At 35.1% G+C, this 72,089-nt stretch overlaps 5 protein-coding genes and 1 non-coding gene across 8 annotated transcripts; 4 read left to right on the forward strand and 2 right to left on the reverse strand.

Annotated features, from left to right (window-relative positions):
* Nucleotides 1-22,321: 22,321 nt before the first annotated feature.
* Nucleotides 22,322-26,013, forward strand: LOC131640127 (uncharacterized). Of its 3 annotated transcripts, none has more exons than XM_058910534.1 (6): nucleotides 22,322-22,599; nucleotides 23,279-23,370; nucleotides 23,808-23,984; nucleotides 24,558-24,656; nucleotides 24,770-25,015; nucleotides 25,569-26,013. In XM_058910534.1, exons 2-6 carry the CDS (start codon nucleotides 23,305-23,307, stop codon nucleotides 25,863-25,865), a joined length of 885 nt encoding a protein of 294 aa, XP_058766517.1. In that variant the 5' UTR covers nucleotides 22,322-22,599; nucleotides 23,279-23,304; the 3' UTR covers nucleotides 25,866-26,013. The 3 variants fall into 3 exon arrangements, with proteins under 3 accessions (XP_058766517.1, XP_058766526.1, XP_058766530.1); XM_058910543.1 differs by lacking the exon at nucleotides 22,322-22,599 and adding an exon at nucleotides 22,719-22,869; XM_058910547.1 differs by lacking the exon at nucleotides 22,322-22,599 and adding an exon at nucleotides 22,938-23,189.
* Nucleotides 26,014-26,952: 939 nt separating this feature from the next.
* TRNAI-UAU (transfer RNA isoleucine (anticodon UAU)) lies at nucleotides 26,953-27,026 on the forward strand. The gene has a single exon. It is a non-coding gene; the product is annotated as a tRNA-Ile (tRNA).
* Nucleotides 27,027-34,079: 7,053 nt separating this feature from the next.
* Nucleotides 34,080-41,857, forward strand: LOC131640144 (vacuolar sorting protein 39-like). The gene is made up of 12 exons (XM_058910554.1): nucleotides 34,080-34,767; nucleotides 35,652-35,863; nucleotides 36,423-36,554; nucleotides 36,668-36,811; nucleotides 36,947-37,059; nucleotides 37,948-38,377; nucleotides 38,755-39,078; nucleotides 39,607-39,828; nucleotides 39,987-40,229; nucleotides 40,387-40,830; nucleotides 41,079-41,177; nucleotides 41,398-41,857. Exons 1-12 carry the CDS (start codon nucleotides 34,353-34,355, stop codon nucleotides 41,599-41,601), a joined length of 2,982 nt encoding a protein of 993 aa, XP_058766537.1. The 5' UTR covers nucleotides 34,080-34,352; the 3' UTR covers nucleotides 41,602-41,857.
* A 10,350-nt stretch (nucleotides 41,858-52,207) lies between these two features.
* Nucleotides 52,208-53,740, forward strand: LOC131640153 (tubby-like F-box protein 2). Its single transcript, XM_058910565.1, has 4 exons — nucleotides 52,208-52,559; nucleotides 52,647-52,734; nucleotides 52,819-52,939; nucleotides 53,024-53,740. Exons 1-4 carry the CDS (start codon nucleotides 52,245-52,247, stop codon nucleotides 53,421-53,423), a joined length of 924 nt encoding a protein of 307 aa, XP_058766548.1. The 5' UTR covers nucleotides 52,208-52,244; the 3' UTR covers nucleotides 53,424-53,740.
* An 11,355-nt stretch (nucleotides 53,741-65,095) lies between these two features.
* LOC131608257 (uncharacterized) lies at nucleotides 65,096-66,047 on the reverse strand. Its single transcript, XM_058880174.1, has one exon. The coding sequence runs from the start codon at nucleotides 65,923-65,925 to the stop codon at nucleotides 65,167-65,169; it is 759 nt and encodes a 252-aa protein (XP_058736157.1). The 5' UTR covers nucleotides 65,926-66,047; the 3' UTR covers nucleotides 65,096-65,166.
* Nucleotides 66,048-68,267: 2,220 nt separating this feature from the next.
* LOC131608267 (uncharacterized) lies at nucleotides 68,268-69,232 on the reverse strand. Its single transcript, XM_058880178.1, has one exon. It carries the CDS (start codon nucleotides 69,121-69,123, stop codon nucleotides 68,338-68,340), a length of 786 nt encoding a protein of 261 aa, XP_058736161.1. The 5' UTR covers nucleotides 69,124-69,232; the 3' UTR covers nucleotides 68,268-68,337.
* Nucleotides 69,233-72,089: the final 2,857 nt, after the last annotated feature.

Here is a 72,089-nt window from a genome sequence, read left to right on the forward strand (position 1 = left end):
CATAACGAAGTGATTGCTAATTTTGTTTGTTTCATTCGAAGTAATTCTTATTGACAAGATGAATCATAGATATGGTTCGAATGACCATCAATAACAATCTTTTTGACTATGTCCTAGGATCAATCTAGTCGATCCTGCGAGTAACCAAATCATATTTATTATAGTTTGGAAGACTAGCGGTTGTTTATCGGAAATCACCGTAAACAAATTAGCACGCCCAGTGGGACTGTGTCAAGCAGATTGTTCTTAATCAATTGTTTTATTTTTGTCTAGACAATATCAAGACCTTGTATGAACCTTAGGAACGGTAAATTAACAAACAGTGCACAACTGATTCCCAAACGAAGGTACAACAGGAAAATGGTCGTCACGACCAATGCAGGGGGAAATCAAGATCCCCCACAAGGCTCAGGATCAGGAGCGGCAAATTCTACGCACGTTTCGTCTTCAATTCAAGGAGCGCGGGATACACCTGGTCCAAATGGATCGAGACCCACGGATAGTTCTCAGGCTATACCTGAGAATAATACAGAACCATCAGGGACTATTCCAGTTTCAGTGTCGACTACCGCACCTGCATCTACAAGCGCAAACGAGATACCACTTTTCTCGATAAATGCTGCAAATAACTTATTCAACCCAGGGTCAAACTCTGCGTTCGAATGGAGGCCAAACTACCCATACGGAATGCCATATCCATATGGAATAGGCGTACGAGGAGCAGGACCTACATATACTACAACTAACAATGCGACGTTTTCGCCAAATGTCGGTTCAGTGGGTCGAAGTGCGCAAAATACTGGCTTCTCTGCCCAAATACCCAATTTCACCACAAGTAAACAAGCAGCATTCCGACAAGAAATGGATGCAAGCAACCATGATATGTTAGGGGTCTTGGCCAAGGAACTGGCTTCAATTTTGAATCCGCTAGCAACAAATATTACTAGTACGAATCGAGAGAATGTGGAGATTTTCCAAAAGATATCATCTCAAATGAATCGAATGGCAGATTTCATGGGAGTTCCACCACCTAGACGAAGAGACAAGCAGCCCTTGTATCGAGAAGAAGGACCCATTATGGAACGTATTCAAGATGTGGTCCCTCCGTCTAGAACAACTACTAATAATGTAGTTGCCCTACAAAGAACAGCGGCAATCGAAGGGAACCAAGTAATAGATTTGGAGGCTTCGAATCAAAGAGATGTTCCTGTTCAACAGGAGATGGAGGAAGATCGACCCAGATTAAGGATAGTGGGTAGGAACGAACACCCAGATGAAATCGTCCAGAGAGTCAGAAAAGAAAATCTGGCTACAGAAAATAACCTAACTGCCATGATAGAAAGGGTTATGGCCAATAATGGCCTTAATACTGGACTTCGACGTCCAAATTATACATCCCCTATATCAGATTATATCATGCAAACAGAGTTGCCTAGAGGCACTAAAGTACCCAAGTTTACAAAGTTTTCAGGCAAAACTAGCGAGTCGACTGTGGAACATATTGCCAGATACCTGACAGAGGCAGGAGACTTAGCGGGGAACGAGGATTTAAGGATCAAATATTTCCCTAGTTCGCTGACAAAGAATGCTTTCATTTGGTTCACAACTTTGCCACCAAATCCGATAAATGCTTGGGCACACTTAGAAAGGTTGTTCCATGAACAATTCTACATGGGTCAAACCAAGATAAGTCTGAAAGAATTGGCCAGTATTAAGAGGAAGTTTACAGAACCAATTGATGACTACTTAAATAGGTTCCGACTGTTGAAACCAAGGTGTTTCACAACAGTCCCAGAGCATGAACTAGTCGAAATGGCTGCGTGTGGTCTAGATTATTCAATTAGGAAGAAATTGGATACTCAATACCTTAGGGATATGGCCTAGTTGGCAGATAGGGTTCGACAAGTCAAACGCTTGAAGGCAGAAAAGGCTAAGGCAAATAAAAACTATAAAAAGGAAAGGGTAGCGTACGTCGAAGCGGAGGACGCTGATGACGAGTCTTTTAACGACTCATACAACCCTGAAGAAGTCGAAATAGATTTGGCTGAACTGAAGGAAGCGCCACCTTATGCCTGCAAACTACTCAACCCTGCAAATGGAAAAAACCCAGTAGAAAGCGATAAGAACGATAGATTCCTTAAGAAAACTTACACATTCGACGTCACTAAGTGTGATGAAATATTTGATTTATTAGTAAAAGATGGCCAAATGATACTGCCTCCAAATTCCAAAATTCCTCCGTTAGAACAACGGAAGAAGAGAGGTTTTTGTAAATATCATGGTTTTTTGGGCCATAAAACCTCACAATGTTTTCTTTTCAGGGATCTAATTCAAAATGCTATCAAAGATGGGAGGTTGAAATTTGCTGACAAGACCAAGAGCCACATGAGGGTCGACACAAATCCTCTGAACATTGCTGACGCTAGCCTCTGTGAGCCATTGGATATCAACATGGTAGAGGCATCTGAAGTCGAAGTTACGGAAACTAAAACGGTGTTCAATGGAGAGCAGGCTACTGAAAGCCTAAATGATGAGGCAATCTTCAATACTGATGTTGAAGAATCTTCCAAGACAGAGATAACTGAAGGTTCGAGGGGAGAGAACAGCGAGGCCACTGAAGACCTCAGGATGAAGCTCCAGAAAATCCAGATCTCTGAAGTTCCTCCAGCAGTTGTTAACATGGTCAGCGCCAGACGTCCAGTGTCTGAATTTGGCGAATTGGAGACATGGTTGTCAAGGCAAAAGAGGGGCATTGAAATTCCTCCAAAAGGAGAAAGCCTCAAGGACTACCTCTGGAATTGCCATGAAAGGAATGGCGGAAAACAATGGATGTGTCCAAGATGTTCGATCATGCTGAATCGAAGGGTCGAAGCTAACTTCGAAAGGGCTCGACGCGAAAGATGGGAACACCCTGGGAGAGAACCAAACCCTCTGCTACAAGTGTACCCAAAGATGGAGGAAAGCTTAGTGGGATTTTTGGTCAGATGTCACAAGGAAAACACTGAAGTTGCACTATGTCCCAGATGTGGAGCAGTCTATGATGAAATGCTGGCACAATCATTCGAACGTGTGTACTGCTACATGGGTCGAGAAACTCAGGGATTGCGCCCTAACCTATACGGTTTCAACATATGGACCCCAACGAAAAGACCTGATAGCCCACATCCTAGAGCTCGAAGGGTAACATTCAAAGTTCCTGCGGATGTACCCAGAGACAGATGGGTGCAAGCTGGTGCAAGAACCAACAAATGGCGAAGTTGGGACCAAGGAGGAAGGACTGCAATGGCATATAGGAAGCAATTCCAAAAACCAAATCGAGAGATGTATCGATTGGAGAATTACAAAGGAAAAAATCCTATGTCCCGATCCCAGTGGAGAAGGCACCAGAGAATGAAAAAAGCTCAAAGGGAATATAGGCCAAGAGAAGCTGGAGAGTCTAGTAGCAACCAAGTCCCGCATCAGGGGGCAAAGTCAAGCAAACCTCCGGTGGAATGCAGGCTATTCGAAGCTGAAAAGATCTTGGATGAAGAAGAAAAGATGCATTCTGTAGATGTTTTTGATTGGCTGTATTTTTTGGTAAAACAAATAGTGTCTTTATCATGTCAAGACCGGTGTCATGACATGCATTGTTTTGAAGTTTTTCTTGTGCAGGTTTTTACTGATGTCAAGACCGATGTCATGACATCCGAAGCTGCTGTGTTTTACTATGTTCGCGTTATGGTTATTTGATCTGTTAAGTCTTTGCGCGCCACTTTTGGAAACTTTGGATATTGTTTTGTTTCAGAACAACGGTATGCGATGGATCTTTGCCTTATGGAAATGGTTTTAATTAGGTTTAAAATTATTATTGGATCCAAGGCCCAGCTGCTGCAAGGTTTTATATATCAAATGAAGAAGCTGCTGGATATATGTTTTTTTTAGGGTTTGCCGTCCAGAAGTGTGTTGTGTTGTTCGTCTGTGTACTAGATTTCTTGTAAGCCAAACAATCATCATGATGATTGTCTTGGTCTAGGCGTTTTTGTTTTGAGTTGTAAAAAGTACTCAAAGCTTTTAAGCAAGAGTACTATTGTTCTTGATCAAAGCTTTTAAGCAAGATCAAGGTGTGTTTTGAAGAGTGTCTTCTTTTGCTTTTCGTCTGTTAGTTTTTCATCACTGCTGTGATTGAGGGGGAGTGAGTAGGAGCTCTGGTCTAGCTGTTTAGATTGAAGTTGCATTGGGTAGATATTAAGTGAAAGGCGTAATATTGAGTTGTATTACCTTGAATTAATATTACTTATAGTGGACTTCCTCCCTGGCTTGGTAGCCCCCAGATGTAGGTGTGTTTGCACCGAACTGGGTTAACAATTTTCCTGTGTTGTTTACTGTTTACTCTTTGTTCATTTGTTTGAAAACATTCAGATAATGATGTCGTGACATCCTGTAAGACATCGCGTGTCTGAGTCCAGAATTTCAATTGGCATCAGAGCAGGCACCCTGCCTGTTTTTACTGGGTGAGATCTAGGGAAAGTATTTTCTGGTTCGATGGACAAAGAAGGTGGTGGATTTATAATGAGACCACCCATTCTGGATGGCTCTAATTATGATTATTGGAAACCTCTCATGGTGGCTTTTCTGAAATCTGTGAATAGCAAAGCATGGAGAGCTGTGAACAAAGGATGGGAACATCCTGTTATTACTGATAAAGATGGCAACAAAACTCTTAAACCAGAGGAAGAGTGGGACAAAGATGAAGAGGCATTGGCGCTTGGCAACTCTAAAGCTCTAAATGCTTTATTCAATGGAATTGACAAAAATATATTCAGACTGGTGCACCAGTGTGAACTAGCCAAAGATGTCTGGGATATCCTAAAGACTACTCATGAGGGCACCTCCAAAGTGAAGATGTCAAGACTTCAACTGCTAACTACAAAATTTGAAAATCTAAGGATGAGGGATGATGAAAGTATTAAGGATTTTCATATGAATTTACTCGATATTGCTAATACCTCAAGAGCTTTGGGAGAAAAAATGTCTGATGAAAAGTTGGTAAGGAAAATCCTTAGATCCCTACCTAAGAGATTTGATATGAAAGTTACAGCTATAGAAGAGGCACAGGACATCAGCAAAATGAAGGTAGAAGAGTTAATTGGATCTCTTCAAACCTTTGAGATGGGAATCAGTGAAAATTCTGAAAAGAAGAACAAGAGCATAGCCTTTGTGACAAACTCTCAAGAGGAGGTTGAGGAAAGTAGAGAAGAGAATCTATCTGAATCTATAGCTATGCTTGGCAAACAATTCAACAAAATTATAAGAAGAATGGATCAGAAGCCAAGACCTAATGTCAAGAACATCTCATCTGACATCAGTAGATCTTATGACTCTGGCAGAGGAGTTAAACCAGAAGAAAAGTACAACCACAACAAAGGGATTCAATGTCATGGATGTGAAGGGTATGGACATATTAGAGCTGAATGCCCTACCTATCTCAAGAAACAAAAGAAAGGATTGTCAGTCTCCTGGTCGGATGAAGATTCAGAGAGTGATTTTGAAGAAGAATCAGCCAAACATGTCACAGCCCTTACTGGAATTTGCAATTCTAATGAAGATTCTAGGAAAGACGAGCTAACCTTTGAAGAACTGGCAGGTTCCTACAGAAAGCTGTGTATCAAATGTGCAGAAGTGTGTCAACAAGGTGAAAAGCAGAAGAAATACATAGCGCAGTTGGAGGCTGATAACAAAGAGCTTAATGAAACTATATCTGAACTGAATGGTGAAACTATCCTGTTACAATCCAAACTTGATCAGATGTCAAAATCAGTAAAAATGTTGAACAGTGGCACGGATATGTTGGAGGAGATCTTGCAGGTTGGAAAAAGTTCAAGAGATATGTCTGGTATAGGTTTTGTTGGTGCAAAGAAATATGTCCAAGATAGTAGCAGAACTAAACCTGAAGCTGAGATGTTGAAGCCGATGTCAAAACATGTGACTCAACATCACGAGAAAGGTGAAATGAAGAGAAAGTTTCAAAGATGGAGATGTCATTACTGTGGAAGATTTGGGCACATTAAGCCTTTTTGCTTCAGACTACATGGATATCCAGATCAAGCTCCTTCTTACAAACCTAAGCAGATCATGCCCATCCAGAAGCAACAATGGAAACCTAAAAATATGGCCTTAATAGCCCATACATCTCTTAGAGTTTCAGCCAAAGAAGACTGGTATTTTGATAGTGGATGTTCCAGACACATGACTGGACTCAAGAATCTGCTTGTTGATATCAAGAGTCATTCCACTAGCTATGTAACCTTTGGTGATGGAGCTAAAGGAGAAATCAAAGGAGTTGGGAAATTAGACTGTTCAGGAGTGCCAAATTTAGAAGGTGTTTTGTTGGTCAAGGGCCTGACAGCTAACCTCATAAGCATCAGTCAACTATGTGACCAAGGATACCAAGTCAACTTCACCAAAGCTGAGTGTGTGGTTACAAATAAAGAAAAGGAAGTAGTAATGAGGGGTGTCAGATCCAAAGATAACTGCTACTTGTGGGTGTCTCATGAATCCAGCTACTCTACTGTTTGTTCTAAAGAAGAAGAAGCTAAGCTGTGGCACCAAAAACTTGGTCACCTTCATCTAAGAGGTATGAAAAGAATTATTTCTCTGGAAGCTGTAAGAGGAATTCCTAAGCTACAAATTGATGAAGGAAAAATATGTGGTGAATGTCAGGTAGGTAAACAAACCAGGATGTCACATCCAAAGGTAACACATCTGACTACATCCAGAGTTCTTGAACTTCTACATATGGACTTGATGGGACCAATGCAAATAGAAAGTCTTGGAGGAAAGAAATATGCTTATGTGGTTGTGGATGACTACTCCAGGTACACCTGGGTAAACTTCATCAGAGAGAAGTCAGATGTGTTTGATGTTTTCAAGGACCTATGTCAAAGAATTCAAAGAGAAAAAGAAAATGGTGTTGTGAGAATCAGAAGTGATCATGGAAAGGAATTTGAGAATCAAAAGTTTGCTGAATTCTGCTCCTCTGAAGGAATACATCATGAATTCTCTTCCCCCATTACTCCACAGCAAAATGGGGTTGTTGAACGAAAGAATAGAACTATTCAAGAATCAGCAAGAGCTATGATTCATGCTAAGAATCTTCCTATCTACTTCTGGGCTGAAGCCATGAATACTGCTTGTTATGTCCATAATAGAGTCACCTTAAGAAAAGGAACCTCTACCACCCTATATGAGATCTGGAAGGGAAGAAAACCCACTGTCAAATACTTCCATGTGTTTGGTAGTAAGTGTTACATTCTTGTTGATAGAGATCACAGGAGAAAGATGGATCCCAAGAGTGATGAAGGAATCTTTCTGGGCTACTCTACAAACAGCAGAGCCTATAGAGTATTCAACTCAAGAACCAAAACAATAATGGAATCCATAAATGTTGTGGTTGATGATGTTCACAATCAAGCAGATGTCATAGAAGATGTCGGAACATTCTGGGATCTTACAGCAGAAGGGTCTACAAGAGAAGATGATTGCAGTCCCACTATCACAGAAGCTGAGACTGAACCCCCTAACAAGAGTCCTTCTATAAGACTTCAGAAAGATCATCCTAAAGAACTTATTATAGGAGATCTCAACAGTGGAGTTACTACAAGGTCAAGAGAAGTTGTCTCAAACTCTTGTTTTGTATCAAAGATTGAACCTAAAAATGTCAAGGAGGCATTAACAGATGAGTTCTGGATTAATGCCATGCAGGAGGAACTAGGCCAGTTTGAAAGAAATGAAGTATGGGAGCTGGTACCAAGACCTAAAGGTACTAATGTCATTGGAACTAAATGGGTTTACAAGAACAAGTCAGATGAACAGGGAACTGTTATCAGAAACAAAGCAAGGCTAGTTGCTCAAGGATACACCCAAGTTGAAGGAATTGACTTTGATGAAACCTTTGCCCCTGTTGCCAGACTTGAGTCAATTAGGCTATTGTTAGGAATTGCTTGTATTCTGAAATTCAAACTATACCAGATGGATGTGAAGAGTGCCTTCTTGAATGGATATTTGAATGAGGAAGTCTATGTAGAACAACCTAAAGGTTTTGCAGATCCAAACCACCCGGATCATGTATACAAATTAAGAAAAGCTCTTTACGGTCTGAAACAAGCCCCTAGAGCTTGGTATGAGAGACTAACTGAGTTTCTTACTAGCAATGGATACAGGAAAGGAGGGATAGATAAAACTCTTTTTGTTAAAGATGAAGGAGGGAAGATTCTGATAGCTCAAATCTATGTGGATGATATTGTATTTGGTGGGATGTCAGACAAGATGACTAGACATTTTGTTGATCAGATGCAATCTGAATTTGAAATGAGTCTAGTTGGAGAATTAACCTATTTTCTTGGGCTGCAAGTCAAACAGATGGAAGACTCAATCTTTCTCTCTCAGAGCAAGTATGCTAGAAACATTGTTAAAAAGTTTGGAATGGAAAATGCTTCTCACAAAAGGACACCAGCACCTACCCATTTGAAGCTGACCAAAGATGAAAAGGGAACCAGTGTTGATCAAAGTTTATACAGAAGCATGATAGGAAGTCTGCTGTATCTTACAGCCAGTAGACCTGATATTGCCTTTGCTGTTGGGGTATGTGCCAGGTATCAAGCAGAACCCAAAACCAGCCATATCAATCAAGTCAAGAGGATCCTGAAATATGTGAATGGTACTTGTGAATATGGAATGCTCTACTCTCATGGGTGTGAACCCATTCTCACGGGATATTGTGATGCAGACTGGGCAGGAAGTGCTGATGACAGAAAAAGTACTTCAGGAGGTTGTTTCTTCTTGGGTAATAATCTTATTTCATGGTTCAGCAAGAAACAAAATTGTGTGTCTCTGTCCACTGCAGAGGCAGAATACATTGCAGCAGGAAGTAGTTGCTCTCAGCTGGTTTGGATGAAACAGATGTTATCAGAATACAATGTCACACAAGATGTCATGACATTATATTGTGACAATTTAAGTGCCATTAACATTTCAAAGAATCCTATTCAGCATAGCAGGACCAAGCACATTGATATTAGACATCATTACATTAGAGATCTTGTTGAAAATAAAACAATTGTCTTGGAACATGTTGCTACAAACCTTCAACTAGCTGATATTTTCACGAAAGCCTTGGATGCAAATCAATTTGAAAATCTAAGAAGAAAACTAGGAATTTGTCTTTGTGAAGGATTATAGCAATTAATTGGGTGTGGGATCAGCACTATTTCTTTCTTGACTGTCAAGGATACTCTGCTGATGGTGGTAATGATCATTCTGTTGGTAGTGATGGCTGAGGAGGGTGAGGATGCTGATGCTCGGACTAGTAGCTTCAATGATGTGGAGATGAGTAAGGATAATGATTCTAAAGTGTAAATCTTCACCTGTTGTTTGGCTTCTTTTGTGGCTAGAAAGGGGGAGAAGTGATAGATGATGATTTGGTTGATGATTTGGGTTGATGATTTGGTTGTTGATTTGGTTGCTGTTATTCTGTTTGGTTCCTTGGTTGTACTATGAGCAAGATGTTGTTGGCTAACAGAATTTATTCTGTTTTTGGATCCTTGTTTCTATTGGCTGCTGCGTGTACTCTGATCTCTGATGGTATCATCTATTATTGTTTTAGCCAAAAATTCGCCAAAGGGGGAGTTTGTAGATGTTTTTGATTGGCTGTATTTTTTGGTAAAACAAATAGTGTCTTTATCATGTCAAGACCGGTGTCATGACATGCATTGTTTTGAAGTTTTTCTTGTGCAGGTTTTTACTGATGTCAAGACCGATGTCATGACATCCGAAGCTGCTGTGTTTTACTATGTTCGCGTTATGGTTATTTGATCTGTTAAGTCTTTGCGCGCCACTTTTGGAAACTTTGGATATTGTTTTGTTTCAGAACAACGGTATGCGATGGATCTTTGCCTTATGGAAATGGTTTTAATTAGGTTTAAAATTATTATTGGATCCAAGGCCCAGCTGCTGCAAGGTTTTATATATCAAATGAAGAAGCTGCTGGATATATGTTTTTTTTAGGGTTTGCCGTCCAGAAGTGTGTTGTGTTGTTCGTCTGTGTACTAGATTTCTTGTAAGCCAAACAATCATCATGATGATTGTCTTGGTCTAGGCGTTTTTGTTTTGAGTTGTAAAAAGTACTCAAAGCTTTTAAGCAAGAGTACTATTGTTCTTGATCAAAGCTTTTAAGCAAGATCAAGGTGTGTTTTGAAGAGTGTCTTCTTTTGCTTTTCGTCTGTTAGTTTTTCATCACTGCTGTGATTGAGGGGGAGTGAGTAGGAGCTCTGGTCTAGCTGTTTAGATTGAAGTTGCATTGGGTAGATATTAAGTGAAAGGCGTAATATTGAGTTGTATTACCTTGAATTAATATTACTTATAGTGGACTTCCTCCCTGGCTTGGTAGCCCCCAGATGTAGGTGTGTTTGCACCGAAATGGGTTAACAATTTTCCTGTGTTGTTTACTGTTTACTCTTTGTTCATTTGTTTGAAAACATTCAGATAATGATGTCGTGACATCCTGTAAGACATCGCGTGTCTGAGTCCAGAATTTCACATTCCAGTTCTTGGAAAGAAGAAGATAGAATGACAAATGATTTCGATTCTGATGGGGTGTCATCTATAAACCTCAACTGCAACGTTGTATCTGTGCTCCCTCATGAGTTTAATCAGGAAACTGAAGTTGAAGACTGCGAAGAGGCTGATATCGAAGAAATGGCGAAACACAGACCTGTGTGTTACTATGTGTTGAATAATGGTGCAGTTGAAGAATAGAACGCTTTCTTCGAGAGGCCCGATGAAGGTATGCGAAATCACTTGAAACCACTCTATATAAGGGCTAAAATTGAAAATGTTGGCATTAATAAAGTCCTAGTCGATGGGGGGGCAGCAGTGAACATAATGCCCCAATACATGCTGAAAAGAATTGGTATGTTCGATACTGATATAAGGCCACACAACATGGTTTTATCTAACTACGAAGGCAAGATAGGACAAACACTAGGAGTTATTCAGGTGAATTTAACCGTGGGATCAGTCACGAGGCCAACTATGTTTATGGTTATACCAGCAAGAGCAAACTATAACCTTTTGCTTGGGAGAGAGTGGATCCATGGAGTTGCAGTTGTGCCTTCAACAATGCATCAGAGGGTAACCATTTGGAGAGATGATGGTATAGTAGAGAATATCGAAGGGGATCAGAGTTACTATATGGCTGAAGTTAACCAAGTTAATAAAACTAACTTCGATAGAAACTTGGCAAACATAGGTCCTTGTCATGCTGCGGAGGAGATGTATACCCCAAATAAGAATGCGTTGTACTATTTAACTTTACACCCAAATGGATTCCAGTGGGACAGAGAGATCATGGATGGCCCAACAGATACAGCACCATTGGAGAATTATCCACCAATACGGCCAACAGGCTGGGACGATGACATTAATAATGTCTGAGTCCTCCTTCTTCGAAAAGATTTCGGCTTACGTAGCCGAGAACAAAAGAAAGGCGGCTCTCGAAGCCGAATTATCAAATGTAATGATTAACACAATTCTAACCAAAAAAGAAGTGACAGATCCAGAGATACATACGAGTTCTAAATCCTTTGGAGATCCGGTTCAAGTCGAAGAGATCATAGGAGAGGAATCGAGTCAGAGGTTAGACGCAATTTACGATGAAGAGCCTCTGGGATTCGAAAAGGACCCAATGGCATCAAATATAAAGATGTTAGCCCAAGATCCACTCGAAGAAGTAAATCTTGGAGACGAAGGTCAAAAGAGGATAACGTACGTCAACGCGAAACTAAAGCCAGCATTAAAAGCGACGGTCATCAAAATGTTAAAAGAAAACAAAGATTGTTTTGCTTGGGATTACGATGAGATGCATGGGCTAGGAAGAGACTTGGTCGAACTAAAATTACCAATAAAAGAAGGGAAGAAACCTATAAAGCAGACTCCCAGGAGGTTCGCGCCGGATATTCATTCAAAGATTAAAGCAGAGGTCGAAAGGCTTCTACGTTGCAAGTTCATCCAAACTACAAGGTATGTTGAATGGATTGCTAATATAGTAACTGTGATTAAAAAGAATGGTTCATTAAGAGTATGCATAGATTTTCGTGATCTCAATGCAGCCACTCCTAAATATGAGTATCCCATGCCTGTGGCAGAAATGCTAGTAGACTCAGCCGCAGGCTTCGAGTATTTGAGCATGTTGGATGGATATTCTGGATACAATCAGATCTTTATTGCAGAAGATGATGTATCCAAAACGGCATTTCGTTGCCCAGGGGCAATAGGTACTTACGAATGGGTCGTAATGCCTTTTGGTTTAAAAAATGTCGGGGCAACCTATCAAAGAGCAATGAATTCTATATTCCACGACTTTATAGAAAAATTCATGCAAGTATATATAGATGACATTGTAGTAAAGTCTACCTCAGATATCAGTCATCTCGATCATCTGGGCCAATCATTCGAAAGAATGAGGAAACATGGCCTAAAGATGAATCCCCTCAAATGTGCTTTCTTTGTGCAGGCAGGTGATTTCTTGGGTTTCGTAGTCCACAAGAAAGGGATAGAAATCAACCAAAATAAGACGAAAGCTATAATGGAAACCAAGTCTCCATCCACGAAGAAAGAACTGCAATCCTTATTGGGGAAGATAAACTTCTTAAGGAGATTTATCTCTAATTTGAGTGGACGCACGCAAGCTTTCTCACCTCTACTACGACTTAAGCAGGGAAAATTTGAATGGCGTGCTGAACATCAAGAAGCTTTTGATAAAATCAAGCAATACTTGATTCATCCACCAATTCTATCTCCCCCAAATGGGAAGAAACACATGCGCCTATACATTTCAGCTTCAGATAAAATAACAGGCAGCATGTTGGCACAAGAAGATGAAAATGGCATCGAAAGAGCCATTTATTACTTAAGTAGAGTACTCAATGATGCAGAGACTAGATATACCGCGATAGAAAAACTCTGCCTTTGCTTGTATTTCTCTTGTATCAAACTTAAGTATTATATAAAGCCAGTTGATGTTTATGTTTCGTCTCATTGTGATGTTATTAAACATATGTTATCTAAGCCAATATTGCATAGTCGAATTGGTAAATGGGCTTTAGCCCTTACTGAATATTCATTGATATTTCAGCCTCTCAAGGCGATGAAAGGTCAAATTGTGTCAGATTTCATTGTCGACCATGCAGTAGTTGAGAGTCATCAACAGTATGTGGATCTAAAGCCTTGGAAGTTATATTTCGATGGTTCGACTCATAGAGAGGGAACCGGAGTTGGAATACTAATAATTTCTCCTGATGGAATTCCAACAAAGCTTAAGTATAAAATCGAAGGCCCTTTATGCTCCAACAACGAAGCTGAATACGAAGCATTAATCGCTGGACTTGAAGCTTTGTTAGAATTGGGGGCAACCAGAGTCGAAATTAAAGGAGACTCTGAATTGGTTATTAAACAACTGACAAAGGAATACAAATGCATCAAAGAAAATTTGATCATGTACTTTGTCATAGCAAATAGGTTGCTCAAGAAATTCGAATATGTGGAATTAAAACACGTCTCAAGGACCAACAACCAAGAAGCAAATGACTTGGCACAGCTAGCTTCAGGATACAAGGTATCAAAAGAGAAGTTAGAAGAATTGATTGAAGTAAGAGGGAGAGCAATGTCTACTAAACTTTCCCCAAGTGATCTGGAGAATTCACAATTAGGTTACGCCAACAAAGAAGAGTTCGAAATACTAAACATAGACTCATTGGGAGATACAGATTGGAGGAGTCCAATAATAAACTATCTAAAACATCCTTCGATAGATACAGACAGGAAGGTAAAGTATAGAGCCCTGTCATATTTCCTGATGGGAAACGAATTGTTTAAGAAAACTCCTGAAGGTGTATTGTTGAAATGCTTGGGTGAAGCAGAAGCATATTTAGCTCTTTCGAATGTACACAGTGGAGCATGTGGTGCACATCAAGCAGGACACAAAATGAAATGGCTTCTGTTTCGTTATGGAATGTATTGGCCTTCCATGTTAAAAGACTGCATAGAGTTTGCGAAAGGGTGTCAATAATGTCAAGAACATGCAGGTATCCAACACGCCCCAGCAAACGAATTAAGTACAATAGTGAAACCTTGGCCTTTTAGGGGATGGGCACTAGATTTGATTGGAGAAATTCACCCCAAGTCGTCTAAAGGTCAAAGATACATATTAGTAGGAATAGACTACTTCACAAAATGGGTCGAAGCAATACCACTGGCGAATGTGGATCAAGAGGCCGTGATTGAGTTTATTCAGAAACATATTATATACAGATTTGGAATCCCAGAAAGTATAACTACTGATCAAGGATCGGTCTTTACTGGGCGGAAAATGCAAGACTTCGCCAAAGAAATAGGTTTCAAATTATTTACTTCTACACCTTACTATGCTCAAGCAAATGGACAAGTTGAAGCAGCGAACAAGATAATAATTGGCCTTATCAAAAAACATGTGGGGAAGAAACCCAAGAATTGGCATAAAACTTTGGACCAAGCACTTTGGGCTTGTCGAGCGTCTCCAAAAGAAGCTACAAATACAACGCCTTTCCAACTAACGTTTGGTCATGACGCAGTACTCCCAATCGAGATATATCTGCAGTCAGTAAGGATACAAAGACAGGCAGATATTCCTCCCAACGTATACTGGGAGTTAATGATGAATGAGTTAGTAGATCTGGACGAAGACAGACTTCGAGCGTTGGAGATGATAAAAAGACAAAAGGAAAGAGTATCCAGAGCATACAACAAAAAGGTGAAAGGTAAAACGTTTATTAATAATGACCTAGTTTGGAAAGTTATTTTACCTATAGATCGAAAGAATCAGGCACTTGGTAAATGGTCCTCACACTGGGAAGGACCCTTTCGAATCTTAAAGGTATTTTCGAATAATGCTTACGAAATTGAAGAATTAGCAGAAGATCGTAGGATCTTAAAAGTAAACGGGAAATATCTGAAGAGATATAAACCAAGCATGTACGAAGTAAAGATTGCAAAAACGTAGATATTCAAGGTACTACGAAAGCCAAAATGGTCAAACCATTACCAAAATGGCTTTATAATCAAAATATATGATAGGTAAAGTAAAGAGACAGAGAAACACCAAAATATTTGTCATTTAAAAGGCAAAAGTGCATGCATTACAAAAGAGATCTAAGAACGTGACCCAAGAACATTTGAGATTACAAAAAAAAAAAGAAAACATGAAAACCTAGGGCAAACATTTGCTAATTGATCCTCTGATCTAAACCTTCCAAAGCCAGCAGGGGCAAGCTCTCCGCTTCGAACATATCCATGGACCCAGAGCTGCGCATCCTTCTCACTATACCCTTTTTGAGGAATATGTAAGATAGGAGTCTCCCATATGGAAGACACGTCACAACCCCTTGACGAGCAGCAGCCATAGAGACTGCCTCAACAAGCCCTTTGAAGATCATCAAAGGAAAGTTGATTTTCTTCCCACGAAAGCCACAGAGTATAAACTCTAAATCTTCCACCATGATGCTATTTTGATCATGGTTTCGTGGACGAAAATTACCTACAAGGAGTTGGTGCCAAATCCTGATGACCTTGGCGCTGAAACGGTCATTGTCCATGAGAGTCCTCAACAGAAGATGAGTGGTCATGTTGAAGCTGTTATCATCAAAGGTCTCCCCATAGTTGTTGCATCTCATAGGGTTAGAGATAGTGGTGGGAGTGATCCTAATGTGGGCACCTCGAACCTCAGAGATTATGGTGGTTCTACCTTCTAGATCTATGCGTAAAGACGCAAACATCCAGAAATCAGCCAGCATGTTGGGATAAACTGGTCCCTCCAAGATTTCATAATAGAAATCAAGCTCTTGGTTGAAAAAGAAAGCACTAATGCTTATGGAGTTGTTTTCAAAGTCTTCTTCAGAAACCTTGAACTCTTTTTTGATGCAAGCTCTGATATTGTTATAAGTGAGGGGCACTGCCATTTTGTAGAAAAATTTGGAAATGTTTTTCTGGTTTTGTGTTGAAGAAAATGCAAAAGGATGCAACGAAGGTTCAAGATAAGGTTCTGTGGAATGAGGGTGAAGAAAAGAAGTGTGATGTTAACCTCTTATATAGACCTGGGGACAGAAGTGGAACAGTTTAATTTTTAATGTGTGATTAGACTGCGTTTGGTATTCCAAAGAGGAGTTATGGCTTCCGCCGTTTCCCGCCCTTGGAAGTTGAGATGCAATCATGAAAAACTGATGCACGCACGTCTTAAAGAGATGTTTTGGAGAAAGTGATGTCATCACTTAATAATGATTACGGCTAAGGGAGTGGAAACGTCAAGTCTAAGTTAAAAGGTGCGAAGGATGGTCAGATCACGTGTTTTACATTAATTAAAATTACTGTGGCAAATCAGGAAATAGATTTTGGCGAAATCTGGAAGATTTGCTAAAATTACTGTTTGCGAGGATTGCAAAAATATGAACAAAGTGGGAGATAAAAGCTAAGATAAAAGTTGAGCATACATATATATTCTACGAAGAGTTTGATTACAAAGCAAAAGTACGGCATGATAATGAAGTACAAGGTTTGAGATAACTAATTAAAATCTTTAGGGAGACTATCTTTTATCTTCGAATATTGAATCTCCCAGGAAGACATGCGAAGTTCAATCAGGGCCCTTTGTTTCTTCAGTTCGTCAATTTCAGGAACTAGTTTTCGTGCAGCCTCGAAATGTTGGATTCCTAAACGTGCAACTTCAGTCAATTCCTGCTCACTGGATTGTTGAAGAGTTGCCTTACGAGATTCAGCCTCCTTTATCTTCTCTTCGAGCAGTTTTATCTCTTGCTTCCAGGAGTTGATGCTCTTCTCACATTCGTCATATGCTTCCTGGTTCTTCGAATATTTAAGCTTAAGGGCTTCACCCTGTTTGGTTGCATCAATAGCAGATTTCCATGAAGAATTATGAGAGGCCATTTTCGCAGTCAGCTGTTCGTCGACATTGTGTTTTCGAAGAATATTGGCCTGGAGTTGTTCGATCAGGGAACCCAGCAAAACAATCACCTCTGAGACTTCTTTCGAAACTAGGAGTAGATCCACCTTTTTCAGAAGTTGATTCAAGCTGTGACTTTTGATAGGATCCTTGCTAAGAATTTCGACGAGGTTGGTTTCGAAGAACTTTTCCTTTATCTGATGAAAAAGGACAGAAGTATCCTCTTTATTATCAGATTCTGGCTGTACAGCTGGAGAAGTTTTGAGCTCAGAAGGTGAAGTATTATCAATATCCATCATAGCCTTGAGGAAGCTGAGAGGATCGGTTTGTTTAAGCTGCTCCAATTCTGAAGGAGTAGGCTTTGTTGGGGCAGGAGTCGAAGTAGTTTCAGGAGAAACTATGGTCCCAAAAGTTGTGGTTTCGTGAGAAACTACTGTGGTTAATTTGGAGGTTTCTTCCATGACATCTTGTTCAGATAAAGTGTCCTCACTACCAGTTGGATGACCAGCTGCATTGTTGCTACCTGAACTATGTTGGTCTGCTTTTTCGCTCTTGTGGGTAGGTGGAGAATCATCAGTTGAGTGGCTCCCTTCGACTGCTGTACTAGGAATGATAGTCGTAAGAGGTTGAGCGTCCTCGATCACTGGTGAAAGCACATGAGATTTATCTGCATGGAATAATTAGAACATGTCATGGTAAGGAAAGTTGCAAGAAATTTCTTCGCTGTAAAAAGAATATGCATTTACCTTGGAGTTTATCAAGATCAATATTAAGAGTGAAGGATTTGAGGTCGGAAGTGGCTGTGCCAACATCATCCTACAATCATAAGGTAAAACGTTAACTTAATTATTTTAAGTTAAAAAATTTATAAAGATGAGCAGGTTGGGAAATCCAAATACCTTAGTTAGGATGTTATCTGGGCTCGAATTGTGGCTCTCGACAACAAAAGCGTTACTACCACCTTTCAAAGGTGATTCCTCAGAAGATACCTTGTCACCCGGTGAAGTAAGTTTCGAAGACCCAGATCCCTTTTCTTTTCTTGAAGGAGTAGCGGCCTTCTGCTTTTTCTTTTGGGCTTGTCTGGTTCGAGGTGGAGATTTGTCATCCTCATCTGAGACAACTACTGGAGAGGTTTTTCGCTTCGAATGTGGTGGAGGCTTCGAACTCTGAAAATATAAATTGGGTAAGGTAAGGATGATTCATATAACATACAAATGAAAGATAAAGTATGTACATACCGTGGTTTTCTTGTCAGCAGTGAAAGAGTCACTCTCACTGGGCTTGTTGCTCTGCGAAACTTCAGAAGCTTTCTGCGCAGGGAGCTATTTAATCTTTCTCCTTCGAGCGACAGCTGTAGTTGGAACTGGAATTAGTATTTCAGCAGAAAAGGAACGTTAGTCAAAGAATTTTGTCTGAATCCAAACCTTCAGGTATTGGAGTCAAGACACGAACATGTTCAAGATCTATATGGAGATGTCCTTTGAAAGTATCCAGGGTATGCTTAGTCGGGACCACTCGTTCAGCGCGTTTTTTAGTACTTTCCTGAAGAATTTTAAAAGCATTCCCACACACGAACCGGTCTGGGAAAGGAGGGCTTAAAGCCACACCAAAATCAGTGCTTGGCAGTGGAGGGAATTTTGGAGGATTAAGTTTGAAAGCCACTTCATAACGCAGTTCTGGTCGAACAGACGAGGGCAGTTTCAACTTATCCAGTTTAGCAGAAAACTTTTCGCGCAAAGTGACTGCAGCTTCATGAACGGTCTGACTAAGGTCATTAGGCCTGTAAATGGTTTCAAAGAACTTTTGAAAGGCTTGTATTTCTTTAATATGAGTCGAAGTACCTTTTTGAAATTTTTCCTGCACATCAGCAAAAGCTTCAGTTAGTTCGCGAGTAAGGCTCTCGGCGTCAAAGATTTGCGTGGTGTAATAGTCCGTCCACCATTGTTGAAAATCTGGAGTAGAGTAAAATACGGGATTGAAAGGGATAGGCGAAAGATTGGTCACATCAGCATATCTAGCAATTTTTGACTCACATTCTTCTTCAGTCAGATATAAAGTGCGCAAACACATGTGGTTCCTTTTCTCGTATAGACACTTGGGTTTTATTTGAACCAGTCCAAATTGTCTCGAAACCAGATTTGGTTGGTAGCAGAGGAGAACATATTGGCTTTTGGAGGGGCGAAGACGGTGATAGAATAATCTTGGGGTAAGGAAAGCTCCCCAAATAGTCATGGATTCAGTCTCTTGATCTTGAGATGTTGGTGGAAACTTTCGAGTGAACCATTCGGGACCCACTGTCCTGTTTACGAACGGAGCCATCGAAGGGCTGAATTGATGACACCGAGCAAACATCATGATATATGCTAGAAAATGCTCGCGAAGTTTACCAGTCTCTTCTTTTGGAGTTAGCGAAGCCAACCTGGTTCCTTCTACAGTTCGATTTTTAATATCCGGATCTTCTTCGTCCACAACACCTCGAAATGGGAGCTGAGTCTCGAAAGTAGCATTGAGCCATAGTTGTAGCAGCCAGAAGGGGCCAACGAAAAGCAAAGAACCTGTTTTATAATTCTTTACAAGGTCTGTTGCTTCACCTAGGTTCTCGTAGAGAAACCCTAGAATTAACTGGCTCAGGTTTAGTTTTGTTCCGGCATGGAGTTGATTAGCCATACAGAGATATCTTTTTGCTACTTATATGGACCTAGAACAGAAGACGCACCTCGAAAGCCATAAGGCTAAGAAAGCAATGTGCTCTTCGTCTGAGACTACCTCATTATTTTCGTCATGATACTGTTGAATGAATGCAGTATAGGTAACAGTTGCTTCATTGAAGTTAATAGTATCAGTGTCCATGACGTTGGGGTCGAAGGGCTCTCCAGTTGGTCGAAGCCCTGTAATGGCAGCTATGTCGAAAAGCGTGGGGGTGACCATTCCACATGGAAGATGGAAAGTGTTGTGAGAAGCATCCCAAAAATAAACTGACGCAACTAACATGGTTTGGTTGTATTCTAAACCAGTCTTGGACAGTTGGATTAAATCATAAATGCCCAGTTCTTTCCAGAAAGCAGCCTTGTGTTTCTCTACTCTTGCCAACCAGGCATAGTATAGTTCAGGGTCTTTTGCTAAGGGAATTGACCTAAAAACTTTCACAAAATTGGTTACATAGTCTAACCTAATTTTCTCTAGGGCTGAAGGGTTTTCGGTCGAAGATTTTTCCGTATCATCAGGCTTTGCTGAAATAGGACGGCCATCTTCATCTATTTTGTTCTTACTAACTAACGGCCTAGTTTTATAATAAGCAGGAAAGAATTTATTTAGAGAAGAGTTAGTTTCTCCTGGTAACGGACCCATGAAAGCATGAGTTTTTCCAAAAAGTTCAAAAGGGATGATTACCTGAGAAGCGTAAATGGCGCGCACTTCCACAGAATTTGGGTTTGGTACGCACTCTTGATCCCCCATCTGTGTAGATTGTTGAAGTTTCAGAGCTGGTTGAAGAACATTTGAGGAAGACGCCATGAGTAAGTTTGATTTTTTGGAATGGGTTTTGAATATAATCAGGAGTGTTCTTTTCTGTGGAGAAATAAGGAAATAAGAGGGGAAAGTTATGTGAAGGTTAAAATTTCGGTATTTAAAGGTCTAACGGAAACCCTTTCAAATCTTTTGGGTAAAAACCAAGAGACACGCGGCAGGCGTTGATTTCATCCAACGGCGGTCGAATAGTTATTAGCTTTACTCCTAGTATATAGGAGTAATGATCAGAAAGTAAGACCAGAACGTGGGAATGTAAGTTATGAGTAGACATCTTTGAAAATGACAAGACGTTTTGGAAATAGGGTCATCAATGATTATGACGTCAGTTAATGATCTTGGAACTCTAAAAACGAAATCTTATTACAACAAGAAACACCTATTTCTCTTGTTTTTCGAAACAGGCATTTATTGGGGGCAATTTGTTAGCTGAAGATTTCGTTTTGCAAACATGGTCCTTCGAAGGATATAAAAAATCGAAGGAAGGATGGTTACTGATGACCATCTTTGAAGATAAAAATGGCTCCTGATGGCCATGCTTCGAGAACGAAGATTTCTAAGTTTTAACGAAGATAGTGAATGCTGAAGCTAGTAGGAGTATATGTCTTCAAAGACTTAGACAGATTTCGTGAAATATGTTAAGTATTGACACTTAGCGTGCTTTTGTAGTGTTTTAATGTTAAATACACTGCCACGCGTCGAAGAAGGACTTAGGCGGGAGGATTTGAAATTCGAAGACGGTTTCGTAACTGTCTAAAGACAGATGGCGTTCCCGAGGGTCTTATGAGAAACGTGGCATTAGATTAGCGTAGGACCGTTAAGGTCGAAACTAGTATAAATAAGGGTCTTAATATTAGGATTCCGTGTGTTCATTTTGTACAAATCACTCACATATTACTCAAGTATCAAGTGTTAAAGAGAAAGAGTTCGCTGAGAAATGTACGTATGACACCACCATTTCAATACATGTGTATTTTCCCTTTATTTTCAAGTATCTTTCAATATTATTGCATTCCATTTACTTCTTGCCATTTACTTCTTGCCATTTACGTTTTCGTACTCATTATTTTCATATCATTTATCTTTGAAGTATTTAACATTTCTGCACTTTAAGATTTCTGCACTTTTACAGTTTTGTCTCATATTTTATCTTGACTTACCTTTCGCTGAAGTTATATTCACGTGTATAACGAAGTGATTGCTAATTTTGTTTGTTTCATTCGAAGTAATTCTTATTGACAAGATGAATCATAGATATGGTTCAAATGACCATCAATAACAATCTTTTTGACTATGTCCTAGGATCAATCTAGTCGATCCTGCGAGTAACCAAATCATATTTATTATAGTTTGGAAGACTAGCGGTTGTTTACCGGAAATCACCGTAAACACTAGTTAAACTGGTAATTTTACCAAACATTTTAATTAGCTTATCATCTATCAGTTATCAGCTATCAACTATAAATTGATCAGCTATAAGTTATCAGCTAGCTTATCACCGAACCGTTAATTTTACCGAATAGAGCCTATATATCATGAAATTTTTTAAATAATTTTTCTATAAATAAAGAGATAACAAGGACTTTCCTTTTCCCTAGAAAAGAGGCTTTTTATATATATTAATTTCCCATCAATTGGCGCGTTTTGGTGCATTATCAGATCTATGGAGTATTTAATTATTTAATGATGAATCGAAAGGGAAAGACGGATTCTACGTATTTTTCTATCTGTTTCATTTTCTACCAACTATGACCGTTTCGTTCACAAGTCACAACACTATTAAATCAAAATGAATTTCGCGTGACTCAATCCACTTATTTATTTATAAGCCACCATTACCTTCTTCATCGCTCATCACTATAAAGACTGCACTGTTTATTTTCATTATCAACTCATAAAATAAAACGCCAGTCCCATACTCTCTCTCTCTCTCTCTCTCTCTCTCTCTCTCTCTCTCTCTCTCTCTCTCTCTCTGAAAAAGTTACAAACAGTAACAGTATACCATAACCTTTCTCTCCCAAACATTCCCTCTCTCTCTCTGTTGCTCTCTCCAGGTTTGTTTATAATCGCTTATCGATTATCTTCCTTTCTGCTCATTTCTCACTTCGATCCGTTCCAGTAATTTTTTTCCTTCAAGATAACATGAATCGCGTTTACACTCTCCGAACCTTTATTTTTATTTTTCAATCTTTTTACTAGCTCTCAGATTTAAAATCTTCGTGTGCGTTTCAGCTCTATATCGTGCCGTTTTGATTCCTAAACTTTGAACCGATTACTGTTTCATCAATTTCATTTTTGAATCCATATAAACCACTGAGTGAAGGGTAAACGGTTTTATTTTTACTTTAATCAATTTTTTAGGTGATTATTATAGTCAACGCCACTATGCTTGAGTCAAAATTTTCCTATGTTGGTGATTTGAAAACTAAAAAAAATTATATAAGGTGGTAAAAGTTGGTCAATTCTGAATCACGAGTTTTAGTAGATCGATTTTTTTTTCTGAAGAGAACAATAACAATTCAGGTTGAAAATGTTGACCTTCATGTATTGGAAATAAACGTGTTGTTACTTTCCGATAATTTTTTTGGTTGAGTTCTGAGTCAGATGCTATAGCCTTACACGTGATTTTAGTACAACAGTGTTGGTAGAGTTATTAATTTTGATTGGAATGTAAGTGCTGTTGTCACTTTTGGGGTAATGAAAAATAATCTTATTTGAAATTTTCTGTTATAGGTTGGGAGTTACATTTAAGAGTCAACATGTTTCTTCTTAGAAAGCAAACCCAGAATCAGCCAGAGAATGCTTCCTCAAATCATGATGCTAAGGTACACTTCATTTATTTTGCCCATTTCGCTACATTTTCTGTCAATCCAAACATGCATTCAGTGTATGGTGGTGTGGCTGCGTATACACGATTGTTAAATGACCGGGTTCACTTATAAATGGTCAAGAGTTGGATCTCGGACTCGCGTGTGTGGAAGAACATCTATTTGGAGTCGGTATGATAACGAGTGAGTTCTATGTAAGAGGCCTTAGGTTTGATCCATGATACTAACATTTTTCCAGTTGGGGGATACCCGGGTTCACGAAAACAACTAAGAAATTTCAGATCAAGTATTGAAAAAATCCCAAATAAAAGTAGCTGATGATTTTGATTTCACTATATCACTGCTTCATGTAATGATAATAGGAAAAATATTATGCTTTGTTTATGTGAAATACATTTACTATTAGCACTAAGTGTACCTGGATCTATGAACAGGTGGCTGAACTGAGAACTGCTATTGGGCCCTTATCCGGGCGTCCATTGATGTATTGCACAGATGCATGTTTAAGGAGATATTTAGAAGCTCGAAACTGGAATGTTGATAAAGCCAAGAAAATGCTGGAGGAATCACTCAAGTGGAGATCTACTTATAAACCTGAGGAAATCCGCTGGGTTAGTTTGACTTATTTGATTTTTACCTTCACATACTCCATTGATGACGCTGAAACATTTGTATCATGAACATGTTACAAATTATAAGTGTGGCATTGATCCGTACTATACACGATTTGACGAATTGATGACATACTAAGTCTTCTGGAGCTATGCTATTTTTGTTCTGCTGTCTAACGTGTCTGGACCTTACTTAATGGTTGATGTGTTGTTTTGCCCCTTCTCTTGGCAAACACAATTCATTTCATTGTATGTATCTTCTATAATCTGCTGCTGGATACTTTTATGTATTTTAACATATCTAGTTTTTTTGTTTAGTTTTGTTCAAGAAACATAATTATTAAATTGTAAATCAACACTTGAGTATTTGGATTACTCAAATATTAGGTCAACAAAGTGCATCTAAGTTTCAAATTGTAAAAATTAAGTTGCTGTGTTTCTGCATTTATTTCCAAAAAGATGATGTGTTTCTGCATGAGTTTAATATCTGCATAGCCTGATAGCCTATTTATGCATATTTCTCTTTCATGCATTATGACCTGTATTTACAATTAAATGGTTTCCTAAATTCAGTCTGAAGTAGCACATGAGGGCGAGACGGGAAAAGTATCCCGAGCTAATTTTCATGATAGACTTGGGAGGACAGTGCTTATTATGAGACCAGGGATGCAGGTTTGAACTAAGATGTACATTCATTATTATTGAGGCTATATGTAGTTAATTAAAAAGGCTTCTTTGTACATAACAGGTTAACTAACTCTGTTCAATCTGTTTCCTTCTGTCAGAACACAAAATCCCCAGAAAATAATATCAAGCATTTAGTCTATCTGTTGGAAAATGCTGTACTTAATCTTTCCGATGGTCAGGAACAAATGTCATGGTTGATAGACTTCACAGGATTTTCATTTAGCACAAATGTTGCTATTAAAACTGCTCGTGATATTATTCACATTTTGCAAAACCACTATCCAGAAAGGCTTGCTATTGCTTTTCTGTATAATCCACCAAGAATATTTCAGGCTTTCTGGAAGGTTTGTTCTCCTTCCCTGCAACTATAATTCTTCTGCTTCATTGTTGAATGGTAGGTCACATTGCATGGATGTAATTTCTCTCACTTATATTTTATTTCAAAAGATCAAACAATACTTGGGTAATAAATGTTTGTAAGTGTATTTTGCTTTGTTTCACCAACAACTTCTAGAACATTTATAATAATTGAATATCCATATCATATTGTTTTGCTCTCCACATTAAACTCGACAAGGACTTTCACCTATATGTATTTATTATTTTTGAATTGTACTCTTGACATGATTTTCCACTGGTCCCTTCCCACAGTCCCCGATTTATGTCCCAGGTCCATTTTTTTCTCCTATATTCTTTCATGTCTCTCATGTCTCTCTGTACCTTTTTTCGATTCAAGGGTCTAGATTTCACTTTTCCCTTGTGTCAGCAAATAGATTTCATTCATGTGCCACATTGATTTTGGATAAACTTATTTTGCTTACGATTTGAGGTTGGATTATAAGTTTTTAACAGTTACCTCTTCCATTTAACAAATTAAAATTACTACCATTTTGATAGGCTGTAAAATACTTCCTGGATCCCAAGACAGCCCAGAAGGTAAAGTTTGTTTATCTCAACAATAAAGACAGTGTGGAGCTGATGAAATCACTCTTCGACATGGAAAATCTTCCTAGTGAATTTGGCGGGAAAGCTACTTTAAAGTATGACCATGAAGAGTTCTCACAGTTAATGACCGAAGATGATGTTAAAACTGCAAAGTTCTGGGGACTTAATGATGAGAAGCCCTTCACTACTAAGAATGGCCATGGCGGGGCAGAGGTAGCACCAGAACCCGTGGGCAGTATCGTTAGTTGATTAAGTTTTCATATTATGTCTGTTATTACATTAACAGTGCTATATTGCTTCTTTAAACTTTTATTCATAACACCTAGTTACTGTAATCCATACATTTTCATTGATGTATTCCAATGCCTCAATAAAAGTATTAAGGTTGTGGCTGCTACATATTTGATTTGATATTCCATATAGTATTGACAAGCCACAATATCACCATAGGTTAGTTTATTAACTATCTGCAATGGGCTAATTCGTTATAAGCTGAGTAATACATATAATTTACATCAATCAATGGCTTGGTTTGGCTATAAGTTAAAATGTAGATTATCATGTTTTTCATGCCTTGTATTTACCGGGGAAGCATTTAATTCCACAACTCTTATGTGCCAAAACAATTCCTCTAGATTTTGGCATAGAAATTTGTTGTGGTATTGAAGTCTTGTCTTGTGCTAAGTCCTTAAACATTGCTGTGATTAATTTAGAACCGTTGAAATTCAGAAAATTAAGTATAATAATTATGTTAAATTCCGCAAGTTTTCAGTATCCTATGGTAGAAAACGGATGCCATGACAATTTTTTGATTTAGAATATAAGAATTATCTATTTTTAATTCAATATTTCAACCGTTTTTAACTCAATATTTCATCCAATCAAGTATATAAACAAAAATAACTATCTCACACCTTCAAGTAGTTGTTTTCATTTTAGTTATCTCAGAAATAAAAGTCATTTGAAAAATGAAATTGAAATTGGTAAAAAGATATAAGGAATAATATAATTAAATATGGCAAAATTAATTAAGATTTGCTTATATTTTAAATCATGACAGAAGACTTTTTTTTGTCTGGTCAAAATGACTTGTTCATTTTGTATTGAAAGATAGACTTATGAATTTTCTTATATAACCTTCTACAATTTTACATGTCAAAGTTTAGTTGACAAATAAACTATTGATAGTACTTTCAAGTGATTGATTCTATGTTTTCATCAGTAAAATTTCTTTTTTATGATCTCTATAATCCCTCACTTCAGACATAATTATTAAGTAATAAATCTTGTTTATTATAACATATTTATATTTCCATTGTATCAATTCAAACAAAATGGTCCCGTAGCTCAGTTGGTTAGAGCGTTGGTCTTATGAGCCGAAGGTCGCGGGTTTGAGCCCCGCCGGGACCAATATTTTTGCCATTTTTTGTAAGACTGTTTTTGACAATTTTTTGCAAATTCTACTAGCATTTTTTTTTTTATCATTAAGCATATTCTGAATTGTTTTTGCCCCTCCAATCATAGAGCATTCTACACTATTTTTTGTAAGACTGTTTTTGACAATTTTTTGCAAATTCTACTAGCATTTTTTTTTTTATCATTAAGCATATTCTGAATTGTTTTTGCCCCTCCAATCATAGAGCATTCTACACTATTTGCCTTCAATTATTTCTATAGTCAACTCAAATTAATCTTTGTTTAGTTTCCTTGCTTGTCATACTGAAATTATTGATCTATTTTTTACTTGTCTTCAAGCATCCATTGAGGGATAAATACACACAATAAGCATTAGTCCACAATCTTGTGTAGCATACCAAAATAAAATAAGCTCTTTGGAGCATAAATTTGCACGTAAGTATTTTTACGAGCATCACATCACAGCTAATGCTTGTATCATAACAGACGTAATTTAAGAAACTTTAATCACATTATTCAGTCAAACAAACAAAAAAAACTTTAATCACATCAGAATAGAATATATAATACTCCCTCTGGTCCCATTTATAAAAAAAGATTCTCTTTTAAGATACATTGAATAAATAATGTATCTGGACTACATACTGTCTAGATACATTATTTATTCAATGTATATAAAAAGAGAATCTTTTCTTATAAATAGGACCGGAGGTAATAGTAGATATGCATAAGATACGGAAGCATACTTTTTTCAAAAGACATCCAAAACATAAAACATGACAAGAAGTCAGATTCTAGGGGTTGGGTTGGATCTATTCCTTAGTTTTGTTTTGATGAAGAGTTTGGGGACTTGATAGAGGATCATATAATATTTTAATCACATTTAGTTTTTTTAAAAAGCCTTTTTTAATTTTGTTAATTTAGTAAGTAGAAGGAAAAAAACATAGCCCTTTCCTCTTCAAATTTCACCTATGCTATTTTTGTATGGGTAAACATTGACAATCTAAAAAATTGTATTTAAAGACTTGAAATAAAACTAGTGAAGAATTTCTTCGGAAGCGACTTGGCCAACCACGGGAGGGGTTCGGTTTTCGAATTTCATATGAGGAGGTTAAAGGCGACTTTGAGCGACATTGTTCCAGACACTTCGGCTAGTGACGATTTTCATTGGGAACTAACTACTAATGGTTGTTTTTCGGTAGCTAGTGTATCCAATTTGGTGTCATATGCAAAGGATTTAGCTTGGCCAACTTCTTCTATCAAATTGTTGGAAGTCATTTGGAAGCTTAACATTCCGAAAAAGATTAAGATTTTCGGTTGGAGATTTTTTATCAATAGACTTCCTCTAAAAGACCTTTTGGCCAATAGAGGTTTGTCTAATGCTACTTCTCTTGATTGCTTGTTTTGTACTAATCATCCGGAAACTTTAGAACATCTCTTCTTACAATGTTTAGTATCGAAAGGGGTTTGGGAAAGAATATTCCTTTGGTTGGGAAATGATGTGGAGATTTCTTTTGAAGAATTCAAGAATTTCGGTTGCATTCAAGACAAGGTGAAAGAAGCCAAGACTAGAACTAAACTTAATTTAATTTGGTTGGCTTTAATTTGGAGCATATGGTTAATGAAGAATGCTATTATCTTTGATAATACCCTTTTTAGCTTCGAAGCGGTCATATCCAACATAATGTTTTATTCTTGGAGATGGATGTATAATAGTGTTTCCGATTCTAGGCTTATATTTTATGATTATCATATTTTAGATTGAAAATGAAAATGTGTTTGATGTTAGTCACTCACATGATGAATATGATTATATTCTATCAATTTTATTTTCTTAGATTATCATTCATCGTCAAGGGTTGAGATGAGTATATGTATTTTGTGTATGTATTAATATTTTATAGCTTTTAAATCTTTTGTTGGTGTGAGCAATTTCTTATTAATTATGGGATGGTTTTGGCAAAATACAAATATATTATGGATTTTTTTTTAATGAGGGTCATATTGAAAGAAAAAGAAAGAGAATATATATATAAAAAAAAAAGAGAGAGAGTGGGACTAGAATAAGACCCTTTTAAAAGAATATAAAATTTAAAAAGACAATCTTGGTTTTTTTTTTTTTACAAAGTCACCCTTAATTTCCATTTTTTTAATGAGGATTATATTGAAAGAAAAAGAAAGAGAATATTAAATTAAAAAAAAAAAGAGAGAGATAGAGGGACTAGAATAAGACCCTTTTAAAAGAATATAAAATTAAAAAAAACAATCTTGGTCTTTTTTTTTTTTTACAAAGTCACCCTTAATTTCTAAAGGAATTGAATTAAAAAGTATAAGAGAGATAGATATGCGTCCTACAATAAGTCCGTACAAGAATTCCCTTATTTAAATACATGGGAAATAAAAAAAAGTCATGTTAGCGAATATGTTCTTACCTTAAAAAGCTATCAGTTTCTTAACTGTCAAGACACCAAGGAATCTTTTGGAAAAAAAAACTTAGATAACCAAAAGAGAGTATGTCTCAATTCAAAGATTTGACCATACTTTATCTCTAGCAAACTCAATTGTCTTGAGCGCCGCAAAAAATTCAACATGTAAGGAGGAATAAAAAGTGTCTGGTTCAACATAGTTAAGCAATGGTCCCCCTTGTTGTTTCTGAAAACATCACCATAATCAATAGATAAAGGTTGTTAAGTAAAAGAGCCACTAGGATTATACTTTATTCAGTCAAGAATATGAGGCCACTTCCTTGATCATTGGAGCACGAGAGGCTTAAATTATCTTAAAGTAAGAAATGGAAGAGGAAGAGGTAAGGTGACAATTGTTACCTGGCAAGAAAATTTGTGTCAAAATGAAATTGTTCTTTGAAGGTGGCGTTGACATGACGATGCCTGACCATATTTCTGACTTTCCAAATAGAGTTGACAGAGTAGATAAGATCTGCCTTGATGACCAATGCACTCTGAGGTGATATATATTTAAGGCAAAGTTGTCAAAAGTCTTCAATACAGTTGAGGGACACATGAGAGTTGACAATTTTACAAAGCCAATTCCAAATCTTGCTAGCAAAACAACATTGGAAGAAAGTGTGAAGAATGACCATCATAATGACACTTGCAGATGTTATACATGGAGGGTGACTAATAACCTCTTGCTTGCAGAAAATAATTTTATAATAACTTTTTGAAACATTTACTTGTAGATAACTATATATCTTCAAATCCCAATAAACAAGATTTATACTATCTCATTATTATAAATTATTTTTTAATTCTTCACTCAACATACATTTTCATAATTCTTTCCATATTACTTTATTTTATCTAATTCAAAAAAAAAAAATATTCATTCACGTGCCAACATTATCTTCACATATTTTCAAATATTAAAAAAAAATATTCATTTAATTTTCTTAACATATTTCATATCTTTTAGTAATATAGTAGTATTTTATTTTAATTTGTATCCAATTTTTTGTGTAAAATATTTCTACATATATATTTAATATTTTATTATTTTTAAAGTATGAATAAAAATCAGTACTTTCACTCACAAATATTTTACATCAAACACTATATTAAATTTGAAGAAAGAATCATATTTTATTATTTTATCACTTTTATATTATTTTATTTATATATTAAATAAAATAATTCCATAGATATATATCAAACGATTTAGTTTAAAATTAACTTTAAAATTTGAAAATTATAAATATTATCAAACACACTTTAACTTTATTTATAGAGCTCTTATTTTCAACTTCAGCTTAAAAATAACATTTACAATCGAAAAAAGCTTGGCCAAACGATATCTAAATTTGTTCATAGAATCTGCATATTTAGATTTATGGATAAGAATGATGAGGTTTGTGCTGTAGTTTTGAAGGATCTATCCTGATTTAAAAAACCGTGAAACAAATTTATAAACACCACACTTTCAATGATTGTCCAATAGGTTCGGAAGAAGACTCCTCCAAAATCATCTGGCCTATGAGCACTATCTTTGTTAAGATTGGAAACTACATTTAAGATTTCATCAAAAGATGAGAGCATAGTAAGAACATTATTCACGGTATCATCCACTAAGTTTGGAATCACATCAGATATAAAGTTGGTATCTTGAACTTGATCTTCAAAACAAAAGTATTAGTGAAATAATCAAGTGCATGATCTGTCGTTGCATTTGGATCTGTTAAAATTTGATCTCCATTTGTCAAAAGAGTGATCATGTTTTTTGAATTTTTTTTCCATCCTATGAAAAAAGAAGTGTTCATATCCCCATCTTTGTGCCATTTTAGCTTTCATTTTTCATCCAAAACATTTCCTCTCTGGCCAAGGCTTGCTCTAACTCAAATTTGGTTATTGGTGTTACTAAGATTCATAGTGGAATCATTGAATAACCTGTGAATATCACCAAAGACTTTTTTGTTCCGAGACTTTAGGTTTGATTTCAACAATTGAAGTTTCTTGGAAAATACATACATAGGGCATCCGACAATAGGCTGAGACCAACTCTTGGCTATAAAATCTCTCCATTGATCATTCATGGTCCACATACTAAGGAATTTAAAGCGAGACTTGAATATCTTTTTAGGAGTAAAGCTTGCTTCTAAGATGACAGGATAATGATCTAACTTGAGTTTTATAAGAGAAGTGGCTATAGAGCAAACATTGGTGTTATTCCAATCTTGATTTCATAAAACTCTATCTAACCTTCTTTCAACCAAAACAGGACCATGCCTTCCATTAGACCTAGTATTAAAAACCCCTTATGTGGGAGGATCTATCATATTGTTGTTGTTGGTTGAAAATCAAACATGGAGGACCTATTAGGAGAGTGAAGGCCTATATTTTCATGAGAACCTAAAATGGCATTGAATTCACCCAAATATCTCCAAGGAAATTGGTAGATGGGCTAGAGTTTAGAGAGACCATTCCTTAAATTCCTTTTTATAATATGACAGATGGAGGAATATATGTTATTAATGGCTATTTGAATTAAATCATGAATAACCAAGAATGATACGTGTTGATTAGAGCAATCAATAATCTAATATTGAAGATGCTTGGAACAAATACACCAAAGATTAGGTTAACATGTCTAATCTAGATTTGGTAGAAAAAAGTTTAAGACCTAAGGAAATGAGGAAGTTAGGAGGGAAGTTTTCAAATTTCATTAAGGAAGTTCACATCTAAAAGAATAAAAGTCCAATAGCGAACCCAAAGTCATAAAATAGAAGTGTTCAAATCAGTGTAACAAGATGATACATCACAATAATCTAAGACATATATCATTCATGAAAACTAATGTGTCGAATAATCATACATCTAGAAGTACCTAATATTTTACCACCTATATCCAATCCAATTACATCAACAAATTCATCATTATCCGTCAACAAACATCGTTCATTGAGATGACGTATATGGGGTTTCCAATGTTGTTTTGGGTATGAAGTATGCCAAAACAGTTGGTAGGCTAGGACTATGGCTTTATTCAAGCACATTGCTCCAACTTTGCAACACATTCTTTCTAACATACAAGCTCAGATCATCATTACAGGTAACAATTCAAATGTGACCTCAAACTCCTCCATGCAAGATTTTGCTTTTATGAAAGCTTTTTCAAGTGACGATTCATCCTTCTAGAGCTCCTAAGATATTAAAGTTATTTGGCATCCTCCCAATTTTGAATGGATTAAATGTAATTGTGATGGGATATTTAATATGACACTATCAAAGTTGGTTGTGGAAGTATTTTCAAAAACAATAGTAATGACTTCCTTTTGCCTTTTTTGAAACTCTTAGCATATGCTCTTTTATTCATGTTGAATTTAGTGTAGTCATTAGAGCCATTGACATTGCTAAGGATCTTGGTTGACTAAAACTCTAGATAGAAACTATTTCCTTCATGGTGGTTCAAGCCCTCAACAATACATATATTGTTCCTTGACAACTGAGAAAGAAGTGGAAAGCTTGCATGGATAATATTACAAAAATGTCTTTTTTATCATCTCACATTTATAGAGAGGAGAACAATTTGTACGAATTAATTTCCTAATATAAGCATCACAACTTATTTTGATTTTCTTCCTTTGAATTTTTTTTGATTTTCTTCCTTTGAAAAAATAGGCTCGATTGACATTTTTTTAAGATTCATAACTTTTTAAATGGGTTTTGACCTAGCCCATCTTTTATATAGTGCTTTTCTCTTCTCAATATATGACTTCTTATTTAAAATAAATAAATTTATTTTATACGTATACAAATTTATTATTTAAAAAAATATTTGTGCTATAAATTGCAAATAAATTTAGAGTAATGTAATTTTGACACTACCAAATGTTACACCTACACCATAGGTACTGTTCACAAATACAGTGAATAGTAATTTTTTTATTTTGACTTTTTTATAATTTTACACTAAAAGAACTTTGGTTAGTAGTATATAAAAAAATAGTTAATACAATTTATACTTTGGTTAATATATATTCTGACATCAACGAGTAATATTAAGTCGTAAAATAAAATTGGTTAATTGAGTGTGATAAGTTCGTTAATATAGTTTTGAACGTGGTTATTGAGTGTATTGACATCAAGACGTAAAATATCTTAAATAATAAAATAACCAACTTTATATCGTTAACCAACATTTTATTTTTCATTAACCAACTTCATTTTATTACTAAATTATTTTTAATATCCGGACGTTTATTAACTAATTTCATCATTTCATTAACTAACATTTTACTTTTCATTAACCAACTTTATTTTCTACTAAATTATTTTGAATAGGTGAACGTTTATCAACTAACTTAATCATTTCATTAATCAAGTTTTTATATTTATTAACCAATTTTATTTTACCAATAAAAATTACTATATTTATATTATTCACCAACATTGTTACATTACTATCAATTAAAATATTAATAAAAACCCTATTAACCCTATGAATATGGTCAATGTCGATTTGATTGACACCTCATAAGTTTATTATAAAAATTTAGTTGAGTGTTTTCTTTTAGTCTGCTAGTGAACTCTGGGATTTAGATCACTTTTTTAAAATTAAAAAGTTAATGAAATATCAAGAATGTAAAATTTTATAAAAAAAAAAAAAGTAAAATTCCTCATGGCAGTTTGTTAGTTAGCCAATTGTCTACACTCTGAACAACCACCATGAGCACCAGAAGCGTTCCCCGCCTTCAGGAACACAAAAAACCATTCCAACTCCAAACAATCATTCCACCAAACGACACCGTTTACTGCAAAATCCATTTCAATCATCTATGCATCTTCTCAACCAGTTACAAACAAGAGAATGGTGCACAGTGCCTACGATTCCTTCGAACTCCTCACCGATTGCCCATCCAAAATCGAATCCGTTGAATCGTACGGTTCCAAGATCCTCTTAGGCTGCGCCGATGGCTCTCTCCTCGTCTACGCTCCCGAATCGAAGCGTTCAGCGACGGTGCCGGAGATACGGAAGGAGTTATATACATTGGAGAGAAACCTAAAAGGATTCGCGAAGAAGGCTGTGGTGTCAATGCAGGTGGTGGAATCGAGAGAGCTTCTTCTCTCGCTCTCGGAATCCATCGCGTTTCATAAGCTTTCTTCGTTTGAGATTATTGCTGTTATCACCAAGGCTAAAGGCGCTAATGCGTTTTGCTGGGATGAGCGTAGAGGCTTCTTGTGCTTTGCTAGACAGAAGCGAGTCTGTATCTTCAGACACGACGGTAATTCTCTTCTCTCTCTCGGTTAATACTTTTTTTCTTTCTATCTTTTAATTTGATTAGTATTAAAACTTAAAAACTAACTTGATCTCAACTAATTTAGACTTGTGCATTATGTAGTAGTAGTAATAGTAGTAGTAGGTTATGCATTTTGATATAAAAATTATTGTAGTATCATATGAAGAGTTAAATGGAGGTGCATTTGTCATCATCTCTGAAGCACCGACACCTCTGAAAAAAAGGCGGATTGTGCTTACGTTAATTTATTTATTTTTACAAATTATTATTGGTGTCGCCATGTTAATGTCGTGTTAGGGGTGTCCATGCTTCATAGCTTGTCATATAGCAACATAAGGCCACTATGTAACTAGATTTTAAAATAACTGCAAAATACTGAATTCTCATCTGTAGTGAATGATACTCATTTGTCGTTATCATTAGTACCTGTGATGGTGCCAGTCAAGCCAATGGCATGGAGCTGTCAGCACAGGGCAACTCAACCTAGAGGGTTACGGCATAGTTTTAATCATTCACAAATAATTAACTATACCACAAGCCGTAATTACTACCGGAGAGAGGTTTATCCACGAAGCATGATTTTTAGTTTTTAGTTGTTTTGATGGAAATCAAAAACTCACATCTACAGAGAAGGTGATAATTCAATTCCTTAATCTTGATCACTGAATTTCTAAATGTAGTAAAGCGGAGTAATTTATTTACTCGGTGTGGTATTTGGTATAGAAGCTCAAAAAACAGGAAAATAAAAGGAACTTAAATATGTAGCTAGAAGTGTTTAATGTGAATACATGTTTGGCGTATGGAGAAAAATACGGCTTTGATGTGATTGTGTTTCCTTAGTTATGATGACCTGTTGGTGTTTTTCCTAGGTGGTAGAGGATTTGTGGAGGTGAAAGACTTTGGTGTTCCTGATGTGGTGAAGTCAATGAATTGGTGTGGTGATAACATATGTTTGGGAATTAGGAAAGAGTATGTGATTCTTAATGCTACAACTGGTGCAATATCTGAAGTTTTTACTTCTGGGAGGCTAGCACCACCTTTGGTGGTATCTCTTCCTTCTGGAGAGCTCCTTCTAGGCAAGGTATTCACTTGATTGTTTGACTCTTGAATGATATATATGTTGGCGCTAATTGTTTCATATTTCCACAAGTGCATTCTTTTCGTAGTGGCATAAAGTGCTTAGAAGTTATAATAAATGCACGTCATACTTTTCCTTGCCACGTTGCCAATGAGCCAATGGCTATGACATTATGTTGAATAGATATACTGGCCATGTTCAAACTGGCCTATAGGGTTAGGATTGAAGTTGTAAACTGCTTGAACATACGAAGTAGGGTAGGGTAGGGAGGTATCAGTTATATATACCGCAATGAGACAAAAGGTGTTCTTCCACTTGGTAATGTCACATGGATCAAATAGTTTTATATTGCTCATGCACTTGTATAAACTCATTAGCACAATATTGCTTGCCCCAAGAATGGTCAAGTGAATATGTTTCTGAAAGTTGTATCTAAGCAACAATGTTAGAAATATTGATGCGGGAACTCAAAATCTAGCTACTATTAGAGCAGGGGCGAACACTCAAAATATTAACTGAAGTTCTTTATTAAAACCCCTGCTTTATGCTTTTGCATTTTCAGGAGAACATTGGTGTCATTGTGGACCAAAACGGAAAACTTCGTCCAGAAGGTAGGATTTGTTGGTCAGAGGCCCCAACAGAAGTTGTAATTCAGAAGCCATATGCCTTAGCCCTGCTGCCAAGATTTGTCGAGGTAACTAAATATATGGTGTCAAACCCTGGTTATCAAGAATAAATTTCAGTCTTTTTTTTTTTGCGTGGCAGTGGTTGTGCTTCTATACACTTTATGTTGCTTGCATTCTGCAGATTCGATCTCTCCGAGCTCCATATCCATTGATACAAACAGTAGTTTTTCGAAATGTACGTCATCTTCGCCACAGCAATAATTCAGTGGTTATTGCATTAGAAAACTCTGTTCATGGCCTCTTTCCTGTTCCTCTTGGAGCCCAGGTATTTGCAATACGATCGATTTTCATAATGTGGTACCTGTTATTGGGTTCTAGTGCAAATGAAATAACATTGATACAATTTTGTGTTTTGTTATGATATCACATGTTAAAGATTGTATGAACTATCTCATTGCAGATTGTCCAATTAACAGCCGCTGGTAACTTCGAAGAAGCTTTGTCATTGTGCAAGCTCCTTCCACCTGAAGAATCAAATCTTCGTGCTGCAAAGGAGGGTTCAATTCATATAAGGTTTATAGCCATATTAAATTATTCTTATTAAAGAAAATTAAACAAACAAGACAGTTTTTCTTCTTTATTTTAATTTTAACACGTCATATCTCTCTGAACCAGTTAAGTGGCAGTGCAAACTTCGTACTTACTTTTATTTGTTGACAGAAAACTTAAAATGATAACAAATTGATGGTTTAATTATCGTATAATTAGGGTGCGGACTTGTGGTTATGCACCGCATGGGAAATTCCTACTGCTCAAAAGAAATATCTAAATAATTTTGACCACAGTAATTTCAAGAGACGAAAGGAAATGATTATATCCATAGAAGAGAGTTTGATATCTTGTCAAATTGTATCCGTTATTGTCTAGTTTCCCGTAAATTATAAAATTAATTTTATTAGATGATTAATGTCACAAGTATTATTTCATCACACATTACATAGTTATATTTTAAATATTAATAACTACACTATAAAATACTCTTAAAACTAAAAGTAATAATTAATAACTATAAATAAAACTCTTTAAGTAACACTCTACCTTTAGTGTTGTAATATTGTCATGTCATGTCATGTGTCAACAAGTTAAGAGCCCATATTTCAGCTTTACAGATTTTAGAGTATACATAAGATATTGAAATATGAGACTGTATGTGAGACCTTTTGAATTATGTATACTAGCCCCAAAGTACTAGTATGCATGTAGTTATTGAGGTTTTGATATGGGTTGCATAACAATGCCTTCAATAGTAATAGGTGAAATATTTTTTGCAGTTCATTCTTGTGGAATTCTGAAGTACTAAAATCTTGACATGCTTCTTCTACCAACAAAAAAAAATCTTAACATACTTTTCGTTGTGCAATTTTCTCATTAAGTTGTTAAATGTGATTTGTTACATTATAGATATGCCCACTATCTTTTTGACAACGGAAGCTACGAGGAGTCAATGGAACATTTCCTAGCATCTCAAGTAGATATAACTCATGTGCTTTCTCTGTATACATCCATTATCCTTCCAAAGACAACTATTGTTCATGATGCTGATAAGTTGGATTTTGGAGATGATTTGAATCTCTCCCGGGGTTCTTCGTCTGTGTCTGATGATATGGAACCCTTTCCAGCATCCAATATGTCAGAATTAGATGACAGTGCAGAACTTGAATCGAAAAAAATGAGTCATAATATGCTTATGGCTCTAATAAAATTTTTGCAGAAGAAGAGACATGGCATTATTGAGAAAGCCACTGCAGAAGGAACTGAGGAAGTTGTTTTTGATGCAGTGGGTAAAAACTTTGAATCCAGTAACAGTACTAGGTTTAAGAAAATAAACAAGGTACAATACTGATTTGTTTTGTTTGTTCCTTGTTCATGTGTAAAGTGTGGCTCATGTACGATTAATGTTTCTATTTATCTTCAATATGCATGATGACAAATACTTTTGGGGGATATTTGCTAGAATTTACAACTCATGCATATCTTTGGAGGTCAAAAAAGAAAATATTATGCTCGTATAATAGTCTATTGACAAAAAATACTATACATGTTGAAGTACTGTGGATTTCTTTAAAGAATGTATGCAAGATTTATGCTGAATCTGTGGGACATAAGATGCCTTTAATCCTTTCTGTAGCGTTATAGCTATGCAATACTAGTATTGATTTTTATCACAATTGTTATTGAAGTTATTACTTGGTAAATTATTGGGGTCAGGGGCGTGGTAGTGTACCTGTTAGCTCAGGAGCTCGGGAGATGGCTTCAGTATTAGATACTGCTCTACTCCAAGCATTGCTTCTAACTGGACAACCTTCTATGGCTGAAAATTTGTTGAGAAGTCTTAACTACTGTGATTTGAAAATATGTGAAGAGATACTTCAAGAAGGCAGCTATCATGTTGCTTTAGTAGAACTTTACAAGTGCAACTCCAAGCACCGGGAAGCACTTGAACTTATTAATAAATTGGCGGAAGAGTCAAAGGCTAGCCAATCTAACATTGTTCATAGATTCAGGCCGGAGGCCATCATCGAGTACCTCAAGGTAAATTTTTATTTGGTTGATAATTTTACTCATTAAAATTTATGTTTTCAAATAGCTGTATCATGCCTATAAATTGGCTTCCTTAATAAAATAACTGACTTAACACAGTCCTAGCTGCTAAGGAAGCAAGAGTCTGGAAATATGACATTATATAATCTGTAATCAGACAGCAAGTGTACTGTTACTTTTGGTGTATTATTATGGCTTAAAGGAATGAATGGTTTTTTGTTTTATTTAGTAGTGTTCCTCAAATGGAATTTCATCATCAAACATTATTTGCTCTTCAGCAGTAATGTGGGGACAATGGACATCAGCAAGCTGTCTTAAGTTTATTGGATAATTTAGTCATTTTCCTCTTCTGACATACAGCTGGCTGGAAAAATGTTTCTAGGGAACTTTTTTTGAAACAGATCACTTAGGGGATTAGTTAAAAATATTCAGTTTCCATTATGCATGAGTTAAAAATATTTATTTCCATTATACATTGGTTATTGTTAATCGGTGCTAATGTTATGGTTTCTGATGCAGCCACTTTGTGAAACAGACCCGACACTTGTTCTAGAGTACTCTATGCTTGTTCTTGAAAGCTGCCCAACCCAAACAATTGAGCTCTTTTTGTCTGGAAATATTCCAGCAGATATGGTGAACTTATATTTGAAGCAACATGCTCCAAACTTGCAATCCACGTATTTGGAGCTTGTGCTTGCAATGAATGAGGATGCCGTATCGGGAACTTTGCAAAATGAAATGGTGAGGTCCTCAGGCATCTGATGCAATGGCTCCAAGGACTAAACCAGTTCTATTTTTTTTTTTCTTTTCAAACGCATTTAGCTCTGATACTTTCATATGATAGATGTAGTCTATAGTAGAGAATAATCTCTATTTACTTGCTGCACTCTGGAATGTAGGTGCATATCTATCTTTCTGAAGTACTTGATTGGCATGGTGATTTAAGTTCTCAAGAGCAATGGGATGAAAAAGTTTATACACCCAAACGGAAAAAATTATTGTCTGCCTTGGAGAGTATATCGGGATATAATCCAGAGACTCTGCTGAAACTTCTTCCTTCAGATGCTTTATACGAAGAGCGGGCAATATTATTGGGAAAAATGAACCAACATGAACTAGCACTTTCTTTGTATGTTCATAAGGTATATCAAGTAAATACTATCCTGTCTTTGCTGTGTAATCAACAACTATAATGGTGAATTGCATGTTAACTAATTGTTTGATGCGTGTGTATTTTACATAAATTTTAGTTTTTTGTGTAAATATAATGGGACTAAGTGAATCCCTTTTCATTTGTAGCTTCATGTTCCAGAACTGGCATTGTCGTATTGTGATCATGTGTATGAATCTACTCATAAGGCTTCTGCAAAATCTACCAGCAACATATACCTAATGCTTCTGCAAATCTATTTGAATCCACGGAAGACAACGAAGAACTATGAAAAGAAAATTTCAAATATATTATCACCCCGAAGTAAATCCCTTCGAAAGGTTAGATCAAAATCATTCTCAAAAACTAGAAGCCTAGGGTCGAGGAAAATTGCTGCAATAGAGGTTGCAGAGGACACAAAAACTAGTCAGAGTAGCGACAGTGGTAGGAGTGATGTTGACACAGATGAATTTATTGAGGAAGGAGATACTTCTATTATGCTTGATGAGGCCCTCGATTTGTTAAGCCGCAGGTGGGATAGAATCAACGGAGCCCAGGCCCTTAAACTCCTACCAAAAGAGACCAAACTGCAGGTATAATTGAAGAAAATAAGGGATTTTATTGTCTTTATTTCATTAAAGACAAAGTTGATACATAACTATAGTAGATTTGGGTTATAGAATGGCACATGGTTTCCTGTTTCATGGTCATTTTGTCAGTTCTTGATGTTGGCTAGATAGCAAGAAACACTTGTTTTTATTGATCCAACTCATGCTCTTGGTGGCGTTTGTTCTGTTTGTTCTGTTAGTTGATTTAGTACACAATTGAATGTTATCTGCAGAACATGCTTCCATTTCTTGGACCCCTTGTGAGAAAATCTAGCGAAATGTATCGTAATTGCTCAGTTGTTAGGAGCTTGAGACAGAGTGAGAACCTTCAGGTAAGCATGCATCAGTTAATTTCTTGCTTCTCAATAGATTTACTTTTTTTTTGACAGCTTTCAGTACATTTATTGATAGTATCCTTTAATTCTTTCTTCTTCACATACTAAGGTAATGCAATCTAGGAAACAGATAGCCGCATGATCTTACATAGTCAAATGCTTCTCTTTTGTTACCGTGTGAGTACATATCTATCACGACTCAATTTGCTTTTCACAGGTGAAAGATGAACTCTACAAAAGGAGAAAACCAGTTATGAAGATTGGCAGTGATAACATGTGTTCATTGTGTAATAAGAAAATAGGGACTAGTGTTTTTGCGGTCTATCCAAATGGGAAAACTCTAGTGCATTTTGTCTGTTTCAGAGATTCTCAAAGTATGAAAGCTGTGGCCCACGGGACTCCATTCAAAAATCCATTTTGAAAATGTATATTGAAAAGTGATACCAATTGGTAGTTGTATGAGCATTGACATATATTCCACTTTATGTAAATATTATGTTTTTGATTTTGTTTTGGTGGATAAGTTAAGCATTGAGAGAGGGAGCATGTATTTTTCGGGTCAAAATACTCTCCCTTTTTGTATCCTCTTCATTTGGTTTATTGTTAATATTTTGGGAATACAAATATAGGAATAGAAAAAGAAATGAAAAGAAAACAAATTGAAAGATCATGACTCGTATTTTTCTCTCATTTCACTCTTTCCTTGGATTTAGATCCTCTTCAAGGGTTTTATCTTCTTCTCTTCCCTTTCTCTCTCCTCTTTTCCTCTTCTCTCGAGTTTCTTATTTTCTCTTTCTAATTTCTATATCTCTTATTTATCAAACCCTTACTAAATATATATCTTCCTAATGGGTTTACTAACACATACCTCCACTTTTATTCTTCCTATTTTTATTATTAGGCCCAATTTCTTATTATATCATTCTCACACTTAATAGTCTAAAACATAATTAACACATATGTTCACAAAATCACTCAATTCATTAATTATCATATCATATTATAATTAGTAAAGTAAATAAATAAATAACAAATTAACTAGTAAATAAAAAGGGGGGGTGTTACAAAGGAGGCATTAAGCGATGCAAAGTGGGTGCGTGTGATGAAAGAGGAACTGGAATCGATAGAGAAGAATAGTACTTGGGAGCTGGTTGATTTACCGGAACAAAAGAAGCCAATCAGTGTGAGATGGATCCACAAAGTGAAAGAAAATCTAAAGGGCGAAATTGTCAAGCATAAGGCTCGACTTATTGCAAATGGATTTTTTCCAAGAGAAGGTATAGACTTTGATAAGGTGTTTGCACCTGTTACTAGACTAGAAACCATAAGGCTAGTTGTTGACATTGCAAATTTCAACAATTGGTCAATATATTAAATGGATATGAAATCCACGTTTTTTAATGGTCCACTTGAGGTGGAAGTTTATTAGAGCAGCCCCCTAGTTTTGTTGTGACAAATCAAGAGGGAAAGGTCTACAAATTGAAGAAAGCTCTTTATGGTTTGAAACAAGCTCCAAGAGTTTGGAACAAATGTGATCTTACCGAGCAGATCAGATGGCCAGCAACGGTGAAGGCTTGGAATCCTGAGCGGTTGGAAGGGGAAAAAATGGTTATACCTGCAAGGCACTCCGATGCCAAAGTAAGTGTTTGGACAACAAGGTACAACAAAGTGAGATATTTTGGGTAAGAAAAAGATTACCTTGCCCTCAAGGTTTAGAGGGCTATTTATAGGATTATTCCATGCGAAAAAGGCTCCACTTTGCCAGGCGCTAGGCTAGGTAATACGCAAGCTGGCTGCTACCGAGCACGAGGTTGTTGCGTGCTCGGTTACGTCTAGCGTTTGCCCAGAGGAGGAGGCTATTGTGCGCGCGACCAGGGTGCCTTGGGCTGAAGGCTGGATTGGCCCAATTGAGGTGATTGGGCCGGTCTAGAACAAAATGCATAGATGGTTTACTAGTCAATGTTGGATTCAAGAAATGTGTTTCGGAGCATGGTGCCTATGTGAAGACAGATGCGAGCAAAGATGTGATAATACTTTGCTTATATGTGGATGATTTTTTTATCACGGGCAGCAACGAGTTGAGCATTTCTAAGTTTAAGAGTGAGTTTATGGATGAATTTAAAATGAGTGACCTTGGTATCATGACTTACTTTCTTGGTATAGAGTTCCACAAGTCAAAATCAGGACTCCTCATGCATCAAAGAAAGTATGCACTTGAGATATTGAAGAGGTGAGATATGGAGCATTTCATTGTTGTTAATACACCAGCTGAAGCGAGGTTGCAGTTGTCCAAAAGTGGTGAAGAGCAGAATGTGGATCCAACGCAATATAGAAGATTTATTGGATCGTTATGTTACTTGTGCAATACGCGGTCAAATTTGGTGTTTAGTGTCGGTATTGCGAGTAGATTCATGGAGAGACCGAAGGTGTCTCACTTGATAGCAATTTAAAGGAGTGTGCGTTACGTCAAAGGTACTCTTGGCTGCAGAATTCTCTTTCCCGCAACTGATATGGGCAGAAAGTGTGAATTGCTCGGTTACACGGATTCCAATTGGTTCAGAGATAAAGACGATCGAAAGTCTATGGCTGGTCATGCCTTTATGTTTAGAGGAGTACCAATCTCTTAGTTTTCTAAAAAGGAACCTATGGTGGCATTCTCTTCTTGTGAGGCAGAGTTTACTGTCGAAGCGAAGAACAAGTAACGGATTTGTTAAGGAAAGGTGTAACAAATGAGGTGGTTAAGAAGCTTGTGATGAGTTTGGCCATAAAGAACTTGGAGCATTTGAATTAAGGTGGTGTATTGGAAGTCCTTGATAAGTTAAATGCATTATGGTAGCTTCTGGGATCGTTTCGTTGAAAAGCACTTTTAGAAGTCTGGAAAAACAAACTGTCGAAGAGGAAATCGATTTCCTGAAGCTTGTTCTCTTTTTCTGTTTTTTTTTTCAATTAGGGAAATTGATTTCCGCCTCCTGTTTTGTGTTTTTTAGCGGTTTGATGGGCTTGTTTAGTTCCAAAATGTATTTTGTGTATCCTATAAATATCCTCTCATGTAATATGTTTGAAACTAATGCCATTTATAAATATTCTCCTCAATTATTTTCTCTCACTCAATATCTGTAAATTCACTTCATCTTCTCAAATTTACCTTTTTCTATATTGATTCACCAAATAAGCTTTGTTCTTGTTCCAACATAAAGTGAGAGTTAAATTAAATATATTACCGTGTACCACTTAATTTAAGTGTTCAATTAAAGAAAATCTATTTGTTACTAATAGTCATTACAACATTGGATCTATTTTCTCTATCTCCTACCACATCTCATTTTGTCTCAACAACATTCTTTCTCAACATTCAAGAATAATTTGACAACTTATCTCAATCACAAAAATCAATAAATTGGGTTTTCAAATTGATGAGTTTGATAAATCAGATATGTTCTTGTTGATTCATCAGTGACAAATATTGTAAGAAGATTAAAACAAATTTTTAATTCTTGAAAGTAAAAAAAAACAAACAAATGACTTTTCTTTGTCGATCTCATGGCTAGAAAAAATTGAACATAGTGTTGATTGTTTTTATTTCAAAATCTCTAATTTGATATACATTATTTTATCGTACATTTTATTTCAAATACGAATGAGTAGAATCTATTTCAAAAGTTCAAAGTAGAGAAGTTAAAATAGGTTACTTCATATGAGCTAATCCGCTCGAAAAATTATAAGGTTTGAGTCTTAAAATTAGAGTTATATAGATCATGGGTACCCGTTAAGCTCACATAGTTAAAAAAATTTTAAAAAAATATATTAATATTTATATTATCTTACTAAAAAACAATATATTGATTTTTTTCACCTCATTAAATTTTATTTCTATTTTATTTAATCTTTTTTTATAAATATTCTACATTAATATTCAATACTATTTTACATATTCTATTAAATTTTCTTTTATGTTAAATATCCGTGTATCATTTTATAAAATTTAGACATGTATTATATTTAAAAATGTATTATACTATTTGTAAAAGATAATATAGTACTTAAAAATATAATATGTGTAAAATAATATAATTTTTAATTTTATTTTTAATAAATGTTATGGGTTTTTATTTTAAATTTTTTAAATAAAAAGTCTGTTCCAAAGTCCATCTAGGGTCGAGCTTGGGTAATAATTCTCGAGTTCATGTTACAGCATAATTTTCTTGGTCGAGTCCTAAAAACCCAAAATCCACCAGAGTCAGTCTATTTAAAGTCAGACAGTCTATTTTAATAACTCAACTCTAGTTCAATGACGTAATAATAGAATATAGATACAATTTTAGATGTCGAGTTAGATCTTATTCCCTCCGTTTTTTATTATAAGTCATTTTAGACTTTTCACACAGATTAAGAAAAATAATAATTGTTGTATGAAAATGAGAAATTATGAAGGTTTTTACAAAATTATCCTTTCATTAATAACATGTGGAAGATAAATTTATATAATTGAAAGGAGAGAGAATAATAAATATTTAAGGATATAATAGGAAAAATAGCATTAACTATTCATTGGAACTGTATAACGACTTATATTTAAATAAATTTTTTTCCAAAACGACTTATAATAAAAAACGGAGGGAGTATATTTTTTGGCTTTGAGATAAAGGTACTTTAGTAGTTTGATATTTTAAATGGATACAAAGAAATTTATTGAGAGTAAATTTTTTTCATCTAGTGAGAATATGCAGGGGAAAATTGAATATGGATGCTATAAAAAGAAAGATACATTTAATAAAAAATTGAAAAGATAGAAGACATATTGACTCAATACTAAAAGTTCTTGTGTGTATGGTCTAGTGGTGAAGACTTAGGTCTTGAGAATGTGCTCCTCTCAATGTCTCAAGTTCAAATCCTGCTAGGCTCAAATTGCTTATAAAAAACTAAGAGTTCTTGATAACGAATGTTAGTATTGTGTAAATTAATCACTAGTTTCAGCAGTGTAAAATGAGGTTTTTCTAACGATCTGGAGTCCTCCCTTAAGGAGGATAAGAAGCGACATCTGGAAACTTCTAAAGTTTTTGTTAAGGCATGCCGTCAGGCGGAAGAAGCCCGAAAAAATTTAAAAGAGAGATTTTGGGACTCCTTTTAGGGAACTGTGTTGGTTGTGCACATGGTCCTTGCTCGGGCAGTGAACCATGCTAGGTGATTATGCCCTACTATTCTTACTCATGTCGAAGGAGTCAACCCTTTTAAGGAAATTCTGAGGGTGATCAAGTAACATTGACTTAGGGCATAAAAGCTTGATCATTTATATTTCTCTTTTTTTTTCCTATAATATTTTCCAGGATGTTATGCAATGGATTTGATAATGATATTTATATAAATATATTTTACCTTAATAATTTAGAGTTTTATTTAATTTTGTATACTGTGTATATATTTGGCTCCTCTTCATTGTCACCTTACACTTTTGATTATTTATACGAGTTATTATTGTGTTAGTACTTGCTCTTCATTCCAGCAAATTAAAATTAGTTTGCCTCGTGGGTGATTTAGATATTGTGTGCCTTGTGTGTGACTTAAAATTTGTTTGTCTCGTGGGCGTTGTTGGTTTCTGCCGATAGATTGTAAGCCAGTGCCACGATAACTACAAGGAACCACTAAGTTAGAGTGTGAGAACCCTCATAGCTTCCTTTCAAGAGAAGTGTCTCGTTGCATTGGGGTGTGAGAATCCTCACGACTTTGCTTTACTTTGAATTTTGTAGTCTCAATCTAGTTTCATTGTTACTAGTTTCGATTGAGATGAGTTATTATGATTTCTCCATATTACTAGGATCTATCCTCAACCAAAGGTAAGGTTCCTGTCCCTGCCCTAATGGCTGGCCTGGTTTGGGGTGGACGTCTTCGGGCTCCACCGTCTATGCTATTGGAGTGGATAGTTCCTAAGAATGGGGTGCATCAACTATGGTGAGAAAAATGCTTTTTAGACGCTAAGTTTGTTTGGAAATAATGGCTTATGCCATCCAGCACGGAAGTCAAAAGACTCTTCGGGGCTGCATTGTTTAACAATTAGCATATTAATTATTTAAATGTCACTAAAACTTTATAAAGTACTTTAATTCATAGAAGGAATTGTAAGGATACAAGCTTTCCCTCTATATCATATGCTCTCAAGCCGACAATAGCATCGACGAATATGGTATTCTCTTTGCTAACCTGAGTGGATGATGGTCTACCTAAGATCCATACACGCATTCTTGATTGATGAGCACCACAGGACAGTCGATACCTTTATGGAACTATCTGTGGGAAGAGCTCGGTGTATACCTTTTGAATAATGAGGCAACACTATCTTCCATTATCTTTACCTTGGGGTATATTCTCACCAGGATCCTAAGAGGTGTAACTGGCAGTGTCTATAGAGGATGTGAGATTCTATCTCATGGCATCTAATTGGATTCCAATCATGCCGAGGGCTTTTCCGAATAGAGGTGAGATTTTTTGCTATAACCTTCCCCTGTGCTGACGCGCCAGGCCTAGTTTCTTCCTCCTCTCGACTAACTCCTTACCGAATGGAAAATTCAAGCATGAGGTTAGATGAGAATGTTGAGTTGATGCTTTTTCAATAACATTCCATCTTAACGTTATTGGGAACCCGACATGTCTTTCCCCACGTATTATTCCCTATGGAGGCTCTTCGATGAGAATTTATGATTTATGAGCTCCACAAAAAGTAAGCCACAGAGTTACTAACTATCACAAGATCTTTGTTATCTTGGACATACGATTTTGGTCAGTGGAGACTTGGTAGTTCAACTACATTGGGTTAAATATTATTGCTCAGAGTTTGTTTCCTAAAAGGTATCTCGTAAGAGTTTTCATTGACAGCGGGATTTTCTGCGATCATTGGTAGATCCATGTTTGTTATCTTCGGGACTTCCTCATTCTTCAAATGTTCCAGTGCTTGAAAGCCTTAGTGCATTTGCATCTCCAATTTTGGTGTAGTATCAAAGTCATAGAAGGATGAGTTGCTTTAATCATAAATCGCCATCGAGTATACGAGCGTTACGGATCTAGGTTGTGATAATGAGATATGATAGACTAAATTTAATGTATATATCATTTTGCACCATAGAGGCGGATAACACGATTCACGATGGTATCTGCTTTGATCGTTGATAATCCTTCTTTCAGAGTTCAATTTACTTCATTGCAATCTAGCAATTTTGGTTGATATGACCTTTGTTCATCGCTTGGAGGTCTTTCGCCTTCTAAAGAAGGTGATAAGGCCCTTTGGTATGTAATTGGAGGTGATTGTGATACAGATCTTAGTTTAGATATAGGATTACCCACTTCTAGATTTTCCACAGGAATCAGAAGTCCAAAAATGCAAGGATTTAAAGTTGAAATGATGCTTGATTGTATCGAACATGATGGATCTTCGTGTTTCGCTTTGAATGATCTTAATTTTCCAACCTAATAAGGTTTTAAATGGGAGGATTGAAGAGCGAATGTGACATCAGAAAATAGTTGAAGTAGGTGGTGAGGAATCCTGAATTGGTGGTGTTGATCTCTGATATGATGATGCGAGATAAAATTGTTGAAGTAGGTGGTGAGGAATCCTGAATTGGTGGTGTTGATCTCTGATATGATGATGCGAGATAAAATTGTAAGGTTAACACTTCGACACCAAAATTAGTTCAAGATTTAAGATGATTGAAGCGAAAAGTGGATATAAGATGAAAGTACCTTGTATTTTACGTAAAGTGACTTTTATACATTGGATCGTGTAGAGTAGATTTGAGTTGATTTATACCTTAGTTATTTGGACCTTTGGTCATTTATACCTTAGTTATTTGATCGTCAGGAGTAGATTTGAGTTGATTTATACCTTTGTTATTAGACGCCATGAATCTAATGTTTGATAACACAAGATATGATAAGTTAATCCAAACACTTATCATATCATGCCTCTCTAGTGTAAATTATTATCCTAAATTTGAGTTGGGTTAAAAACTAACATGATATAATAAGAAAATAAATTACTTATTTTCTCTAAAATAAATTTTAAAATATTAAAAAAGAAAAATCAAATATGATATAGAAATGAGTGAGTGATATAAATGTATGATCTCTGACATGATATTTAAACCGCCCTTTAATGTTTTTGAGGTGGAAGTATTAAATCATTTGAGAATCGCTTCGTCCTAACTGCACCTAGTATCTTGGGCTTTTGTAAAGGCGTTCCAATACTTGTATGAGCATTGGGGAGGAGTGTTGACTTTGACATAATTCTTCAATCTCTTTAACGTGACATGTACTTCTAATTACGATGATTAGGGACAAGAGTAGCTCTCGCTCAATCATCTTAAAAATTGAAGAAAAAAATGTAAGGATAATTACTTCTTGGTCACTCCCTGAAATTAAGAAGTTCATTTTATGTTTTGCATTCTTCCTAAAGACATCCCCAACCTTTCGGTGGCAAGACACGTTATGGTGTATGTCAAGTATCTTGCCAAGAGAAACTCCTAAAAGGTTGCAATGGCTTTAAGGCACTCAATGAGCCTTTTCTTCGGTATAAACAGAAACTTAGTCCCTATACAGACCGACCATGCTGGATTAACGCTGAACTTGATGATCTCAAAGTTTTCATCTAGGGTCGATCTTAAGGTTCTAACTATGGATTTTTTCAGTGGGTGGAGTTCATCGTTTCGTAGTGTTTTGTATTCTCGCACGTCCAGGTCGATCGTACCAATGACTTGATAGACCCTCTTCCTTCTTCTATCAAAAGCAACTATGCTCGCGTGAGGGTTCTTTAGTATGACTTCATGTATGAGGAAAGCTCCATACATATTGTATGAAATGACAAATGGCTTGTCTGAATTGTTGTAATATTTCATCTTCAAATGGACCAGAGAGGCCATTGAATCTAATGTCGGGTGGAACGATCTCCCAAGGATTTTGTTGTAGATATCTTCAAAAGAAACTGGTAGCTCGATAGTTCCACATGGAAGAGTGGATAAAATATTGAACACTAACAGACTTTCGTCTTCACTAAGGTTCAAATATTGATCGTATAACCCTAAGATTCCAATGTACATCAAATTGTAGGAACTCCTGCCATCAATGAGGATTCTCGATATTTAATAGTTTGTTATTGTGCCAATTACGACTAGTGGAAGTGTCACATTAGGAGTCTTATCCACTTTCTCTCAATATCGAAGCCCTAAAATAAGTTTGTCATCTTCTTGCCTCTCGTTCACCACTAGTGAGTTAGGGGAGATTTGTGGTGGAAGTTCTTACTTAATAGATGATTTCACCGTCAATTGAATCAACATGGAGGAAAGGAAAAGATCTCAAGCTAAGAAACATGAGGTGTGTTTGACAATTGGATCGGTCGCCATTGTCTTCTTCAAGTAAGCTCATTGTAGCATTTCATAATTTTTGTATCAGATTTATATGATTGTGGAGTTCGTAGAAATTAGAAGTCGATTATCATAAACTGTGTCAATGTTTTGTTAAAGAACCATAAATGTATGGTGAAGTGATGTAATAAAAAGCCTTGATGCGGTGCAATTTTCTAGTATGGAGGATAGGGGGTGGACCTCCATGGTTAGCACTATAACGCCAAAGTTAATGAGTGAATAACAAAAGAGTAAAGTAAGTTATGGTTAGAATTACAGGTGACAAAATGGGCCCAACCGACGGGCATGTTTGTTGTTCCTACACTTTTTTTCGAGGCGAGCCAAGGCTTTAGGCCCTCACCCTTAAATGAGTTTGCCCCGCCTTGCCTCGTTTTGTTGCGGGAACAAGCATTTATCTAAACTTTTTATTTTTGTGCTTAAAAAATTCACTGCCTGCAGGTCTGTCCGCCTCGTCCTCACTTTCCTATAGAAAGGGTCAATGTTTTATTGCATCATACCCTCAACTATGTCCCCTGCTCCGTCTCTTTTTTTTAGGGTTTTTCGGAGCGGACATGCTCGTTTTCCACCCCTAATTAGAACATACCTTAGATATCGCGTAAAATATCTTATATATGAGGGACGGTTAAACATGCCTCGTGCTTCTAGACGTGGAACATAAGAAACCGATAAAAATATTCACTGGTGGATTAATCATATGTGGCGTAGATTGAGTAAGAATCTCAAGATCGGAATGCACTATACATTTATCACCTTATGACTCTGTCCTGATGACTCGGCCTCTTTGTCATTTGCCAGAGTAGAACAACTACTTCCATTTCTCCATTTGAAGCCACCATCTTTCATATCTCTTAAACTTGTATAAGCAAACAATTGGAGCATTCGAAAATCAACAATGCATAAGATAATAAATTTTATTCAAATTGATCAATATTTCATATTTATTATAGGTGATTGTAACTATTTAAATTATTGTTGCATTCTTAAATTTAGGGTATTGCTAATTAGTACTTCAAGCTATTATTTAAGCATATTAAATAAAGAAAATATTTTTTATAAAAGTCAATATTTCAATTTTAATGCATTTTTAATACATCAAAGACACTAGTTAATATTTCCCTCACATTTAATATAATTTGTATAAACCAACCTATTTTCTTGGATTTTTGCTTAAAAACCATGTTTTCTGATTTTAGTTTGGTGTCTTTTATCCAATTTCACATTTTTATGGAATTTATGTGATCAGTTCTCTTATCGTGTGTGTGAATAGGTGATACTAATGGGCCTCTGTTGGGCCATTTCATATTTTACTAATTTTAGTAAAAACTGTTTCCGATGCTAAATGTAAGGAGGAAGCAGTTGAAATTTTTATGTTTGCAGCACTCACCATTTGAATCATGGTTAGAACAAGTTATTCCATGCTTTCATTATCTCAATTTAGTTTTCAGTCACAGTTGCCAAAATAAGCAATTACTTGGGATTGGATTGGATCCAAAGAGATCACACTCTCCAACATTTTGGTTGGTAATTCCCCTCACTGTTTTTTCTATTCTATTTCTCTCATGAATCAAGATTTTGTTTGTATTTGTAATGTTAGTGTCTTAGATCGCAGAATGTGATAGCAATTTAGAAGACTGGTGCAGTTTTGTGTTAGTGTGGAAACATGTCATTGAAAAGTATAGTCAGCGAACTGAAGGGGATTAAAAATAGATTATCAAAGCTCTGCCGTGGTTCGAAATCAGACGTTGTTGCTATAACTCCAACTGAACCTATTCAGCAGGGACAATGGGCGAGTCTTCCACCCGAATTGCTTTCGGACATCATACGTAGGCTCGAAGAGAGTGAGACATCTTGGCCTGAGCGTACTGCTCTTATCTTTTGTGCTTCGGTATGTAAATCATGGAGGTCCGTTACGAAAGAGATCATCAAGGGTCCTCAGCAACATGGACAGATCACATTTCCTATTTCATTGAAACTGGTAAGAAATTCTTCTCAAACTTTCTTTTCTAATCCAAATTATTCCTTTCACCCTGGTTGTTTATGCTATCTTTCTTTTTGTGAATAGCCCGGTCCCAGCGTGTATGCGATGCGCTGCTTTATTAAGAGGAACAAAAAAACTTCTACATTTCTGTTGTACTTAGACTCAGTGCCAGGTAAGTTTTTCATTGCAGATTGTGGTTGATTGTCACATTTTATATTTTATGATCATTGTATTTGATTTGGTTGTAATTGTATAGCTGAGAATGAGAGTAGTAAGTTGTTATTAGCCGCGAAAAGGATAAGAAGGACCAAATTTGTGATATCCTTGGCAGCAGATGATTTTTCTCGAGCCAGGGACAAATATGTTGGTAAACTGAGGCAAGTTTCGGCCGATACAAACATGAATTACCATCCTGTCTCTTATAGTCTTCGCAACTTGATTGACTTTTATACATATGACAGGTCTAATTTTTGGGGCACGAAGTTCACTATATACGACGGCCATCCTTCAATATTCGATGAAACTTCTTCACCTTCACGAGAACCGAAGGGAAAACGTCCGATGAAAGATACATTCTCTGTAAGTCTGTCAGAGCCGTTGGAACGGAAATATAATGCTCCGGGATGGGATGAGCAGCGTCTGTTACGTTTTCTAGACGACAAGGACTGTGCTGTTGTGTCATCTATAAGAAACTATGAACTTTTAGCTGTTCTTAATGGGTCTCGTAATGTTTCTCCTTTAGAGCAAGAGAATGTGATCTTGCATTTTGGGAAGACTCCTACAAAAGATATATATATCATGGATTACTATTATCCACTCTCTGCCTTTCAAGCATTTGCCATCTGCTTGACGGCAATGTGATCATCATCTTCTGATTTGTTGCAAATAAAAATGAGGACAGTTAATCGAACACCAAGAACTGAGAAACCCAGGTAAAGGATATTGATTAGTGTATGAACGACTGAGATTAACACAGGATGAAGAACATGAGGGAGACTGCCGGGGACAAGATCCATTTCCACTGCATATTTACATCTAGTACTTCTTTTCTAATTCTTTACAAACTTCCTATATGGGACTTTTTTGTTATTAGAATTTATTAGTTTGAAAGCTTAAAGTGAAGGTGTAGCAACATTACTATTTTTACCCTATTATTGTTAACTGTTTGGCTTTGTTTATTTTATATTTTATAATATTGTGATAAGCAGCTTATGCTCAAAAGACTGCATACATATTTGAAAATTTGGGTCGGAGCTATACCCGAGTTCAAGAGAGTCCGCCCCGAGCTCCAAACATCCTATGGGGCAACATTGATTTTAATCAACGTAAATGGGCTAAAGCGAACACGTAGGCTTTAGGGTGGTACATCCAATTAACAGCGGATATGATATCGATTAATAGTTGATGTGTTTCGGTTAGACAAAGAAACATGTACCATAATGAGTAATAAGTTATTCATAACGATTTCATGCTAAGAAGACCCTATATAAACTAATAATCATAACCATAAAAGACAAAACTATCCTATGACTCAGATACAAATATGTATGGTTATTATTATGGTTATTACTGACTCCATGCTGCTGGAGTTATCACTTAGTGTTTCCAGTACATTTGACATCTATCGTAGGGCCTAATAAAATTAATTTGAACCTCAAGTTCAATCCATGTGAAGCTATCACCTATCAGCAACTGTGAGGATGACGTATGATCGGTGGTGGTAAGAATGGTGAATAAGAGTGGGAATAGGTCAGACCGACTAACAGGGGTCTACGGTCTAGCCTACACAGGCTCAGGTCAGGTCAGACTTTTTTTAAAATAGAAAAGGCCTAGGCTTTTTTAAAAGCCTATTTAGCTAAAAAGGCTAGGCCACGAGCTATACAAAAAACCTCTTAAGTCTAGTAGGCTGACCTATTTAAATATATATGAATAATTTAATTATAATTACAATATTGTATTCATACTTTGAATTAAAATACAAAAATCAAGTTTAGTCATTTTGATGAATTGATGAAAATTAACTGCAAAAATTTTATGAACAATGTCATAAGTTGTTTTCTTAAGTTCTCTCACACAAATAGTATCAAAAAATTTATGTTAATAGGTAAACTTGCATAAGTCAACGCAACTATAGACCTTTTAATTTGTTAGTCTATTTAAACATTAGTTAACCTTCTTATTTACAAATGCTCAAATAAAATAGGCTTTTATGTAGGCTCTTAGGGCAAACATGTCTTCGAAAAGGTCAGACTTAGGCCTAAAAATAAGTCTTTGATAGACCATAGGTCAGGCTTAGGCTTTGAAATTTTTGACAGGTCAGGCTCGAGCTTAGCAAAGACAAGTTCAGCTCAGCCTATTCCCACCCCTAATGGTGAAGAGGATTCCGACGAAAGACACTAAGAAAAATGTAAATAGAAGTGTATATTTCATACATTTAAATTTGACAATTTTTTGTACACCCGTATGGGGTGAAAACCTCCCATGAAAACCCCAAAATATCTTTTGGAGATGGATCTCCGAAAACATCCAAAAAAATTTAAAATTTTGGTTATTTCGAATATGCATATCTGAATACATCCAAAAAATTGTCAGAGATTTTTTCGGATATGTATATCAAAAAAATCCCAAAAAATTAAAAAAAATTGGGATATTGGTTAATTCGATATACATATCTGAATTAACCATAATCTAAAATTTTAACTTTATTTTCTCTTTTGAAAAATACAATAGTTTATATTTAATTTTACAAAGATGGTATGTATTATATATAAAATCTAGAAGAACCAAATAATTTATTTTGTCAATAATGTTTTTAAATTAATTATAAATTTTAATTTTGTAATAATTTTTATAATTAATTTTATATAAAAATAATGTGTTGATTTAAATATTTATTAAGCTAATATTATTATTATATCTTAATTATAATGATATATATTTAATAATATATTTTGATTATAATTGTATTAATTGTATCGATTCATCTTGATTTTAATTTTATCTTGATTATAATGATATTAATTGTATTGATTTACCTTGATTTTAATTTTTTAATAAATATTGAGATTTTTCGAATATGCATATCCGAAAAATCTCAAGACCAAAAATTGGGTTATTTCGGATGTGTATCTCCGAAGACATCTCTTTCAAAAAAAAGTGTTTTCGGATGTGCATATCTGAAGACACGTTTTTTCTAAAATAAAATGTTTTCGGATGTGCACATCCGAAACCCCCATTTTTTATAGAAAAAAGTGTCGGATATGCACATCCGAAATATAGGAATTTTCAGCGTGGATCTCTAAGAAGGCATATGAGTGTATAAAGAAATCTTCTTAAATTTTACTATATTTTCAATTGTGTTTTTTTTTTGGGGGGGGAAATTGAATCGAAACGAGGAAAAAGAGTGAGCAACAAGTTTGTTATCTAAGTGTATATTTATCATGCTTGGTTTTGTTATAATCAAAATGAACCAATGTAATTTTATAAAGTGAAATGCTATTTTGACACAATATTATACGTTACACCGTATAAAATACATTGTTTTATAATTTTTTTAAATATTTTATTTGTATTTTGAAAAACGTACATGCACTTAACTGAATACATCAATGCCATAATAAGATACGGGTGTAATATATTAGTGTCAAATTTAGTGTCATCCTAGCATGCCTCTTTTATAAATATCACATGTAATTTGTATTGCAATACTTGATAAGATACTATTGAAACGTACAATACATTTATTTAATTGATAAAACCATTTATATAGATATCAATCAATAATGAGGGTCATGAAAGTTAATGGAGAATTGCATGAATTAGAAAGTGTTACTCTTTTGCAATACTTCAGGGGAATTTAACTATCAAAACAATATCATAAATGTTATCCTTACACTCCATAGTTACACTACACCGTATTCTCCTATTCATTTATATTCAATAAAATAATTAAATAATAGTTACTACCTTTGCTTCTTATACGTGACGTGGGTCATAGTGTTGTATTTTCTCTTTCTCATAATAGCAACCACACGTTCACACATACCTTCTTCTTTCTCTTCCGCGCCAGTTTTTCTCTTCTCCCACCATTTTTTCGTTACCATTTCCAACCAAACTCAATCAAATACATGTTGTATCAAGAAAAAAAGAAATTAATTTGACATCATTAAGCAATGAAGATGGAGATTTAAGTCATTAAGCTTTTAGGAATCATTATTGTTCCTTCCAATAATATCAATTTTTTTCTTTTGAATCATATTTGTACTGTTTAAAATGAAAGATTAGTACATAACGTTATTGATTTCATATTTATTCATGATTGTTTATTAACCAAGTTCTAAATTGAATTAACCAACTTTGCTCACATCGTTAACCACGTTTATTTACTGTTAAACGATTTTATGTATTTACTCATGTTGGTTCATTAACCATTTTTGGAACTGTATTGACCAACTTGTGTCAGAGTATTAACCAACTTTATCATAAAGAATGTGATAAATTTGTAGTAATGTCTTGGAGTTTATTAATCAAGTTATACAGAACATTAACCATCTTTTTGAACATTATTAACCAACTTTATTATAAATTTATATTATGCATCTAATTGACATATTTTGTGCAGTTTTTCGATCATAATGGATAGTTCAAATATTTGGATAGATTTTTTAGGTAGTCAAAAGGAAGATGTAGACGTTGATCAAGGTGATGGTGATGATGATGATTCACGTTGGGTTCCCGAAATCGGGATGTTTTTTTTTGTAGAGGAAGTTAAAACATATTATCAACAGTATGCTTTGAAAAAGGGTTTCGGATGGAGGATTATATCATCGAAAAAGGGAGATGATGGGGTGCTCAACTACCTAATACTTTCGTGTTCAAGAGGGGGTCTACTATTTCAAAAACGTCATGCACGTTAAAGACATTACCATCTAGAGCGGAAAATTGTCTTGCCAAGATTTGTGTTAAAATGAAAGAAGATGGTTTGTGGTACATTACACAATTTGAATATAACCATTCTCGTTACACGTGAGAAGAACAATCCAAATCAATGATGATGCGGGAGTAAGGATCAACAAGAATTTTCAATTGCTAGTTAAAGATGCGGGAGGATATGAAAATATTCCATTTTGTGAAAAAGACGCGAGGAATTAAATTAACAAAGAACATCGTGCAATTGGAAAATAAGGTGATGGTAAGGTTTTGATAAGTTATTTTTGTAAAATGAGGGAACAAAATACAAATTTCTTCCATGACATAGATTTGGATGATGATTTTCATGTGAGGAATATATTTTGGGTTGATGCAAGAAGTAGAGCCGCTTACGAATATTTTGGCGATGTTATAACTTTTAACACAACATACTTAACTAACAAGTATGACATGCCTTTTGCTGCATTTGTGGGTGTGAATCACCATGGTCAATCAAAATTACTTGGTTATGGATTACTATCAGGTGAAGACACAAATTCTTTTGTGTGGCTTTTCAAGGCACGACTTCTTTGTATGTTAGAAAAACACCTTTGAGTATTGTGACCGATCAATGTAAGGATATGAAAAATGCTATTGAGTTAGTCTTCCCTACAACTCGTCATAGGTGGTGTTTGTGGAATATAATTTAAAAAATTCCAGAAAAGCTAAGGGGATATAGTGAATACAAAAGGATCAAGTATGCAATGAAAAGCACCCTATGATACATTCACAACAGCTAGTTTTGAAGAAAAAAAATGGTGCCTGTTCATAGAAAAATTTAATCTCCAGAAGAATTATTGGTTGAATGGGTTGTATATTAAGCGCCATCGGTGGGCACCAATCGTGTTAAGGAAATATTTTTGGGCTGGTATGTCAACTACGCAGCGTAGTGAGAGCATACACGCCTTATTTGATGGATATATCAATTCTACAACAAGTCTAAATCAATTTGTGAAACAATATGATAATGCTCTTAGAAGTCGGGAAGAAAAAGAATTTGAAGCTCATTTTAATTCGATGGATACAATAATTCCATGCGGGTCAAACTCTACCATTGAGAAGCAATTCCAAAATAAGTTTACTCATGCCAAATTCAGGGAAATTCAAGTGGAATTCATATCTAAAATGAATTGTTCTACCTCATTGAAAGGCGTGGAAGGTTACTTTGCTACGTATCATGTGTTGGAGAAGATATTATTTGGAGAGATACGTAAAGAGCGAGTCTTAAAATTTGTGCTTAATAAGGAAAAATGTGATTTAAAATGTGAGTGCTCATTGTTTGAATTTAGAGTTATTGTATGTTGCCATGTGTTATCCGTGTATAGTCAGGAGAGGAGGATTACAAGTCGACCAGATAAGTACGTTTTAATGAGATGTAAGAAAAACATTAAAAGGAAGCATTCATATATAAAGACTAGTTATGGTGTAACAGAATTGAAGCAAAAAATGGACAGGTTTGACAAATTATGCAAACACTTTTATAAGGTTGATTCAGATGAGGCTATTGATGACCTCCATGAAAAATTACATTTGTTTAGCTCTAATATGTCCAAAACATGTCAAGCGCAAAGGTCGTCCTCCATCTAAAATAAAAACATCCATATCTGACACGATTATTAGGAGGTTAAGGAAGCGAACAAAAAAATGATCACATTAAGCTTACTACAGTATGTCTATTTTCGTTCATAAATGATATCTTATATAAATACATATATAATGTAGTGGAATCTTAATTTATTGTTTCTCTAAATGTGTAGGAGTGCAATATTGGAATGGTGGGAAGTCACTTCGGAAGTAACATTTGTTTAGAATCATCTCTTGAGGCTGTTAATGGAGGACATTACTTAGATTCAAATATTGTGGTTTGTGTCCATTACAAGATTGTATTAAATAATGTTTGAATTCATATGTAATATTAGAGGAATTTGTTGGGCTTTTAATTTGAGGAATTCATATGTATTAGTTAAGGAAAACTTATGTGTACTTATTGAGTCACTAATTTATTATATATTTGGTTTTATGTGAGTCATATTTTAGTTGTTTGCATGTTATTGTTCAGGTTGGAAGTAATATGTCATTCATGGATCTTTTGAAAACATGTCAAACATCTTTGATGGGTTCATCTCAAGTTTGTACAAATTGATAATGATTTTGGGAATTTTTTGGTTATTGACAGCATGTGTATTTTGGGGAAGACCAACACATATTATGCTATTTTGACAACGTGTGTATTTTGGGGAAGACCGGCATATATTATGCTATTTTGACAAATTTGAAATGATGGTATGATGTTCAAACATTTTCTTAAAATCTTGTTCAAACATTGCATGCTAAATAGAGGTATTTTGGTGGTGCAGGTTATTCACGTGGAATATTGCAGTCTTGTCAATTTACGTTTGTCATGTAAAACTTGCACTATTGTAACTTTATTGAAGTTGTATTAAACTTTGTTGGTATATATAATTTATAAAATAGTTGGTTAATACAGTGCAAAAAGTTGATTAATGAAAGTTATACTTTGGGTAATACAATGCAGCCCCAGACTCATATTGAGGAAAAATTAATAAACGAAACTTGGTTAATAAAATGCAAGAAGTTGGTTAATGGGAGTCTAAGTTTGGTTAATGTAGGCTCAACCTTATATAGAGGAATAAATTAATAAACAAAATTTGGTTAATATAATGCAAGAAGTTGGTTAATGGGAGTCTAAATTTGGTTAATACAGTCCCAACCATATATAAAGGAAAACATTAATAAACGAAACTTGGTTAATATAGTGCAAGAAGTTGGTTATTAGGAGTCTAACTTTGGTTAATGCAGTCCCAGACTTATATAAAGGAGAAAATTAATAAATGAAACTTGGTTAATATAGTGCAAGAAGTTGGTTAGTGGGAGTCTTACTTTGGTTAATGCAGGCCCGACCTTAAAAATAAACAAATGAACTATCACATGCTCAATGTTAACTGCAGGACCACATCAAAATGTAAGACTTAACTTTGGCTAATGCATGACCACATCAAAATTCGGTATCTCCGCAAAATGAACTAGAACATACTCAACATTTTAACCACATAATGAACTATAGTATAATCAAAATACATTGTACACATAAACAAAATACAACCACAAATTGTCAATATTGTGTAAAATTCAGCACTACAACACATCAAATTGGGTCAAATTCTACCAAATTCCACACTACAACATAAATGATTTACAAATTTATTCTACTATTTTTTCCACGCTCCGTCCTTGGTTTCTTCTTCATTATTGTAGCCATGTTGGATGTAGACTTTGGTTGATTTTCCACAACATTGGCATCATCCATTGGTGGAGTGTTATGTCCAACCTCTCCAACATAATTTCCTACTTCATCTTCAGTGATAAAGTTCACAATCTGTCGATCATTTTTGACATCCTCATTTTCAAACGGAGTGTTAACTCTTGGCTCTTTGAGCATCCTCACTTCACTTTCAAGAAATGTTATCCTCTCTTTGAAATCTCTATTCTCAGCCACCAATATTTAATAATCATAAGGATCCACAATTTTTTTCCCTTGTTCAAACAAGGCAGCATTGACTATGTCATATGTCATTTCTTCCTCAATTGCAACCACTTTCTCAATTATCTAACAAAACAAAAGTCAAGTCGAACAAACGACAAATGAAAACATATTTTATTAATTAAAAACCAAAAAAGTTCCTACCATATTATTGTCAAATTCCTTTTCAATATTTTTCTTCTACGTACGTATAACAGGCCAAATCAATGTGGAAAAGTGAACCTAGAAACAGCTGGTGCTTTCCCCAAAGATAAATGATTGAAGGCCCAAATCTATAATAAATATAAGAATATGTAAATTAAAAATTACAAGATAGAAGATGGTAATGTAAAGTTATATAATCCATATACCTGTAATACGGCGGCACACCCATTTAAATGTCTCTGTGACTTGTTTTATCTTTCTTTCAACGCAGCTGAAGATTCGCATAAACTAGCAACCACAAAATTATAAACAGCAAGATCTCAACTATATGTATCAAGTGAATCCAAATCATCCAAGTGCTTAATAAATCACGTAAATACCTTATTCTCGGTTTTTGGAAAGTAAAACTCCGCAAATGCGAGTAATATGTAAAGTCGAGAAAAATGAACTAGTTATTCTTGTGTATCTGGAGTTGTTTGCGAATATGGCAACGGTTATCCCAGCCCATTTAAATAGACCTAATGTTTCACATTGTTGGTCTTCCTCTACTACTAGGGTCTTACCAACAATAGACAATCCAATAGAAAAACAAACATCAACGGGAGTAAAGGAAACTATCCTATCCCTAACCCGAAATCCCCTACTATGTGAGTCCCATCTACTTACTAACTCCCATAATAAATCACCCGAGATTGAGAAGTCGTTAAAATATTCAACGCCCATTTGAATGGGGTGCTTTCGATGTGGGCATGTTGAACTACAGTTAAACTTTCGTTGATACTGCTCAAATTAATCGAGATACATCAATGCCTCATTCGTACCTTAAATTTATGGGGGAAAATTGATTAATTTCACTTATAAATACAATGCAACAATCCAACCATAATAACAAAACAAATAAAAAAAACTATATTTATTCTTGTTACTTACTTCAGTTTCGGCTAGGTTTCTTGATGATGCCATAACCTAATAACAAAACAAAACCAAATAACACATTAACTAGCGTTCAAACGGACACTCATGTGTCTGTCTCTCCGTTTTTTCAATGTGAAAGTAATATTTTTTATTTAAATTTAATTTTAAAAAACACATTATGTGAAAGTTAATAGTAGGAAGTTAATAATAATAGTTTAAATGGAAGTTATGTAAATTTTACAATAAAATAAGGCTTAAATAGTCCATTGATCCTTGTATGTTAGCGAGTTTTTGAATTTAGTCCATGTATCTTTTATTTTTTGTCCAAGTCCCTGTATATCCATTTCTTGTTCACTTTAATCTCTAACATTAAACTTCTATTACAAAAACGCCTAGGTGGCTAACAGTGCTAACGTGGCAAAAAATTTTATTTTATTATTTATTTTTTAGATATTCCAGTAAGCTATCATGTTGACATGGCAAGCTATTATTATTATTATTATTATTATTATTATTATTATTATTAGAACCCATGACCTTGTACTCATTGCATGCATTGCTCTATTTTTCTGTTATAATTTGCAATGCATATGTGTATAATAGATATTAACTCAAATATTTATTTTAAAGTAACAAATTGTCTTTTATAAAGTAAAGTAAAGTTTTATTTTAAATTCTAAATATAATAAATAATAATCAAAATATTTTGTGTTAAAAAAATTGTGTTGAAATTTTTTTAAACATTTAAACATATTTTTAAAATATTTATAATAGTAACAAATTATATATTATAATAATGATAAATTATAAATTTATTGTTATTGGATTAAGAGGCTACACCAAAATAAAGTATAGTATTCTCCTAAACTATGTGTTATAAATATAGATACACATAATCTACATCTCATACATCCACTTATGTATTTAGATTTTATAATTCAAAGTTTTTTTTTTTTTTAATTTGGATGGAGTGTGTTTTTATGAAGAGATTTGTTGTATTTTTAATACTTCGAATTTCAATCACCATACAATAAATAAATAAATAAATAAATAAATAAATAAATAAAAGAGTATTTTCAAATTTACTTATGACTTAAGAGAAGTGGATAGGGTGCAATAAACTTTTTCCTATATTTAACCTACTAGTCAGAGACCCGTGCTTCCGCACGGGTGATTTTTTTTCTGGTGTAGTATTTTTTTAATGATATGAATAATATAAATAAAAGGAATTATAAGCAATATGCATAATTAAAAGGAATTGTTTTACTTGAATAGAGTTAGAGTTTTATTGATTGTTCTGTTATACTCCCAATTTTTTGAAAACCGAATATCCATAGGAATCATTTCGAAATTTGAAAATAAATACTTTAGTTTTCAAATAAAAGTCATTATTGTTTAAAATAAAATAGGCATTGTATTGAAAGTGGCCCTTAAGATTAAGCATTATTATCGTATTCATGTGCTAATCTTGTGTGTAATAAAGAACCATATAAAAAAGGACATGTGAGTTGGAGAAAAAAATAAAATTTTAACAAATGCAAATGTAAAATTTTAAATATAAATGAAAAATATGAAATAATTTACTTAATTGTAAATTTAACAATAATTATATAGAAAACAATGATCCACAAAAAAATATTTAAGATAGGTTAAGAACACAATAGCAAAATTGGGTCAGGTAATTTAATAATTGACGGTCCAACAACAATTAAAAGAAAATGATATAGATCACTATGGTTTAATTATAAATGAAAAATGATCATATAAATTCAATTATATTAAATAATCATATAAAAAATACTATAAGATGAAGATAATAAAAATGAAATATTAACATTTAAAAATAAAAACTATCTCTCAATTAATAGTAATTGTTGATTAAAATAAAATAGCTACTATGTTGATAATGACCCGTGAAATAAAAAAATAATTTGATGCGATATAAAATATATTTAAAAATAAATGTAAAATAAACAATAATCATGGAAATTTAATTGTATTAAATAATGATAAAAAATCGTGAGATGGAGAAAAAAATAAAAATAAAGATATTATCTCTCAAATAAAGATAATGATTGATTAAAATAAAATAGACATTATGTTGATAGTGACTCCTGAGATAATAAATAAATAAATAAATAGAGAAAAAAATTAAAATGAAAGTAAGAAAGTGTGAAAAAATGTGAGAGAAATTTGAAATTTTAATTAAGATAGAGAAAATGTGTAATGATCGATTAAAAAAAATTAAATATTGAGTTGATAGTGGCCCGTGAAATAATTAAATATTTTTGAGAATAATAATTAAATGATCGATTATTAATATTTTTTGCGATAATAGATAAATGTAGAAAAATTAAAATGAAAGTATGGAAAAATGAAATGTTAAGGAAATTTGGAATTTTTAGTAAGATTAAAATTTAAAAATAAATTATTAATATTTTTTGTGATAATAAATAAATTAAGAAAAATTAAAATAAAAGTAAGAAAGTGTGGGAAAATGAAATGTTAAAGAAATTTAAATATGACTTCCATCATCCATGGCTTACATGTGATGTCATCATTCATGCAATAAAGTTGTAGGGAAAATGTTATTTAATTCGGACCAATGAAAAGCTAACACTTGGGACATCCATTCAATAAAGTTGAAAGAGTGAATACTTAATTTGTTAGTTACAGAAATGACCTTTTATTAGTGCAAATAAATTTTGGTGAAAGGGTAATTTAGGCAATTTGGTCGATCTTTTATTATTGAATAGATTTGGTCGATCTTTTATTATTGAATAGATAGTAGATAGATAAAAACCAACATAGTAACCGAATAGACCTTTGCATTCTTTTAGTTGTTTTTATCCCTTCAGAACCGAGTTTTTTAGCCATGGCCACGGCTGAACATGCTTAATTTGGAAAATAAACTAGACATGAATATTCTCAATAGAGGAGTATATAGAATACCAACCAAACAAATGTAACTATGTGTTTAGTCAAAAATTAACTTAGGAGTTGAAAATTTGAAACCTAACTCTTGCCAACAAAACGATAAACAACAACACCAACTCTAGAACCATTACAAGGAGTGTCAACATGCAAAACATCAATCAAAAAGTACTTCCTCGCTTTATTAAAGAAAACCGACTCTTTCTTCCACCTCTTCGTATGTGCCATCAAAAACACAATCTTCTTCCCAATCAACAACAAACGCAGCGTTTCAATCAACGGTTCATAAAGATGATCATGATACACTACGTCCGAAGCTACGATAACATCAAACTCTCTCCCAATAACCTCCACGTCATCAGCATGGCCCCACCTCAACGGTGCAAATGTAACTGTCCCACCGCTGGACCCCACAACGGCCGCGTTGGCTTCCGCGTTGAACTTGAGATTGGGAACTACGTGAGGGAGATCCGTTAGGGTTACGTTGCTTCCGAGAGTAACGGCGGCGACTATACCGACTATTCCGGTGCCGGAGCCGAGTTCGAGGATCCTGGCGTTGCGTGATGTGAAGACGGTGGAGAGAGGGCTGTTGGTGGGATTTATGCGGTGGTTGTCGAGGAGGGAGACGAGAGTGGTGGCGGTGGGCCAGAGCTGGAAGGAGATGCCCTCCGATGGGAGCTGACGAATTGTAACCGTTGATTGAATCGAACGGAGGAAATGTTTTTGAAGCAATTCTTGCTTTGGTGAATCGTCTTGTACGGTAGTGAATGCAATGGGTATGTCATCGCCGTCGATTAGGAGGCTTGTGAAAGGATTTATTTCGTTGTCTTCGTCTTCCATTTGGGATAGTGTCGTCGTGGACGGTGAGGATAGGGCTTACCGGGATTTTATACTTAAAGACATTTCACATTTTTTGACGCCCGATTTTACTTTTCTGTCCCTTCTTATTTAAATTCTCCCTAGACTAAAAAGTTAATGGAGAAACCACAATTTTGATCTTTGATCTCTCTAAGGGTGTGTTTGGTAGGGTGTTTGGTGGTAAGAAGAAAATGTAAAGAGAGAAATAGATGAGAAAGAGTATGAAAAGAGAGAAATAGATGAAAAAGAGAGTAGATTTGATGTATTGTTTGATAGGAGAGAAAGAGAAGAGAAATATAAGAGAAAGAAGTGTTTTAAAATTTAAAAAGACTAAAGTATCCCTATATTAAAAAATACTATATAATGTTTTTTATGTAACATTAATATATTATAGGGATAACTTTGAGAATACATAAAATCATACCACATTTTTTCATTTCATCGCAGCAGAGAAGAGAAACAATTATTATGTGGGGGCCACTCAATTTTATTCTCTCTATTCAATTTCTTTGCAAACCAAACAGGTTTGATAAGACATTTCTCTCTATACTCTCTCGTCTCAACCTCTCTCTTCTCTTGTTCTCTTGAAACAAGCAGACCCTAATTGTTGAATTTAATACACCAAAAATACTTTGACCGACATTTGAGCTCGGATGTTGAGATAGGTGGTTGTGACAAAGAAGTCGGCTCATAAATATCGTGCCGAGTAGATTGGAGTTTCTTATTTACTCGAAGCATTACTCTAATCAGAGGGGTAGTCGACTACGACAGTTACGGATATGGAGGGATACCTGAGCCGTTACACAAAATATTATGTCTTTTAAAGAGGATGGCAGAAGTTACGATAGCTCTCATTATTGAGGATTTTCAAGAGTCACTCAATAAATTGTATTTCATCATTTCGAAGTATAAATACTAACTCCCACCTAAATATTTTTTAAATATTTGATTTGATGATAAAATATATTTTTATCGGTCAAGTTCATCTACACAATAATTAATAAAGATATTGTAACAGACTCTTCTCCAAGTAAGATTAAGATTATGAAAATATGATTTCTAAACTAGGAACAATAACAAGTTATGTAAGAAAAATTAAAAAAATTGTTTTTTATTCATTGATTTTAATTATAAAACAATACAATACTTTGCTAGTGCACACTCATAATATTCGTAAAAGGATAACTACTCCTAACATGAACAACTAAATAAATTGTTATGATAATTATTCTCAAGTATTTTTCTTTCAACTAATTTTCAGATGATTTTTTAATTTGTTTGCTTCGAATTTCCTAAACAACAGTGCTACAATTCATATATCTTTTCATTAGTCACACATTTAACCACGTTTCCTTCAAGTATGTTTGTACGACGGTGGACAGAATTGATTGTAGTAGAATTGAATTTGGTAGAATTGATTTTAATAAAATTGAGTTTAGCAGAATTGGTTTATGTTTGGATGCATTTATGTAAAGTGAGATGAACAATAAATTTCAGTGTAAAAATTATCCATAATCAATTCTAGAAGCAGAAGTTACAAATTCTAACTTCAAATAGAATTAATTCTACTTTTAATAAACCAAACACCTCAAAATAACTCAAAATAAATTCTAGTTATCTAGAATTGTTTTTGACCATTTCAAAAGTGAATCCAAACATGGATATTCACATCACAATCTCTAAGAAACTTCGTCCTTTGAAAACAAAAGGAAAATAGTATAAAAATAGGAGAAGGAAATAATTGTTAGATAACATACGGCGGATCACTGCTAAGAAAACTGAGATAAGATAGAAGACATTTGTTTCTAAAGTGTTTATATTCCATTCCCAATCAATTTGGAGACGGACTGAGACAAATATGTTTCTCATAGAAAGGTAGCTTCTTTTTTTTATTTTACAGACCATAGAAAGTTAAACACAAGGTCCATGGCTTCCAATAAAGTGGCGTATCTTCTAGCCGAAAAAGGGAGACACTCACAATTATCCATACAAATCACCCAATTAATAGCATCATGGTTGTTTGAAAAAATCCCCATCATTCAAAGAAATCTCATAAACAACACAAGTCATGGGGGACATAATATTAGCAAATGTAGGGACTACTGAAAACCCAATACTAGCAAATGTGGTTCCAAATTGACTAGATGGAATCATCAAACATATTATAAAAACCGACATACTAATGAAAAAGCCCTTTATATGTTTTTTATTTGTCATTATTTCCACTTATAGTTGTTTTTACCCCCACCCTTTAGGACCAAATTTAGCAACATCAAAGGTTGAACTAGAACATGCTTGATTTGGAAAGTTAACAAAAACATCAATATCCTCAAAAACTCGATTGATTAGAAAACAACAACCAAACAAAATGTAACTTGAAACCGTGTTAGTCAATTAAACCTTCCCAACAAAACGATAAACAACAACACCAACTCTAGAACCATTGCAAGGAGTATCAACATGCAAAACATCTATGCGAAAATGTTTCCTAGCTTTCTTAAAGAACACACACTCCTTTTTCCACCTTTTCATATGAGCCATCACAAACACAATCTTCTTCCCAACCCCAACCAACAATAAACGCAGCGTTTCAATCAACGGCTCATAGAGATGATCATGATACACTACATCCGAAGCTACAATAACATCAAACTCTCTCCCAATAACCTCCACGTCATCAGCATGGCCCCACCTTAACGGCGCATACGTAACATTCCCACCGCTGGACCCCACAACACCCGCGTTGGCTTCCGCGTTGAACTTCAGATTGGGAACTACATGAGGGAGGTCCGTTAGGGTTACGTTGCTTCCGAGAGTAGCGGCAGCGACTATACCGACTATTCCGGTGCCGGAGCCGAGTTCAAGGATCCTCAAAGGGGCGTTGGCGTTGGCGTTGGCGTTGTGTGTTGGGAAGACGGTGGAGAGAGGGCTGTTGGTGGGATTGATACGGTGGCTGTCAAGGAGGGAGACGAGAGATGTGGCGGCGGGCCAGAGCTGGAAGGAGAGGCCTTCTGATGGGAGGAGGCGAATGGTGACCGTAGATTGAATCGAACGGAGGAAATGCTTCTGAAGCAACTCATGGTTTGGTGAACCATTTTGTACGGTGGATAATGCGTTTGGTTTGTTATCTTCGTCGGTTAAGAGGTGCGAGAAAGGGTTTATTTCATCGTCGTCTTCCATTTTAACTTGCGTTGACTTTGTGGTAGCGCCGTTAAGACGGTGGGGTTTGAGGCTTCTCCGGGTTTTTATATTAAAGACATTTTACATGTTGTGAGGCTGGATTTACGTTTATGTCTATTTATGGCGATTGTTGATTTGAATATAGAAGGATAATGGATTTGATTTGATGCAGTGAATATGTCACGCTTTACTTGTTTCGGCCGTTCGATCTAAAATAGATGGTGTTGTGATCTTTATCGTTAATTTTATTTATGTAATATGTAGTCCGTTTGATTTCCAGTAAGCGGTTGAGATGCAACACAATCTGTAATTGCGTGCTGTTTTATCTACACGCAATCCAGATACAAGGTTCATGGTTCCTAGCATATCATTATGGATTTAAAAGATTTTATTAGAGACTAATTTTAACATTCCACCCAAGCATTTCACAAATTTGAAAATAGAATAAACTTAAATAAGTTTTTATCCTTATTACTCCCTCCAAATTTATTTCAATTTAATTGTCACTTTCAAATTTCAATGTAATAATCATTATAATTTTATCAAAATTACCCGTAACTAATTATTATGAGAGAGTTGGTCAAAAAAAAAAAATTATTATGAGAGAAAAAAACATATTGAAATGATTAAAAGTTAAGGGTAATATAGATAAAAGAAAAATTATAGCATAAATAGTACTTCCTCTATTCCAAAATAAATGTCACATTTGTAAAAAAAAATTGTCCCAAAATACTTGTCATTTTATATTACCAATGCAATTTTGTATTTGATCTTTTAATTGTACCATCTAATAAATACTCTTAATTTATTATTTTCTCACCTAATATTAATGTTATTTCGAATACACCATATTAATCAGGATAATTTGGTAAAGTTATCATTCTCGTAAGTATTAATTTTTTTGGTATGTGTAAAATGTCACAATGTGACAATTAAAAAGGAACGGAGGGAGTAATTTACAAAATGAATTAATATTTTTAATCAATATTTTGTTATTATTATTTTAATTAAATCACTAGTAACATAACATAAACGAGGATACATATATATGGGTTGCGCGGTGACGCTTTTTATTATTTGACTAGTATGATATTTATTTATGCAAAAAATTTTATTTTGTTATCAAGATCTTAATTTAGAAGAAATAGTGTTATGATTGTATAGTTAATAAATCAATTTCCTATAAGCAAAAAGTTAATTTAGATATTTGTATTTTTATTGGTAGGCAGGTTGTCGTTCATAGCTAACAAAATTATTTTTCCAAATCAAAAAGAGTTTATATAAGGAAGACACATCAAAGTATGCATGGGACATCATGACTCCAAAGATTTGCATTGTGGCTTGGAAATCAGTTTGTAAGCCGTTAGAGGAAGGAAATTTAGGCTTAAGATATGTTAATCAATTCAATGAATCAATCTCCTAGAAAGATTGGGTCAATGTTTGTAAGTTTAATTATATCTACAATATTCAATCTACAACCTACCACATTAAGTCTTCAATTTGGCCTCGAATTAATCGATTTTACAATAAGGTTATGGACAACACAAAATGGTTAATTGCCACAAAGGATAATATTAGTGAATGTGTGTTTGGTAACTAAGGAGACTACCGCCACCTCATATTTAACCCTCTTCTTACCGTGATTTTCAGAAGCTACAAAAGTAAGCTTCTATAAAACGTGTGGTAACACCGTAGTTTGTGTCAAAAGCCAAACATATGTGTAATCATTAGAATTATAATTGATTAGGACAACCGCTAAGTGAGCTTTTGCACATACCTCCACAAGCACGAAACATGTTTTTTACTAAAGTGTGGGACCTTTTAGATGGGGTAAATGGGTAATCATGCAATTAATTTTCGACTATTGAACATGTATTGCCTTAAATTCTAATCAGCTTCATCTCCTAATGGTCAAATTGAAGACAAATTAGTGTGAAGTCATTTGTGCAATGGGCAATTAATGGTGAAAGAGGTCCATACTTATTTGTAAAGAGAACATAGTACCATGGATTGGGAAAATATTATTTGGAAAGATTTTCATACTTACATCTTTTACGGTATGGAGACTCATTAAATAAAAGATTAATTGTGAACCTTTGAAAAATGGGTTGCAATGTGGTTTTGATGTTTTATCAATGTAATGAGTAGGTGGAGACAACCAATCACATATTTTAGTATTGATTTTTATTTTCTATCTAGAAGATAGTCAATAAGCAGTTTAATATATCAATATTAAAAATGATATGTGTTTCAACAAGATAAAAATTAGTATGTTTGTTGTGTTAAGTAGCATTTTATTCCTCACAAAGATCATCTTATCGCTATCGAAAGGCCAAATTCAAGATAGAAGGAATGAAATACATATTATCCACAATCTTCAAGTCAGGAGAGGATATAGAAACGCGCTGAAAATAATAATGGTAATTTGGAGAAAGTCGAGGACTATGTGGACAAAAGGAAACATTGATGGATCACATCGGGATATAACAATAGTGGGGGAGGCATAGAAAAAGATAACCATAGTCATTTTTAGGAGGATTCTCACTAAATATATATGCGAGATGGATGTGCTAAAAGCACAACTTATGTCGATTATTCTAGCAACTAAGCAAGTAGAGATAAAAGGTTGGAAAAATATTTGGATAAGTAGCGATTCACAAACTTCAATTCAAAGTTTGCACAAAGCACACGTAATTCCTTGGAAGCTTATAAATAAATAGCATAATTGCAAAAAAAAATCTCCAAATGAATTTGGTTTATTCTCATATATACATGGAAGGAAATAAGTGTGCAGACAAACTGGATAATCATGGTCATATTATAATGGATTTCTTGTGGTGGGAATGATGGGTCATCATTAAGGGAAAGCATCTATATTGGGTCAAACACTCACTTAAAGGTCAAAGACTCGCCCAAACGAGTGAGAGAGAGAGAGACACACCACATATTCATCCAAAACCTTAAGG

This window comes from Vicia villosa, linkage group LG1, assembly GCF_029867415.1.
Source record: "Vicia villosa cultivar HV-30 ecotype Madison, WI linkage group LG1, Vvil1.0, whole genome shotgun sequence".
NCBI lineage: Eukaryota > Viridiplantae > Streptophyta > Magnoliopsida > Fabales > Fabaceae > Vicia > Vicia villosa.

Bases quoted from the DNA above. Each gene is read 5' to 3' on its own strand.
- LOC131640127 (XM_058910534.1), top strand. From the start codon at position 23,305: ATGTTTCTTCTTAGAAAGCAAACCCAGAATCAGCCAGAGAATGCTTCC. The intron at 23,985-24,557 runs GTTAGTTTGACT...TCCTAAATTCAG, and splicing joins AACCTGAGGAAATCCGCTGG to TCTGAAGTAGCACATGAGGG. The intron at 24,657-24,769 runs GTTTGAACTAAG...TCCTTCTGTCAG, and splicing joins TTATGAGACCAGGGATGCAG to AACACAAAATCCCCAGAAAA.
- LOC131640144 (XM_058910554.1), top strand. From the start codon at position 34,353: ATGGTGCACAGTGCCTACGATTCCTTCGAACTCCTCACCGATTGCCCA. The intron at 38,378-38,754 runs GTACAATACTGA...TATTGGGGTCAG, and splicing joins GGTTTAAGAAAATAAACAAG to GGGCGTGGTAGTGTACCTGT. The intron at 40,230-40,386 runs GTATATCAAGTA...TTTCATTTGTAG, and splicing joins TTTCTTTGTATGTTCATAAG to CTTCATGTTCCAGAACTGGC.
- LOC131640153 (XM_058910565.1), top strand. From the start codon at position 52,245: ATGTCATTGAAAAGTATAGTCAGCGAACTGAAGGGGATTAAAAATAGA. The intron at 52,560-52,646 runs GTAAGAAATTCT...TTTTGTGAATAG, and splicing joins TTCCTATTTCATTGAAACTG to CCCGGTCCCAGCGTGTATGC. The intron at 52,735-52,818 runs GTAAGTTTTTCA...GTAATTGTATAG, and splicing joins GTACTTAGACTCAGTGCCAG to CTGAGAATGAGAGTAGTAAG.
- LOC131608257 (XM_058880174.1), bottom strand. From the start codon at position 65,925: ATGGAAGACGAAGACAACGAAATAAATCCTTTCACAAGCCTCCTAATC.
- LOC131608267 (XM_058880178.1), bottom strand. From the start codon at position 69,123: ATGGAAGACGACGATGAAATAAACCCTTTCTCGCACCTCTTAACCGAC.